The sequence below is a fragment of the Vanellus vanellus genome (assembly GCF_965231255.1).
Source record: "Vanellus vanellus genome assembly, chromosome: 15".
NCBI lineage: Eukaryota > Metazoa > Chordata > Aves > Charadriiformes > Charadriidae > Vanellus > Vanellus vanellus.
In genome coordinates, this window is record NC_138920.1 from 5,563,307 (window position 1) to 5,633,035 (window position 69,729).

General features: G+C 50.5%; 4 protein-coding genes across 6 annotated transcripts; all 4 read right to left on the bottom strand.

Annotated features, from left to right (window-relative positions):
• Positions 1 to 3,248: 3,248 nt before the first annotated feature.
• On the bottom strand, positions 3,249 to 17,810 carry MYBL2 (MYB proto-oncogene like 2). Of its 2 annotated transcripts, none has more exons than XM_082491307.1 (13): positions 17,559 to 17,810; positions 16,326 to 16,397; positions 15,850 to 15,942; positions 13,990 to 14,210; positions 13,683 to 13,839; positions 12,638 to 12,865; positions 10,819 to 11,205; positions 9,059 to 9,198; positions 7,960 to 8,059; positions 7,281 to 7,394; positions 6,563 to 6,679; positions 6,211 to 6,357; positions 3,249 to 4,010 (listed from the first exon to the last, which is right to left on the bottom strand). In XM_082491307.1, the coding sequence occupies exons 1-13, from the start codon at positions 17,658 to 17,660 to the stop codon at positions 3,882 to 3,884; spliced, it is 2,007 nt and encodes a 668-aa protein (XP_082347433.1). In that variant the 5' UTR covers positions 17,661 to 17,810; the 3' UTR covers positions 3,249 to 3,881. The 2 variants fall into 2 exon arrangements, with proteins under 2 accessions (XP_082347433.1, XP_082347432.1); XM_082491306.1 differs by having other exon boundaries at positions 12,638 to 12,907.
• Positions 17,811 to 23,990: 6,180 nt separating this feature from the next.
• Positions 23,991 to 35,549, bottom strand: IFT52 (intraflagellar transport 52). The gene is made up of 13 exons (XM_082491095.1): positions 35,388 to 35,549; positions 34,418 to 34,505; positions 34,023 to 34,152; positions 33,055 to 33,130; positions 32,896 to 32,967; positions 31,893 to 32,019; positions 29,607 to 29,693; positions 28,857 to 28,925; positions 27,942 to 28,096; positions 26,799 to 26,886; positions 25,599 to 25,707; positions 24,939 to 25,084; positions 23,991 to 24,368 (listed from the first exon to the last, which is right to left on the bottom strand). The coding sequence occupies exons 1-13, from the start codon at positions 35,504 to 35,506 to the stop codon at positions 24,321 to 24,323; spliced, it is 1,314 nt and encodes a 437-aa protein (XP_082347221.1). The 5' UTR covers positions 35,507 to 35,549; the 3' UTR covers positions 23,991 to 24,320.
• A 1,711-nt stretch (positions 35,550 to 37,260) lies between these two features.
• SGK2 (serum/glucocorticoid regulated kinase 2) lies at positions 37,261 to 51,714 on the bottom strand (the record flags this gene model as incomplete). 2 transcript variants are annotated; one of them, XM_082491215.1, is made up of 14 exons in its annotated part: positions 37,261 to 37,416; positions 38,018 to 38,107; positions 38,507 to 38,662; positions 38,942 to 39,037; positions 40,395 to 40,481; positions 41,027 to 41,063; positions 41,703 to 41,815; positions 42,627 to 42,758; positions 43,062 to 43,145; positions 43,746 to 43,803; positions 44,428 to 44,477; positions 45,319 to 45,376; positions 46,314 to 46,383; positions 51,663 to 51,714. In XM_082491215.1, 14 exons carry the CDS (start codon positions 51,712 to 51,714, stop codon positions 37,261 to 37,263), a joined length of 1,239 nt encoding a protein of 412 aa, XP_082347341.1. The 2 variants fall into 2 exon arrangements, with proteins under 2 accessions (XP_082347341.1, XP_082347340.1); XM_082491214.1 differs by lacking the exon at positions 51,663 to 51,714 and adding an exon at positions 49,906 to 50,107.
• Positions 51,715 to 62,029: 10,315 nt separating this feature from the next.
• SLC32A1 (solute carrier family 32 member 1) lies at positions 62,030 to 64,522 on the bottom strand (the record flags this gene model as incomplete). Its single annotated transcript, XM_082491233.1, has 2 exons — positions 62,030 to 63,217; positions 64,145 to 64,522. The coding sequence occupies 2 exons, from the start codon at positions 64,520 to 64,522 to the stop codon at positions 62,030 to 62,032; spliced, it is 1,566 nt and encodes a 521-aa protein (XP_082347359.1).
• Between the last annotated feature and the right edge of the window lie 5,207 nt (positions 64,523 to 69,729).

Genomic DNA, 69,729 nt, shown 5'->3' on the forward strand with positions numbered 1-69,729 from the left:
CTGCAGGCTCAGCACCGCTCTGCCCTGCCGCTGCCCGCCCGCGCACCACCCAGCTCCATCCTGGAGGAAGCTTGCCAATAAAGAACCCTGAATGTCCTCTCTTTTTTCCCCCTTACCCCAATATTTTTGCACTCCCCAGCTTTTCCAGGCCTCGTCCCAGCTGGAAGCGACATCCCGCTGGCAGTCTGGGCACTGCCATGACCCAGGAGCTCCAGCTCTGCTATTCCCCTCCGGTCCCTGCTAAAATTCAATCCTTTTTCCACATCTGGATTCAAACAAGGGGTCATCTGTTGAGGAATGCAAAATACCAAAAGCAAATACAAAGTTTAATTTAAAGCAGCAACTCAGGGTTCCTGCAGCTTTCCAGCAAGCCGGGCCATGGGAGGAGGTTCCTCTCCCACACGGAAGAAGCTCCTGGGACTCTCTCATCCCGGCCTTTCATTCAAAGCCACCTTAAATTTCCAGGTTTATTTTTGTGAATGAGGGCTGTGCAGCCTGAGAGGGTGGCATTACTGCAGAGGCTTCAATGGGACAATGGTCAGGGCACAACTGGGGACACAGACTGCGGGGAGTCTCCAGCTCTAGCTCAGGGACTCCACAGCCACTGGGAAGTCCAACCTCAATGAGGTTTTTACTGGAAATAAAGCAGAGCATCTGAACTAAGGGAAAACAAAGCAAGTGTGGTGTGGCTGTGGTATTGGTTGGATGGCCACATCCAGAGGGTAGTGGTCACCAGCTCAATGTCCAGATGGAGATCAGTGACAAGTGGTGTCCCTCAGGGGTCTGTACTGGGACTAGTACTGTTTAAAGTCTTCACAAGTGACATGGACAGTGGGATCAAGTGCACTCTCAGCAAGTTTGCAGACAACAACAAGCTGAGTGGTGCGGTTGACACGCCTGAGGGACAGGATGCCATCCAGAGAGAACTGGACAAGCTCGAGAGGTGGGCCTGTGTGAACCTCATGAGGTTCAACAAGGCCGAGTGCAGGGTCTTGCACCTGGGATGGGGCAACCCCCAGTATCCATACAGGCTGGGGGATGAAGGGACAGAGAGCAGCCCTGCTGAGGATTGGTGGGTGAAAAGCTGGACATGAGCCAGCAATGTGTGCTGGCAGCCCAGAAAGCCAACCACATTCTGGGCTGCATCCCCAGCAGCATGGCCAGCAGGGCGACCGAGGGGATTCTGCCCGTCTGCTCTGCTCTGAAGAGACCTCACCTGGAGTGCTGCATCCAGCTCTGGAGCCCCCAACATCAGAAGGACACGGACCTGTTGGAGCGGGGCCAGAGGAGACCACAGAGATGCTGCGAGGGCTGGAGCCCCTCTGTTGGGAGGACAGGCTGAGAGAGTTGGGGGTGTTCAGCCTGGAGAAGAAGGCTCCAGGGAGACCTTATAGCAGCCTTCCAGTACTTAAAGACTTATAAGAAAGATGAGGACAGACTTTTTAGCAGGGCCTGTTGTGATAGGATAAGGGGTAATGGTTTTAAATTAAGAGAGGGAAGATTCAGACGAGATATAAGGGAGAAATTTTTTACACCGAGGGTGGTGAGACACTGACCCAGGTTGCCCAGAGAGGTGGTAGATGCCCCATCCCTGGAAACATTCCAAGGCAGGTTGGATGGGGCTCTGAGCAACCTGATCAAGTTGAAGATGTACCTGCCCATGGCAGGGGGTTGGACTAGATGGCCTTTAAAGGTCCCTTCCAACCCAAACCATTCTAGGATTCTAAGTGGGGCCCCCCACCTGCAGAGCAGTGCCTTTTCCCAAGTTCCAGGATAGCCAAGCAGGGCTGGTAACGTCCACACCAGAAGGAGCTCCATTTTCCAATTAAAAGCTAATTGTCTTCTTACTCATTAACCATGTCAGGGCTTACTTATTTTCCTTGGTATTTTTCTGCCCCTCAATCTTCCTTAATAAGCATGCTGCAATGCAGGACACCCGGCACTATCTGGATTTACAGCATCAGAGCAGCAGTTAATACTTCTCAGCCTCATAATCCTTTAATTTAGGGGCAGCTCCCAAACATATGTGCCAGGCTCACACACTGATTTATTCTCTGGTGGACACTGCCTGCTCAGGACTCCCAGCTCACATCGGCTCCGGGAAGGAAAAGAAAGTCTAGGCTTGGTTTTGTAGTGACCTAGCGCAGAACAGCCGAGCCCGCTAAAGCCCAAGCACAGAGGGATGGGGTTACGACGATTTCTCTTAAAATAACAACAGAATCGAAGCAGCTAAAGGCAGGCTTTCAGACAAGTGGTCCCAGCCGTCTTTCCAAAGCAAACATTGCAGTGCTGAGAAACAGAAATAAAAATGACTTCATGGATTTACTTTGGCCCAGAGCTTGTAGAAATGAAAAATGAGCTGGGTTTCGAAAACTCCCTTATTTCCCAGGATCCAAGGTTTTATTAACAAGTTTGTCAGTAAGGATTTTTTGACTCTATTTCCAATGCAAGCCACAACTTGAAAAATGAGATTTCTACAGCCCTGCTGTTTTTCCACCCTGAAAAGGGACTGCGGACACTGACCCCATTAAGAGGCACAGGGCTGAATGGACCCTCTCATTTGCACCTTCACTGCACGGCCACCCAGCCGGAGGCACATCTGCCACGATGGCTTTGGTGGCTCACAAAGGACAGCACATCACAGCACAGCCCTGAACAGAGCTCACCCAAAGAGCTGTTCGCGCGCTGGTCTAACCAGCGAGTTGCTCTTCACTTTTTCCAGTACCTTTCCAATTGCAAAAGTTAATAACACTGCTACAGTCGCCACGTTTCATCCTTGGCTATGTCAACACAGGACACCATGCTACTGTTATCGCACTGAAACAGCTACATGGATGCAGCTTTGGCCTCTGAAGGAAGAACAGAAGAGGCTCTGCTACATCACACCCTCCCAGTGCTGTTCTCCAGCCCACAGCTCTCCGCAGCCTCCATCCACTCCTGCAGCTTTGCAGAGGTCCCAGACTCGCTAAGCTCAAGCACACTGTGGCACTTTCCCATAAAGTACACAAAACCATTTCTAAACAGCTGATGAAACAACCAGCACGGGGGGGGGGGGGGGGGGGGGGAAACCGTCCCTTCTCCCCCCATGGTAAGAAGCTAAAAAGAATTTGGCAATTTTCCAGGAAAGAAAAGATCCCACATGAAAACCAGTGCTTTGCTGCATCTCGCCACCCCGGCACAGCGCTGCCTCCCTCCGAGCGTTGTGCGGCCCCGGGCAGAGTCAGAGTCTGAGAAACAGGGTGATGTTAGCACCATCGTTTATTTGAAGAGGGAGCACAGCCCTGGGGAGAGGCGCCTTCTGCTCCCCTTCCACAGCGTGGCAGTACAAACAGCCCTGCTGGGAGCAAACGGCCGGCTCTGAACACGGGTCACCCCAAAACACATCTCCCACGAGCATGCAACACCCTCCCTCTTCCTTGAGTGAGGGGGGGATGGCTCCATCCCCCAAGGAAAGCTGGAAGGGGAGACGCAAGACATGCAGGAACCTTCAAAAAAGCCATTACCAATGTACCAGAGCAGCCAGCACGAAATCCAGGCAGGCTGTGAGGCCGGTCTCCACCACCTGCTGCACACGCTGCTCCAAGGTGGAACACAGCTGCATGCTTCTACTTTTGCAGAACCCCGGTCTCGCAGAGAGAGGCCTTGCCGTTGGCTCTCCATCCCTCCCTCATTCGCCTTTCTGTAATGATCCCAAAACTTGCATTCCACACATTAGCCAGCAGTTAGCCCAATTTATTACAATATAGATCTACCTGGGAACGGAAGGAAAAAATCCACCCCCACACACCATGGCCTCGCAGAGGATAATTTTTCCTGTGGCTCCCCCTCCCCTTATAAAAAACCTTAAAAAATAAGATATATAAAAAAAGCAGAACAATCCTTCATGATAAGATTAAGGTCCTTGATGTGTGACTCTGTTTCAACATGCCCAAAAACTGTCGAGCTTTCTCCTGCATGAAGAGTTGGTCTCGGGTTCCACCACAGGCCACTGCTTTCCAAGCCCTGGTCATCTACAGAGGGAAAAGAAAACACATGTACAATACAGTTAAGGGAGAGGACAAACACAGTATCAATATCCTGTTTTAAAAGACTGCAAAAATAAATAAAACTCACAGCTATCTGCTACCCAAGGGAAATAAAACTTCAGACTTAGGAGCACCCATCTGGCAACCAGGAGGGACTTGCACACCACCAGTTACTCATCACAGCTGAAACGGTCGTTTCTAGCAAAGCGCGGTTACATTCAGTAGTTTCCCAGGCAAGTGCTCCATTTTTGGATGGCCCACATGCCCTTTCAGGGCTTTTTCTTACTTGGCTTGAGACAAAAACCCCAAAGCACAAACCCGATAAGGCTCCTTGTGCTAAAGAGATTCCAGAGGGATGGAAGGAATTCAAGAACACCTTTGGGGTTTATTCCCAAGCCAGTTCAATTCCTACAAGAGCTGCTCAGCCCCAGGTCTAGATTGGTCAAAGACCATCCTTAGCAGCAATTTGGTGCCTGTAGTTTCAGCGGGGCCCTGCAGCACACAGGAAAAGCTGAAAATTAGGTGAGCTTCAGCCACTGCATGCAAAAAGGGCTCCCATGAGGTGCCTTGGCACTCTACAAAAACCCCTGCAAATCCTCTGATAGATGCAGCCTGGAGATACACAGTGCCCTGGAATGGAAATACCCATTTCACATGCACTGCAAAACAACCAGAGCTTGAGCTTCAGCATTTGCTTACAGTAACACTGCCTCATGCAGCCACAGCACGGCTCCGGGACTGATTTAGGTTCAGCCCACAGCTGGGTGAGCTTCCTTAATAAGTAACTGCCACTGCTAGCAACACCAGTCCGGCACAATAAATCCTGAGAGCCCAGCAACACCACAAACAGCTCTGCTGTCTTTGCACAATGGGATTTCACTGCACACCTGTACTCTGTCACCATGCAAGCTGCCTTACTGTCACCTTCAAGTCGCACCCAAAGCTTTATTTATATGGGTCTATTAGCTCTCAGAGTAATACAACCCTGCCTAAGACAGGAGGAGAAATGGAAGTGTTTAAGTAGGGTTTATTTTGAGAAGGGGAAGGAATTACTCTGGCTGACGAGTACCTATTTGTCAGGAGAAAGAGCTTTCACAACAGACAGCTCTAATCCAGGGATGGCTGCAACTCTCCTTGCTGTAGTGTTTAGCAAAGGCTGAGCCAAGGCTGCTCAGTGAAGACAACATCCTATCTGGGTTCTTTCCGGGACCTGAAAAGACCCCGACACTCGCCCCCAGTTGCAGTTTCACCCCTGACCAAGGAGAGCATGTATTTCCATCTGCATTCAAGCTACCAGAGCGCTCCTATGACTTGGCCCAAGCAACTATCTGCAAAATCACTGCCCAAATCCCCTTCTCTAGGTCACACTGCCTTATAAAGCAGGAATACCCCTCTGCTAGTGCACTCACTGCAAACATACCAAATGGTGAAGATTTTAAGGAGAGCACAAGAAACCATTTATGCCCCAGAGTGCATTTGTAGGCTACTGTGACTCCAGCACAGCCCAGATGTGCTCCACAATGTGGAGCTGAGCAACAGGTATAGCTTTAACACCACCAACCTCAGCACAAGCTACAAAGGTGGTACACTATCAACTGGAGCTCTGTATTGCTGCCATGGATTCAGGTAAACCGCAGGATAAAGCCAGCCTATGCTGCCTATGGCACACAGCCTTCACCACACCCTAGAAACACCCTAATAATCACAGAGATGGGAAATACCTTTCTGTTTGGTATTTATACAGCACTTCACAGACTTGCTATGCACAGAGAAGCAAAAAAGATGAGCCTACTGTTGGCTGCTCAAGGAGGGCTCACCAGAAAAAGGAAAATTTGCTTCACTGCTGGGTCAACCCTCTAAATTCCCTGATGGACTGGGACAGGATATGGATTCCCATGAGGAAAATCTGGTGCCAAACAAGCAGGCCACAGCGCTGATCAGCCACAGGGCTTTGAGCTTTGAGCACCAGCAGAAGGGCAGGTTTGCAAAGAGACAGAAGGGAGCTGTAGAGTGACACTGCTGACTCAGCTCTCCAAACCTGGGTGCAAAGACAGCCCTAACAGCATATGGATGCTTATGCAGCAGTGTGCAGAGCTTCGTCCCCTTGCTCCTTCTCCCAAAGAGGGAGGAGGTCTGCACTACCAGCTAACCTTCTGACTAGGAAGGCAGAGGCTGCGGGGCTTACCGGTGCTGGTGGTCTGAAATGGCTTGGCATTTTTGTGTAGGACATTTTCTCCGGCTGCACTTGCACGAAGGCTCTGTTGAGCAAACCGCTGTCATTCTTCCTGCTAGAGGAGGAAAGGTTCAGGGACCTTGACAGGAAATTCAAAGGCTGCAAAGGGGAAATAAAGAAAAATATAAGGAAACAAGTTAATTTGCCCTAACAGTGCTGATACATGTCCTGGATAAGAGGCCAGCTAGCAAATCCAGCCCTTCATCCACAGCTGCAAGTGGCAAAGCTCTCTCTGCTGCTTTTTACAGCGTTTCTCTGGAGCAGAAGCCAGCTCCAACCCTGTTCTGAGCACAGTACCCCTCACCTGTGCTCTTTTGAAACAGACAGTCTTGGGGAGGGCAGGCATATTTTGCGTCATATCTTCATCCACAATATCCAGGGCCAGAGACTTCCGGACCTTCTTGATGGGACTCCTGCGCAACTAGGGGACATAGAAATACAAGTGTCAGCATGAATCAACCCGGTGAACTAATGCCCTAAGGGCTCAGGGTGCACACCAAGCCCACGCCATCCCAGGTCTGCACTGCACCAGGACCTCAGGAAGAAGATGTGCTACAGCCTTCCCCATCACAGGGCACAGCAGCTTCCAATGCTCTCCATCTGGCACCCAGAGCCACTGATTTAAAAGAGGAAGCCCCTTTCAGTAGGAAAGGAAGGCCACCAGGGCAACTGAGCCAAGAGACTTCGCATACCAGCCCACAGCTTTCTGGGAGCCAAACTTGCCACAGACACTCCAAGCATGCCGTGATTCTCTCCTGGGGGTTAGGGACAACACATCACCTAGCATGCACCAAGTTTAGTAAAAGCCAGGACACAGTTGGCAGTATTTTAAGCAGGCCTTAATCACAGGCATCTCTTGCTGATTAAAAGGCAGCAGCCACAAACAAAAAGAGGAAAAAAAAAAAAAAAAACACCACGAAACTTTTTGGCATCAACAGCAGGATGAACAAAACCAGCCAACACACCCCTCAACAGCACAGGGCAGCCCAGCAGCAGGTACTGGATGCAAAAAATCAGCTCACCCCTTGTTTCCTTTTCTGTTTCTCAGGCTTCACATCATCCTCTATGATAAGTTCAATGCCAGCTTCACTTCGGAGCACTTCTTTCAAGTCTTCTTCCAGGTGAGGAGTCTGGGGCTGGTGTGAAAAGGAGGACAGAGAGCACAAGAAAAAATTTGCATGCCGGGTAGACTCACTAGTTATTTCCCTCAATGGATAACAGAGCCGGGGGAGCCCACAGAAGCTTACAGTGGGTGGATGAACATGAGAAACTCTTATCAACTGAACCTCAAATGTGCCATCAAGAGACCAGCATGCACAGAAGGCCTGGGATACTGGAAACTGCCATGCCCACAACAGCCGGGTTAAGAGACCCAGTTGCACAGGGATGCTTAGGTAGATCATTTCCTTGCTCTTCCTCAAGGTCATCAGGAACCAAGCACTGCAGCCTGATTAAAGGGCACTTTTGGGAATTTTTAGCTGGTTTACAGAGGAGCTAGAAGTCCTGTGGCTACTTACCATGACATATTCACCATGATAATGTCCCCTTCATCCCTCCCACCTCAGCCTAACACTACCAAACTGGACTTTGTTATGGCAGAGATCTAACAGCTGGCTCCCAGCTCCACTGCAACCTACCCCACATCCCATTATCATTCATTGTTTCTGCCACCAGTAAGCAGCAGAGCTGCCCAATACTTACCAGAGGCCTAATTGGTCCATATTTCTCCAGGGCATTTTTGAAAGGTGTGGGGGTGTGAGGAGTGTTATCCACCACATACTTCTGATCTGGTGTGACAAACCTGGCAGCAGAGAGTGGGAAAAACAAAGAATCAGACATGCTGCAACCCACACAAAGTAACCCCCATCCTCCTGAACCCTCTCATTACATGAGCCACCTGCAGAGTCTCATGTGGTGGCAGCAGAAGCCACCTGCCTGGCTGGACTGTGCCTGGGGTGCGAGCAGGGCAAACAGGCACAGAGGAGTCTTTAGCAGGGAAAACGTCCTTCAGACATGCCAGCTATGCCACTCCACCCTGCCAGCTGCCAAGCACGCTCATCAGAAAGCAGTACAGCACCTCTGACCCAGGCAACGTGAAGCTCTGCAGGCCAACCCTACTCTGCAATGTTTCCACTGGCGGAGCTGCTCAGACCCAGCCTGGGCTTGTGACAGTCGCAACTGGAACAGTGTAAGTCTGGATGCAAATGCACTTGGAGCAGCCAAGCCAGCTTGCACTGCTTGGACATGGGAGCTGCTCTGGGCCAGGCCAACAACAGAGTAGTTTTGCTAGCACAGCCAGCACCCCCAAACACTGTGCTGCTACAGTCTGCCAGCAAAACACAGCCTGTGCAGACCACCCTTTCTCACCCGCCCGGTACAGCAACTTGGGTAATCAACGCCCTGGACTGCCCCTCAGCTCAGGCAAAGCAGAGGGTGCAGAGCTGAAGGGATGAATCTGAACTCTTGAGAAAATCAAATCCCTTCCCTGCTGGCGCGGGGCTCACAGCACAGCACTGTTTCCCAGACAGAGATATGCACAGAAGGCAACAGCCCACCCAGCAGCTGACCACAACAATGGTCACACGGCTGCAGCCTCAGTCAGATGGGACACTTGTTCTCTGCAGCTCAGAGAGGAACTGTCTTTGGGAAACACTGATTTAAGGAAATCCCCAGCCTGCCCTGCCCCCCTCAGTACTTCCAGTACACATACTGGGGGAAGTATATTTTAATTGGACCAGACCCCTGCATGGAAAAGGACCTTGGTCTGGTGGGGATGCGGGAGGAGGAAGAAAAGACTTACGCTGAGTTCTTCTGGAGCAGAGGGGTCTTGTCCCTGTGCAGAGGGGTTGTGACTATCACCTTCTGACTGCACACAGGTGTGGAGGTCAGAGACGGGTTCTCCAGTTCTAGTGTATCTTGTTTGGTCCAAAAGTTTAAGAACTGCACAGCACAGGAAAGAAAGAGAAGACACTAAGTCTCAAGCATCCCAGTATAGTATCACAAGTCATTACTTTTTCCTAAATATGGGGGAAAACCTGAGTAGGGACAATCCTCCCATACTGAGTGGCACAAGAGGGATCTGTCTGAGTATAAACCAGGTTGACTCTTAAAGACTCAGAGTCCTGTACATCAACACACATGTGAAAGTTGCCAGAAGGTGCCTCACACCTATAAAGGTTATTCACTTCCCATAAGGGATGAGCTGATACAACTACAACCAGCTACAGGGTGGGAGAGAAGTCTCTCCTTGCACTGGTCCAGATAAGGCCAAGTAGAATGGTGAAGGAGAGGTAACACCAGCCCACCAAAGGTCTATTCTGACCTCAGGTTGGCAAATGTGAAGGAAGTCCATCTAACACAACAGCATACAAGTTAACAGATTTTGCACTGATCTGTCTTCAGCCTAAACTGTGAGAAAAATGACAAACTGTCTCATCTATGCTAGGATTTTACTTCACAACAACTAGTAAGCGACAACTTTACTCCCGTAAGGAATGAGGTTTGTAGCCTCAAGAGAATCGGGAGAGAAGAGCTGTGTGTTACATCCACTGATAGTGGAAGCTCAGCCTGAGAGGCAGGATGGGCCGTCTGCCTTCTCAGATTCGCTCCAGGCCTTCCAGCCTTTTACACTCTGCAGAGCTGCACATTTCAGGTCCCACTCCGATTTCCCAGTTCTCACTGGCCTTGCATTCAAGGTCCACCTGAACCTGGGTGTCAGACTGTCCTGTAGTGTTCTCTCATGTGCCACCCAGGGCTGCAGAAACAGCAGAAATAAAGGCCTGGAAGGCATGGGTAGACAGCGTCTGAACAACGGAGAGCTGTGGGAACTGTGCTGGAGAATGCAGCAGCCTTTATTCTGTTTTATAGACAGAACTCCACCACATCAATATAAGAGACACCAGTGGGTTTGAACACCACAGTGCTCCAAGATGATGTATGTGGGAGACCATGTGTGGACATGTGTGCGTACACTGTAGGAGTCATGACAAAGGCTGAAATATCGAGTCCCTTTTGCAATTAAGACAAGCCCAGGAGCATTTTCCTAAGCACAGCAACTCGGAGATCTGCACAAGGCATGTGCTGCCAAGCCTGCCTTCGTGACTTAACTGGAAAGAAACAGGGAAAGCCACTTTTCACTGTTGCCACTCTGCTATCCACAGCTGGGGCAGTAATACCCTGGGGACAGAATCATTGTGCTCTCCAGAGTTGCTGCAGTGGACAAGCACATAGATCTGCAGTGGTGTTCCTCCTAGCAAGCACATGCCCTGCCCATCACACAGGGTAGCTGGGCTTCCCCAGAGGCAGACACAGGCTGCTGTTCCCACAGGAAGGACATCGCTGAAGACAAGTGGTGCCAAAACCCAGCTCTGTGCCATGTTTTAGCAGACCTGCACCCTGTACACTTGCACTGCCTCTTTCAAGGGAGGAGAAACACAAAGGTGGCAGAGCTGATGGGAATACATGGCATTAAGGCAAGCAGATAGAGCACTAACATGCTTATTAGGTCATGACCAAGCCCAAGCAGAGGAGTGCAGACCAAGCTCTGCCATTGCTCCATACCTGAGATGGAGAGAAGGGCAGTGTCTTGACAGGGGTGCTCTTGGGCGTCATGCTGTTGCAGGAGTCAAGGAAGGAAAGGCTGGTGCTGGTGGCGTTCTCTGTGACGGGGGAGAGGGAGATCTTCCTCTTCTTCTGCCTCTTCAGCACAGAGGGCGGCGTGCCAAAGCTCACATCTGCGTGCGGAGAGATGGGGATGAGCTCCCCCTTGCTGCTCTTGCTCAGGTCAGAGATGGTGTGGCCATCCAAGCGGTACTCAGTCACATTGGGCAGGGACGGCAGTGGCTTGCTGGGGGTTTGCCTCACCGGGCTGTTGCTGCTACTGCTGCTGCCAGCGGAGGGTTCCTCAGGCAAGTCAAATTGAGTGAGATCACACCACCCATCCGGGTCCTACACACAAGGGAAACCATCAGAAGCAGCACAGGAAGGAAAGCTGAGCAGCCAACTGGTGCAGATGCAGAGATGAACTGGGAGGTGAAATAAGTGGGTGTGTGAGACTGCACTGGATTTTACAAGGAGCCTGGCTAAAGGAGAGCTCAAGCCCTCCTCCCTTCTGCTGCCAGCACAGCTGAGAACCGGACCAGGGAACTGACCCAGCTGAAAGCTGCTGCTTGTGTGTACGGCAGATTTTTCTGTTCACGGAAGGTTGGTTTCCCAGTTCAGTTCACAGCACAGCTGCACAAACAGCTGCACCCCGGCACAGAGAGGACAAAAAAAGCAGCTGCGGATAGGTCTGGGGACAGGGGCTGAATGAAGCAACTGTCACCAACACCAAACCACAGTCTTGGGCACATCAAAACAGTTGGACACAGGACTCTGCTGCAACATGCAGTGCTAGAAGCAGATTAAAAATAATCAGACCAGTTCAGAGATCAGCTGCTTCACAGCTCAACCCCACCAATAACCAAAGTACCATACAAGCAGGCCCCTAAGGGCCCACAGATGGGCCTTTAAGCCTTGGGCACAGACTCTGTCCTCCTATACACATGCAAAGTGCATCCTTCACAGATAATCAGCTCATAACCTCTTCAGGCAGGGTGGGGGCTGCAGTGACATTTCACGCTGATGGCGGCAAAGTGCTCTGTTGATTCTAGCCAGCCTCCTGCTCTGGCATGCATCCATCACCCTGGGGACCTCAGCACTACTTGACTGTCCCAAAATTACTAGTTACAGTGAAGCTACCTCCACTGAAAGCAAATGGTGACGGCATCCTAGTGTGAAGGGGTCTGTCCTGCATACTACAAGTGTGCCTGGCCTATTCCCAGTCTGTCCTGTCTTGTCCCATCCCGTCCTGTCTTGTCCCATCCCGTCCTGTCTTGTCCCATCCCGTCCCATCCCATCCCATCCCATCCCATCCCATCCCATCCCATCCCATCCCATCCCATCCCATCCCATCCCATCCCATCCCATCCCATCCCATCCCATCCCATCCCATCCCATCCCATCCCAGAACAGGAGGGAAAGGAAAGCTCATGAGCATGGGCCTGAACTATTATGAAAGGGAGAGCTGGGGACACTCTGGCTGATAAAAGTAGACTTCAGATCAGGTTTGGCAGCATCTACAGCATCCTACACCAGCAGAGCCCCTGCACAAGGACACCCACTAGTGGAATTTTTAAGCCCAGAGCCATACTGGCAGAGCTGGAAAGGCCTAATCCAGCCCTGGAAAAGAGAGGGTGGGAAGTCGCAAGCCAGTGACAGACCCAGCCTTCCTCAGGATGCCCATGGTGACGAGCAAGGGGACCCAGTAAATTCACTCAAGGGAAACGGGTGGGGATCAGTATCCCTACGTTAGCTGGAGGAGTAAGGGTCTGTTACTTACAGATTCAATCATGTCCAGAGCTTCATTGAAGGCTGGCACGGATGTTGGGTACAAATAATTGGCAGCTTCGACGACCCATTTGTATGGCGATGTGACAAATGAAGTGGCATCCTCAGGCACCGCATCATCTGGGGTCCCTTCAGTGTTATGCTCTGCCAGTTCAGCAGCTGGCAGCTCCGAGGGTAACTCCTGCACACCCGTCACTTCCTCGTCACTGACATCTTCTTCCTTTATTTCAGAGATATTGACTGGCCAGTTTGGTAGGACAGTCTTTGCGCAAACAAAGAAAGTCCAGCCATTAGTAGAAACCAAGGGAACAATGTCAAGTCCTGGGGACAAAAAGCAAGAGTCCCTGGACACATTCAGCTCCGCCTGCTCTCCTACCTGCCGTTCAGTTTGTTTCACATCCCCATTCTCCCTCACTTCTCTGTCCCATACACCATCCGAGCAGGAGTCCATGCAACATATCAAGCACAGGACTGTTTAACTGAAGATTTCACTTAACAGTATCCCAGGAAAAAGTTGAATGAAGGCTGAGCAGGTAGCACTAATTCTGCGTTTCCTACTTTCCAAGAGCCTGCCTTTGAAAACTACATGCTTTCTTCACAAAAAAATAAATGGGTGTACCTCCCATGCTTCCTTTTTTAGAGGAAAGGAACACAATACCTCTTCACCATGCCCCCCACACTGTCTAAATCAGCCTCCTTCTCCCACCAGTAACAGCACAACGGAGCCAAAAAAATCTTCAGTCTCCAAGACAGACCTGATGCTGGGATTGGCAAGATAAAAGCACTAGCAGACTGCTGTACTCCACCTGGATAGCACACTTGGGTTCACATTACATCTCTAGCTCCTGGAGGGAGAGAACTCCCAAGGGTCAATGTCTTTGAGAAGACTGATGGAAGGCACAGACTGTCTATGTAGACACCAGGCTGTGGCAAAGGCAGCGTTAGAGGCAGCAGAAGGGTGGATGAACAGCTCTGATATGCATTAGCAGAGCAGGGGACTGACCCAGCTGCCTGCTGCAAATGTGCTGGTGCAGTACCTGGCTCCCAGCTCTTGTTTGACTTTGGCTCTCCTTGTCATCCACCTCCACGAGCAAGTATAGTGACTTGGACTTCTTAGTTTCATTGAGGAAGCCTCCTGTGTCCACCTTCCGCTTGATGGTGGAGTTCCAGTGATTCTTCACAGCATTGTCAGTCCTGCAGAGAAAGCCGAAGGAAATAGAAATCACCAATTACAGCAGCTTTAAAGCACAGCTAACAGCTCCTACATGCTCTCGAGCCCCATCCTGTGAGCTCAACACATGGTTCTCCACAGGCCACCAGCACCAGCAAGCAAAGAGGTCCTACCTCCCAGGCAGAAGCTTGGCAATCTCTGCCCAACGATTCCCCAGGACCTTGTGGGCCTCAAAAATGATGCGATCCTCCTCCTCTGTCCACGAGGACTTCTTCACCTCAGGGTTCAGGTGGTTATGCCAGCGTTCCCGGCACTGCTTCCCTAACCGCCCTTTCAGGTGCTTGGCTATTAGCGTCCACTGTTTGGTGCCATATTTTTTAACCAGTTCAATTACCTTTGAAGAGAGCAAGAGGGAAATAAGAAAATGGAATAAAGAAGGGGAAGGTCAATAGAGTCATCTTGAGGCTTTGCACTTCACTTCTACTGGGACCAGGTAAGGGCAAACAGAAAAAGGACCCTTAGGAGAAAATGCTGGAGGGATCCAGCACTGATAATCACATGTACCAACACTTGTGAAAGCAACGATTAAGCCAAATTTCTGAAAGAGGCTGTTCCCATGCAGACATTTTGCCAGATGGCACCTTGAATGCAGAGGACCACTTACAGAAGATGGGGTGCAGACTGGTAGGCGCACCAGGGGCAGAGGGGCACAGATTTAGAAACACATGCCTGTTTCTGAGCAAAGGCCAAGTCCCACATGCTCCAAGACTCCTCTGCCCTTCCTCCTACCGAGGACCTGGCCCCATGACAACAGTTCACATAAGCTCTGCGCTAGTCTGACAAACAGTACTCACTTAAGAGCCATCCACTGTGCCACTTCCCCTTCACCCAGGGCTTTGCCACTTCTGTCTGAGGCTCTATGAAAATTCTTCTGGGCAGGGAATCTGTTCGAGCCTCTGCAATAGGGTCCATAGCAGCGTTGGGACAAAACAATCTACTGTCTGAAACGTGCAGCCCACCAAAATCTTAAGAGGGCAGGCTGGAGGGTTCTCACAGAGCATTTCTACCCTGACCAGCTGCACTCAGCTGAAAGGTGCGAGTAGCCAGGCGATGCTCACAGTGCTCTTAGCCTGTAAGAAGTGTCCCTACCACAGACTGCCATCTATCAAGCACAAAGAGACCAAAGACACCAAACTGAGGCACAGGCACAGGAGTTGAAGCGCTTGCAGGGCAAAGCGATGTGCAGTGTCAGGAGGAGAAAGCTGGAGCCCAGGCTGGCCAGGATGGCAGTGGGCATTGTGACTGGGTAGGCTGACAGAGTCAGAACGTGCAAAGGGAAGGGGAAAGCAAGCAGCTATTGCTCTGCTGTAGGAAGCTGGAAGGACATCATGATAAGCTTCCTTAGGATGTGCTTGACATAACACACAGATGGGAGGCAAAAGGGACCGTAACAGCCTGTAATGGGACCAAAAGGGAAAGTATTGGGGGAGCAGAAGTGTTAGAGAGAATCTGACAAACTAGCAAATTTTCAGTGGAAAACCTTAGTAAAAGTTGGAATTCATTACAACTTTTCTTAAATACATCAAGATGACTCTATCTGAGCTGGTCCTTCTCAGCTCATTCTCAAATTAGCAGATAAACAGGCTCACAGAAGTCACGATTCATCTAGTCAACCTCAGACATCCACTTCAGCCTGTCTACTGTGGCACAGGAAATGCCAGTTTTATTTTTCTCTTGGGTCAACACGGCCAGGTCAGGTGGAGATCTGCCAGCAGGCAGATGAATTAATTCCCTTTTCTGCTCTCTCCCTTGGCAGTCTACTGTAGCAGTACTGTGTGAAAGGGAGAAGGCATTTAGCTAAAGAGGCCTAAACCTGCTTCTGCTCATCATGACCATGGCTGCATTAGTGAGCTCAGAACAGGCCACTGCTGCTTTCACAGGTATCCACCACTGGAAAGAACTACCCAAGGGTCTGACGCCTCCATCCCCTCTGCAGACAGTCACAGTCCAATGCTCAGATTGCCCCAACTCACCTTTTGGTCCTCCTCTTTGGTCCAAGGGCCCTTAACTAAGTCTGGATTCAACACCCTCAGCCACCGGTACTGACACTGCTGATCGCTGCGGTTCTAGGAAAGGAATCAGAGTAGCCGTGAGTTAGACCAGAGGCTCCAAAAGCCCCTATAGCAACAGAGTCCCCACACGCACAAGCTGTCCCACAGAAAACCTACAGAAGCATATAGAGAATACAGATTAGGGAACTTAGCACAGAAAACAGGGACAGAAACCTCAATTCCTCATCCCAGCTCCAACAGACTTCCCTTTGAAAAGTCCTCTATGCAAGAAGGATGTCTCCCTGCCCTGAAGGAGCACCATTTCATAGCCTGGAGCTGCAGTCACAGAACAGAGTTCCACTGTACAAGGTGCTTCACAGACACAGAGAACCAGCACACTGAGTGCAAGAAGCAACGTGCAAACACCACAATTCCCAACTGGGCAAGGGGTCACTTACAGGAAAGTGACTGGCCAGGAACTTCCAGTCATTCTGCCCGTAATGTCTTACTAACATCTTCAGCTGCTCATCCTGCAAAGAACAAAGAAATCCACTTTCACATACACTGAGGCAACACAAGCCACAGGCACCCCTGGGCTGACAGCATGAAGAGAACAAGCTAGATATTTTTAACTGTCAAGAAGAGGTTTTTTGGCATTCTGCATTCAGGGTAGGAAGGTAACTCACACCATCCTTTAGCAGCACTCCAGTGTATGGAGCCCAACTGGAACAGACCATTTGTTTCTGGGCTCTGTGCTAGGGCAAGCTCGTACAGTGACTACAAAATAAGAGCTCAGCTCTGTCCCAGTATAATCTGGTTCAAAACCTGTGGGCAAGGCTACCTGCTTATCCAGTCCCAGTACACCCCTGACCAGACAGTCCATCTCCCAGCTCAGCCACTGCTTTTGCCTGGCCAAGAAAGCTGACTGGTTTAAGTGTATCACCACTAGCCCGGTGGTCCACTGTCTTTCAGTGTTCCTTGGCTCTACAGCATTTCTTTCATGAAACCTGCAATGGCTCAGGTTTGCCGGCTCTTGCAGCTCACAAAAAGCCTGCTAAAGGTGTCCTTGCTTGTGTGCTCTGGCTGGGCTAACAGAAGCATGAAGTAATTCCCTGCCCAACACAAGACCGAGGCTTTAATCTCTGCACAAAGACCACCTTGCTCAGTGTTTAGACCCCAGGGACCCAGGGAAGACAGGACATCTTATAGTTTTCAAACAGAACAATGATGGAAGAACTGGGAGGAGGGAAGAGAATATCCCAATTAATTTCAGGCTCTCAGCCAGGACGACTAAGCCACGATCAAAACAGTCTCAACACTCCCTGCTTTTGCTACAGAAAAGGGAGGACATTTCCACTGCACGATTCAGCTTGCTGGAGGCCTCAGCCATCCTCTGGAACTCCTCTTTGCTCACAAGATTGCTGCAGGCTGTGGATGCCTCACGCAGGGCTCACATGCTTAAGCTAAAGTGGTTGGAGCTCTTGCTCTCCAGGCTACACTTCAAATGCCCCTGAAGCTCCCAGCCTCATCAGCTCACACCAGCAAAACAGACACATGGTCTTCTCCAGCAGCAAGACAGCAGGAGGTGGTATGGTGGCCAGTGGGAGATGGCTGGGGTGGAGGCACCCAAGCTCCGGTGCCATGCCAGAGGCCTACCCCAAAGCACTGTTCTCAGCCAGTGCCACTCTCACCTCTTCCTGTGTCCACTTGACTTTGCACCGCCCGTCCCGCTGCTCCGGCACATCCGAGTCGGTATCCTGGCAATGCAGCTCATCCTGGTCCTCACTAGACATGAATAAATGAAGGATATAATTTCCACCTCTGATAAAAACGCAGCAGAGGGAGCAACCTCCACCTGGTAGAGCAGACCTCCAGAGAGCAACCTGCACCGTGTGGAGCAGTGCTCCGGTTCTACCCTCTTCCAGCGCTGGACCCTGACACCTCACAGACATTCCTTCAGGCACCCTATGTTTAAAGGGGTCCCTCAGCTTTGGGCTCCCGGTGCACGCTAGCAATTTTTATGCTGCCGAGAGCGGGGGAAGGGGCGTTCATCTTGATTTCTGCTCCCTTCTGTCCCCGCGGGAGGACTCTGTGTCTCGGGACTGGCACCATTTCCCCGCTTTACAGCTCACCAGTTTCCCGGGTTGCTGGGGTAAAGAGAAGGGACGGGAGAAGCACCCAGAAGCCGTCCGGCGACTGCCGGGAGCGCGGCCCCGACGAGCTCGGCCCATCACCCGGCCCGGACCCCCCCGACCTGCCCGCTCCCCCCCCGCTGCTCCCCAGCGGGCAAAGCCAGGCCCGCGCCCAGCTCCCGGGTGGGAGCAAGCAGAGCCCTTAGAGCGGGGCCCCGCGGAGCCCGGGGGTGCGGGGCCGCGGCCCTGCCCGCCGTCCCGCTAACCGGCCGGAGAGCGGGAACGGGCCGTCCGGGGCGTGGGGCGGCCGCGCAGGGGAAATGCGCCTCCAGGGAGTCCCCGATGCTGCCCCGCAGCCCCCCCCCCTTTGCCCGTCGGGAAGGCGCGGGGCCGGCAGACGAAGCCCCCGCGGCGGCAGGGTCAGCACTCACCCACGGCTGCGGCGCGCCATGGCGGGGCCGGGCGGCGGCAGCGGCGGCACTTTCCTATCTCGCGCCAACGGCGCCCCCCCGCCCGCGCGGGGCCGGGCCGCGCATGCGCGCTGCCGCCTCCCGCCCGCACAAAGAGGCGCGCGCGGGAGGGCGCCCGCCCGCCCCGCCACCGGTGACACCCCCCCCTACCCCACCCCCCGCACCGGGGCCATTCCCCCCCAGCCCGGGGAGCCCTCCGGGGGGGACGACACCACCACCATCACCACCCCGTAAACAACGGCAGCGGCCACCGCCCGCCGCGGCCACCTGTGCCACCCCTCCCCCGCCCGCCGCCTCCCGCCGAAATGTGGGGGAAAAAAAAAGAGCAAATGACATAAACCGCGTCCCGCTCCGGGGGTGCGCTGCTGGGGGTGTCCCCGCTGCCGAGGAGAGAAGGTTGTGTCACCAAAGCTCTGGAATTCCTTAATAAAAGTTAAACCGGTTTTGATGTGGGGTTTCCCCCCCACACACACCGACGTGGCTGAATGTACAATCTCTCCCCATAGACAATTATAGCTACAAAACCTTTGTCTTCTACGCAGCGCCGGGTGGTGGCACTGTCACACTGTCACAGCGCGCAGGGAAAGCGGGAGAAGCGGGTTCCCGCTGGTTCGGGCTGTGCACACACCTGTCCCTGTCCCTGTCCCTGTCCCAGCTACGATGTCCGCGCTCTGCCTCTGCACCGGGATGCTCCTGGCCAGGAGCAAAACTTAAGAGAGATGTCACCTTGCTGGGGACCCTCCCCGAGTGTTGTGTCCGGGCAGGAAGGCTCCATGTGTCCTTCTCCTTCTCCCACACAGAGGACCACAGCTCCAGCTCTCCCAGCTGCAAACACCCCCCAGCCCCGGCAGGACCCCTTTTACCCCCAGCAGTTACCCACGGCACAACACCTCTGCCCCTGAAGCAAAAACCCCTCCCTCTCCCAAACCAGCTTAATTAGGAAATCAGCCTGTTAATTAACTACCAGAACTATAAAACCGCTGCAAGTAGCACTGGCAAAAAAGGATCAAGATCTTGAAGGGGGTCTCTAGAGAAGCTGAAGGTAAGAAGAGCTTTTTTTAGCCCAGCCTCTTAGCATGTACTTTTTATTTCTCTGGTACTTCTCACATACTAATTTATTTAAATCACCTTTAAGTAATTTAAATTAAGTATTTTAACCTCTTAAAACTTTTTTTTCTAGACTGACTATACAGTCCTTTTTTTTTAGTAAATACAGGAGCTTTTTATCTCTGCTTTTAATGCATTTATTGTAAGAAACGGTTCCAGAGCCCTGTAGCTGCCTTCCCTTTCCCTTGCCTGCCCCATTCCCTCTGGGGGTGGCTGGAAGGTAGCCACTGGTGGAGCCCCTAGTGAGAACCTCCCTCCTAGGTGTAGGGGGAACCTGAAAGAAGCTCCTGGCTGTGCAGCAGAAGGCAGCAGTGTGTGCTACGAGAGCAGGCAGGAGGGCCTGTCCCCAAGGACCTCCCTCAATGTCCGGTGTGGGCTGTGGCACCCCACAGGTCAGCAGGTGGGGGATACCATGTGTGGGGCTAAAGCTAAGATGAGAGCTGCTCCTCAACCTCACCCATCCTAACCACAGCCCAGTTTCAGTACCCCCATCTCAAAGGGACTCAACTGTAACTGGGGTTAATGAATCTCTGACTCAAGGAACAAGGGTAAAGTGTCACATCTCTAGGGAAAAACAGCTCTGTCTTAGTATCTTGAGCAGATGGAGAGGTTTACTGAGACTCTTTCCACCTGGGGTATGAAGCTAAGAGTAGTGGTATAGAGGCTTAGGCTGAATAAATATTACTCTGGGGGTGCTCCATGGTGATCTTCGAGCAACAAACAGGCCTTGGTGCAATTGTGTTTCTCTAGAAGACAGCAACAGGCTGGATGCCCACCTGCCTGTCCTGGATCCCTCTCAGCTCCTCGCTCTCCTAAGCAAGACTGAGACAGGGTTTTGCAGCAGATCAGTTCAGCTACTCTAAGTTTGCAACTCCCTACTGAACAGTAATGAACAATAACCTGTTTATTCTAACAGGGACAGCCTGGTCTCCATAAACCTGACAGTGGTGGGATTCTGCACCATGCTGTCCACCAAGAGGCATGGTACCAGCATCCTGACTATAAAGGAAATCCTGGAAAATGGGTTTGTGGATGGGGCCTCCAGCCATACCCATTCTTCTCCTGTCCACAGTTATTACGCGGACAACAGCAGTGCCTCCAAACCAGACACCTGGGAGTTGCTCACGGACATGGACAACGTAACAAAAGGCAGTTCCCTGTGTGTTGTCAAGCAGTCAGAGTCTCTGAGCAGTTGTGCAAAGACCGACCTGCACAGCCTGACCCAGGGCATCTCCGACCACAGTCTTGTCTGTTTCTGCAAGGCCCACCACAGTCAGGCTGCCTTTGACCTGTCCGGTCTGCCTTGTGAACACCCCAGCAGAGCCGGCTGCCTGATGGACGTGGCATCACACAACACCTCAACGCCGTGCAAGGAAAAACATCCCAAACAGCTGGAGAGCCTGCTCTCCAAGAGCATCGAGCTCACTGGCGACCTCTCAACCCTCGGGAAGATGCCAGCACCCAGATGGGAGATCTCGGCAATAAAAGCCCCCCTGGATACCAGCCTGTCCCTTGATGCGAGCACTGAGGAATTAAGGTTACTGGGATGCTCCAAACTGGACACGCCATCCCTGGAGACCTCTGTAGTAATTCCTCTGGCTTGGCCTGGAGCCTTCAAGAGGCACCCCACGCTGATCCACAGGCCTGCCACCCCCGAGTCGCAGCTGGGCGACCTCGAGCCCGTCCCTGCGTTTCTGCACCAGGCTCTGTGACGCTGCTGTCCCGGCTCCGCGCTGGTGGGCTGTGGGGTGGCAGCCCGGGGACCCCCTGTGCCGCAAAGGAGCGGGGTGCACGGAGCCGCCATCCGCGCTGCGCCACAGAAGACGAAGCCCCCCCCTGTCCTGCCGTGCCCTGCCCTGCGCCAGGGGCTCGCTGGCTGAAGGCACCACCACATGGCAAAGCCTTCGCCCTCCCGGCCTGGGGTGACCGGAACGGCTCTGCCGGGCCGAGGAAGCTTCGGCTGCTGGTGGCAGCCCCGACAGCCACCACCAGCTGAGCAGCAGCGCCGCTGGCTCCCCCCTCCCTTCCCCGATCGCTGTCTTTTGTATTAATGCAATAAAGATACATTTCGCTCAGTCCGCGGTCTCTGATGCGCGCCCGGCCTGCGGCTCAGCCCCACCGGACACAGGCGCATGGGCCCGGCCCGGCTGCCGGTAAAACCCCTCCGCCTCTAGCGCTTCCCCACCCGCTGGGGTCTCCGCGGGGCCGCCACGGAGCTCCGCGGCTCGGGGGAGGGGGCCCGACCGCTCCCGCCGCGACCGGCTGAGGAGGGGCGAGACGCCGCCACAAGATGGCCGGGCCCGGCCCGGCCCCGCTCCTCCCAGGTGCGCGGCCCCGGAGCCGCCTCGCCCGCCCCCGTTACCTGACAGAGGGGCCCGGTTATGTCTCGGTGAAGGAGGGACGCGGGAGCGCGGCACCCGCCGCCGGGCCATGGCGGGGCTGCCGGGGCCCGCCGCTGCCCACCGGGAGCGCGGGTAGGGAGGCGGCGGCCGGGCCGGGTCGGGGATCCCCCTTCTGGCGCAGCGGGGGAAGAGCAGGCGCGGAGCGGGGGGAGCGGGCCGGGGCGGCGGGGAAGGCGACCGCGGGGGGGGAATCGTATTCGGTAAAACCAGCTCTCCGGGAGTTGAGGGCTTGCTGAAGGACCAAAGGGCACTCCCTCATCTTCTATTAGGGATGGATAATGGGATGAGAAGTTTTGTTAAAAAAGGGAAAGCAGCACTAGTTTCTTGGAACCACCTTTTGTGAATCACAGCCATAATTTCATTCATGCATAAAACCTGCGGCTAGCTGCATGCCTAACCTTCCCCTGGCCCAGCCTCACGTCTTCAAAGCCCTCACACGCTCATACTCCTTCCAAATTCTGTCAATCATCCATAAACCTTACACGTACCACATCCCCACAACCAAAGAAAGCACGTCCGTTCACAAAATAACAGTTTAGAGGGCCAAACGGACAGCTTTGAAAAGAGAGATGCAAGCTATTGCTCCCACATACATTTCACACTAGAGCTTCTGGCCAAAATCCACCCATTCAGAAAAAAAAAAAAAAAAAAAATCTGTTCTTTTGCTTCAGCTGTCAGAGTGTGGCTACAAACAGTAAACAGGGAGCTGCTTGTACTCTCTGGCTGCTCAGATGACTTTTTTCTAAACCATGTTACAGCATCAGGAACAGGTGACAAAACAACCCAGAAAAAGGGCCCGAAAAGAGAATGTATTTGTGTATTTGCAGTTTGAAGTGTAAACACCACAGAACAGTACAAACCAGATCTATAATTAGCAAGAGGATCACGCATTGTTTGGTTCAACCAGAGGCTGTGCCGGTTGACTGATTGGTAGTGATACTGCAGAGGGAAGATTAAGCTTATTGTGTAAATCTATATCTGGAATGCACAAAGTGCCCTCTGTGACAAACACAACCATGCCCGTAAAAAGAAAAATAAATTAAAAGAGGGAGAAATGAAAAATTTCAAACATGCTGCTGTGAAAAAGGAATGTCTGCAGTGGAAGAAGAGATACAACCGCTTCTGCTAACATTGTATTAGCACATCTCAACTGGGCAGTCACTTCCCAGGTGCTTTTCCTTTAGGAAAACCTGCGCCAAGTTGGCATCCAAAGCGTGAAGCAATGTAAAATAAAATGACTTTTTGTGGGGTAAAAGATGAACGCAGCTTTCAGAAAAAGCAGCTTTGCCATTAAAAAGTCATGGTACAGAAAGATATAGCACAGGTGTCAAAAAGGCTGCGTAGAAGGTTTGAGTGGGGAAGAATTTAAGCTTCAGTTTGGGTGTCAGATTAAATACAAAATTTTTTTGGACGTCAAAGTGCAATCTCAGTGTTGATATAAAAAAAAAAGTCCTTGCAACACAGACACGCAGTGTTCTCACCAGTCATATCTTTGGCTCTATTTTTGCTGTGCATTGAGCTTCAACATTTCATGGTCAATGAATTTCACTTGAATTTCCATTATTCTTGTGCATTACCTAACTCACTACCTCTGAGAATAGGGTAGATATCAAATAACTAAGTAAAAATATTCCTGAATTTCTGCACAGTATCACATTTTCTTAATAATGATCCATTAAATCTTAAAGTCATTTTCATCCAAACACTGTTCCTTCTTTTCAAAATTATGTATTTCCAGTCTCATATGAGGCAGCAATCTGCAACGATGTCATATTGCTTAATTTTGACTCTTCGCTTCCCTTGGAAGAAACGTTTCCCTTCTACAGTAACAAACCCACCTCTCCTGGGTTCACTTTGGCAGAAAAACAAAAGGAGACTGCCTCAGGGTGACAGTCTAACATAGTTTCAGCAGCTCCTGTATTTATGACTGTATTTTCTTTTCCACAGTTCACAAACCAAAATAACAATCTTTCCCGCAGTGCAATTAAGGACTACATGTACACCAGGACAACCCACAGCAAGTTTACTACAAGAAAATAAATACTGGAGCCAGAAAAAAGGACCAAAACCACATTTTCTTAGTGTAAGTTTTTTTTCATATATTACAAAAAATCACAGTTTCAATAAAGAAGTAGAAAAATAGGAAATTATTTGGAAAGCGCCTGCAAAATACAAGCACTTCCTCAAAAGGCATTAGTTATCCAAACTACTATGCAGAAATGATCCAAACATTCAGTGAACTACTGAGACGGTGCCAATGAATATACTGAGCACAGAGGTTGAAAAAATGGAAAAGTATGCTTTTACTAAAAGGTCTGTCTCAAACTGGGAAAAGCCAGCCCTCAGCTACCATTCTGGAATCCAACTTCACTTGTGTCAGTATCATGTTCCTTAGGTGAGGGAAAAGGAGGAAAAAAAGAAAAAAAAAAAAGAGAATTTTAACAATAGGGTACAGATTTTTGTCTTAACTAGACTATTTGAGCAACAGGGAATACTTGTTAGTAGAAACAGCTGATCTGCCAATATGTTCCAAACAGATTCTGAAACATCAAATTTACTATAAAGAATTATTTCAACACAGTACTGCTTGTGAGTAACAATGCTGGTTTCACATCCACATTTAGCATTAGCCAGCACTGTGAACATTCATGAGGGCACACTGCTGTTACACAAGGCACCATAATGAACTGCATTTAGCTGAAATTAGCAAAACTACACTTGCATTTATTAATCCCCCAATTAAAATAAATGAGAGAATTAATAAATTGAGCACCACACATTCTATACAGATTAACAGTCATAAGTATTCTGGATCACGCTTCACCGGTCTAATTTATTATACAACAAATGTCTCACCACATCACTGTGCCTCTTGCTTGTGACAAGTGTAGCTGCTACACACATCATCCCCAGTGCTGACACTACCAACTATTCACTTGTAATTCTGTAATTAAAAATACCTGATTAAGTTTCTTAAACTCAACCACTTGGAAGAAGATGTGCTCCAGGATATGTTTGGCATCTTGCTTCTCCTTTGGGAGTTTACTTGTTACTCCTAGGATATCGCCACATTTTCGTACATAAAACTCCAGGTCATCATCAGTACCTAAAGAGGTATCCCAAGGAAGAAGGCCATTGAATATCACACATAGCTGTATCAGCTAAGCAAAAACTTACTACAAATCTCCATTAGCTGTTGGCATTCTGGAAGATTAAGTCCTATAACCAAGTTCAGTGGACTAGCCATGATATATTCCTGCAGCTAGTACTTTCTCATCTTGTTTAGACTTAAGGCGTGTTTAGAATAATCTTAACGCTCGCTTCAAAGCATAAAAAAGATGTGAAATAAATCAGCAAGACTGCGCAAAGCAATTTATGCATGGTATAGGAAATAACAGGCAGAAACATAATAAAATGTCATGTAACGAACAAAATAAAATGTCACGGTACATTAAGTCATGTTATCAATTCCCATGACCTTCCAATTTCTTGGCCCAGGATGAGACCAGTGGATTTTCATAAGTGAGACCCATATTTTCACATTAAATATAACAACAATTTTCCTCCAAAAACTTGGACTTTTTATATAAATGTGTAAACAATCAGTCTGCTCTGCTTACATTTGTTTGTAATCTCTGCAAGACGAGCTTTCTCAGAGGAAAAAGTTTCATCCAAGTCAAACAGCTCCAGAGGGGGAGGAGGTAATTCTCTGAAAGCAGGTGGAAAAACCTTGAAGAGAAGAATTAGCGTGGTTTATTGCAAAATATTTTTCTTATACTTTACAGATTTCCAGGGCAACAATTTTGGACTTAGATGGAGCTTGAAGAAACCTTTTATAAAGTCAAAAGCAATCCTAAAGACCACAGTACAGAGGTACACCTTTTTAAAAATTCAGTTTATATTTTGCAAAAATAACTGAATATTCCAAAAGAGTTTAGTCACAAGTATGCCAGAATTATCACCTAGCATCACAACTAGACATACTGCATTGGCAGTCTGGTTTTAGTTTTGCTCCATGAGACCCAGGTGATGGCTGAGATAGCTGAGGTACTAAGCTCACCGTAACAGTTCACCTTGGAAATGCTTTCACATTAATTCTGGTAATTTCTTTTTCATGCAGTCACCACTTATGCCACAAATTGGACTTGTGTTTTTAAAGAGCAACACATGAGACACTACTTCCAGTTGCACCCCTGCAGCTATAAGGATGCCAGTAATGTTTCCTCAGTGGCCAAGGTAAAGAAGGATGAAGCCATGATGGCAAAACTCAAAGATACTCAAAGATATCTGCTTTTCAAAACACGTTTGACACTGCTGTAGCTCGTGTTATTGCTGCCAGCCCAAATCTCTGCTGGTAAAAGTTTGGCCAGCCCTTGCTGTAAAAGGCCAACGCTCCACTTTCTACTTCCCCAAAGGATATGGGAGATGGAAGAAGAGTGGGACAGACTGGCTCCTGCCCTGGTAGCAGTCAGTGTATTGCTTACAGCACCACTGCTTTCTGAAATACCACGTTCTGTTGGCTGAACCAACACCTCACAGGACTGGGAGCAGCTACTCAGCTGAAGGCTTATATACACAAGACATTCTGCTATGGTACCAGATGCTACATTTTCAAGCTCTGCAAATAAAAATTAGAAGCGTAAATAAGTGCTCTTTCCAAAAAGATAGTCCCTGCAATGTAATCAACTCCCAAGTGATTAATTATTACAACAGCATTTATCAATTTTTTTTTTTTTGAAAGAACTATGGAAATGACACTGAGGTTTTACACAAAAAAGAAGGATTCTCCATGTGCTGTATCAGCAAGGAGATTTACTCACAGCTGGCTGGAGGACAGGTAGTGGTGTCTCAAATTGAGGCTGAATGAGTTGGAGGGGTTCGTGCTTCACATTCAGCTGTTCATAAGCTCTGTAGCACAGAAAAAGACAAAGTATGAGAAAAGAAATAATACATCCATTTCCACTTGCATGCCATAAAGGCTACAGAGATTAATTTTTATGACCTGGGTCAACATTATGCATGAATTATGCATGAACATTATCAGTCATAGCATGAAAAAAAACGGCTGTCTAATTTTAGAAGGACCTCAAAAGCTACATATAAGTAATAAATGACTTCTACAGCAAGCAAATTAGTTACAATCACAACAGAGAAGAACACAATGATAGGTAGATATACAAGATGATAAAAAAGAAGGAAGTCACACCTCAATTCTTCAAGAAGGTTTTACAGGGATTGAACGTGCATGGGGAAAGAGTGATCCAGTTCAAAAACAGCAGATTTGGAATTTCAAAATGGTATTTCAGAAGTACATAACCAAAAACTATTTTAAAAATTTATTTGTTACGGGGTAAGAAGGGAGATCCCACTATGAATTCACATCTAGCAAAAATACAAGAACAGAGTAAGAAGAAAGAGTGTCCACAACAGAGTATAGAGTTCCATGGAATCTGTGTTAAGCCTGCTACTATTCAACATGTTCATGCATGATCTAGGTAACAGACGAGTTATGAGGGACAAAGGTGCTATCGATACAAAAATGGTAACACTGAGGGTGCAGATAAATCTCAAGACACAATTACTGGGAAATGCAAAGGTGAATGAAATGTAGTTTTGGTAAATGCCAAGTAATTCAAAAGTGGAAAAACAACCAGCTCTCACTAGTTATCACTCCAGAAAGTACCCAACATAACTGCAGATGGTTCTACTAAAAACATCAGTTCACTAAATCAGCAGTTGTCAGGAAAAAAAGGAGAAAACAATGTCAGAAACTACAGCTAAGACAAGAAGCAAGAGAAATCGTCACTGTCACGCTGTACAAACAATTTTCTGGTATATCCATATTCAGAATGCTGCCTACAGCTCAGTCTCTTCTGCTCTTAAGCAGACACAGTTAAGCACAAACAGAAAATGCAGAATACACAAGGGAAACATAAATAAATAAATAAATCACAGCTGCTGACTTGATAACTGAAGGGAGGGCAGTTGTATCCAGCTGATACAGGGATGTATCAAACAGCTTTGTGAAGTCTCGTGGGTTCTCATCTCCTTCTTGCAGACAGACTCGCAGTTGCTCAGACAGTGCGGCTGTGTCTGGGAGCATGGTATAGTCTGAAATCTGGACACAAACGCAGATAAACACGCCTATGATTTAAAAAGACCAACCCATTGACATAGTCTCTTTCTAGTTTACGTCTCACCTAAAATCTCATCTAGAAATAGTAATTTCGCTCTTTACCAGCTATGACCATTTGCAGTGCAGCTTACTACATCAGTAGACTGTGCAAACTCTATTCTCTTAGCTGTAAAGCTACTCACCACATGGAAGTTGTATCTGGATTTCTGTTAATTCTTTAAAATTAAGAGACAGCTTACTAGTCATCTGTGCAAGACTGTTCTTTTTATGCACACAGAGTATACAATTTTAACACAGATGATATTTCCAAATAAAACTAGCATTTGCATACACCATTTTAAAAAACAACCCTAAAATCGATACACAGGTTGATCCCTACTCGTACACAGTACGAGACATTGACTTTCATTTCTTGCACATTCCTCTTGTCTGAAGACTCAGAGTGAAGTGCAAATTTATTAAGCTGGAGCAGCAAATGATCTCATAAACATGGGCAAACTGGGAAGACTTCCACAAATGAAGTCTGCTAATGAACGGCAATTTAAGTCTGACATAGATACAATGCCGTTATTTTTTATGCCTAGTCCATCTGTCTACTCAATATCGGACCCTGAATAAAGGGTCTGCAACAAAAACAGCATCCATCTAGCTGTTAACCATTTTGTGCTAAATACATGGTTTGCCAAAACTTGTGTCGCTGGATCACACTATTATTTACTTCCCTGTGATGGGTCTCTCTTACCTCAGGGTCCTCCATATCCATCTGATTTAAATGGATATCTGATGTTGTGAGCCACTGGAAAAGCACATCCTGGAGAAGGACAAAACTTAATTAATTTCTGGAGGGCCTAGGTAATCTATTATAATGTTTAAACATTCATATTATATCTATTAAATAACACATGGCGAAAAGGAAGAAAACAAATAGTAATAAATCAAAGAATATCTGTGGAGAAAATATAAGCTTTATTTGTATTTACATATGGAAGCAATGAGTCGTGCAAATGAGCATACTTTGTATGAGGTGCATACTTTCAGGAACACCTCAGCAGGAAACTCCCCTTCCTACACATAACAACGTTACATACCCCGCTTTGGAAAGTGCATTACATCTCCAGGTATCGGGAGCTATACATGCAAACATTTATTGTTAATCCTGTAGCCATAATCAAGCGCTAAGGAAGCTATGAAAAAGTTGTAAATTAAAGAAACCCCTACTGAATATTTAAATATTAATAACAATAAAGTAGCAAACAGAAGCAGGAAAAGCTTTTCAGTGTCCTGTATCATAAATAGTAAACTATATCTTTAAAAACTCCTTCCTGTTACTTGTGCTCTAACAAATTCCTCAGGATGTTAGTATTGGGCTAGAATCTCCATAATGAATCCATTTCATAGCTCTAAAATGAAGCTTGTGATGTTGGATTGCTTTGTAAGTGATGCAGATATCCACTAAGAAAACTTTTAAATAACAATCAAACAAACAACTTACCATGATCTTACCATTTTCTTCTTTATCTAAATATTGATCGCTGAACATGTGGGAAGATCCCAGTGCTGCCATCTTTCCACCTTGACTCTATCAACGAAGAAAACAACATAACAAAAAATCCTTCCAAATCACAATTTTAGAGGCAATTGTTAATGTTGTCTAATAACAAAGCGATTTAAAGAAATAGGAAATTTTGGAATAAGTAGTGACAAAAGCAGTTTCAAACTTGGCAAGCTCACAAAAGTGCAGCAGCATCGTAAGGGTATATGCTCTTAAGGCTCATAAATTTATTAAAAATACTGATCTGCATTTCATAAGAGTAGACAAACAATTGGCTGGCAATCAGAAAAAACCCAGAGAATATCATCAACAATAGCTGCACTTAGGTTATTTTTGCAGAAAAAACCCACTCTTTTTTTTAATAACATAAAAAAGAATGAAGTGAAATGAATGCATTATTAACTTCCTGCAATCCATTCTTCAGTGTGCCAGGATGTCAACCTAGGTTGGCATGTCAATATACATGTCAATATAGCACATATTCATGTCAGGTAACGAGAGAAGAGTTTCATAATTTTATTATTTGTAAGATAAAATGCAAAATATGGTCATTATATTTTAATTTAGCTAAATTAAGCATGCATGAAAATGCATTTATTAACTATCTTTGGAATACTTCTCTAAGATACCCCTTAATCCTTCCATGAGTACATACATAAGAAATAGTAAGTTTTCAACACAACAAGAAACCCTGTAATGCTCCCTGCACTGTGAAATTCACAGCATGATGTAACAACGGATACTGCTGCAACAAATTTGAAGATATATCAAACAAAGCTCCTGTTCGTTTAACACGTTTCTGATGTTGCATACTCCATGATTTACAAGGTTTTAACTTGAATTCTACAAGCTTTCCTACAATAGCACAATTAGGTAGCATCCTCTGCTCTTACTTTCCATTCCTTCACCTTCTGTTGCTGTTTACCACATCTCTTTCTAACTCCAAGAGATCTTGTTTTCCTTCTATCAAATTTCTCTGCTCTGCTTGACAGACAGCCTCTGTCTCTGGCTTCATCTTCTACCCTTGTGTCTATAACTTTCTTGAGCTAGATAGGAAAAATGATGCCATCTATTTGACTTTCATGTCATGGTATTATACCAAATGAAGAACTACCAGTATGATGTGTAATGGTTTCCACTCCACAAACCTATTACACTTCAGTGATCAATCCATGCAAAAGACTTCATGGAGGTCCAAGCAAGTTATATGGATTTCATGTACAGCATAATTTAGTTGTTATAATTCTTAGAAGAAAACACTCGTCTCCATATTGATTAGGTGAAGCACATTAGACCCCATGTAAACAGGCACAGTCTTGAAACAAGAATGCCAACCAGCAAGGCTACAATCCCAGTAGAGTTAAAGCTTTATATAACATAAATTACTTATATCACAAAAAGACAACTCTACCATTAACGCAAATAATTTCAATATTATCATGGATGCAAAATTAGGCATGAGTCTATTAGTCCACTGGATCTATGTGCAAATATTATGTTGATGGAGGGATTTTATTATATCTTACTCTGACAGCTGCAGATAAAATGTGAGCAGTAAATATACTTGTAAATTCACATCATGCTGATGTATTGTCTTTGATTTACAGGGTTTATTTCATCCACAACATGGGGGGATGAAGTTGGGCATCTTCAGGAAAAAAAAATCACCTTCCTAACAAAGATATCAAAAAAACACAGTAGTGTTAGAAACTCATCAACGTAGTAAAAATGTGTTAAACTGTTTATGTCACTAACAATATTAATTCTTTGTTTGCACCCATAAACTACTACTAGATTTCTGAATATTTTTTTTTTTTTAATAAATTGACAGGGCTGGACAGGTAAGATAACATAAAAATCTACTGGTTCCAATGTGACAGTCCTCTTCCTTAACTCAATTTGGCATATTTATGAAGCTAACAGTAATCTTTCTTTCTAAGCGATCACTAAAACAGTGGGGAAAAAAACCCAAACTTTAAAGAACTAAAAATATCCATCTGTCAACCAAACAAATATATAATCTTTGCTGATCATCAAATTCATTCTCCTCTGAACCCCATGCAAAGAAGTTTTCCACACAAGGAGGCAGGAAGCACTAGGTTCATCTGGAATTTGCAGATGTATCAAAAAATAGCAGTGAGTTTGTAAGTACTCCCAGAAAACATACTCACAATTTTTGTGAGGGGTAGGGGGAGAACGCATGGTTTGTTACATGCAGAACCATACCTCATGCTGATAAAAAGCAAGAATAGGCCTGTTGAGCGGGAAGCAGACAGATCCCGTTGACAGAACAGCCACTGCTGGTTTCATCACATTCAGTGTGGCACCAAATGGATACACAAAAGTGAGCGCTCTGCAGGAAATACAGAAACTCCATAAGTACCTGAATGTATCATCTAGGCTGGACATACTTATAAAACTCTGTCTCCCTAAACTGCAAACTGTAATTATGCACTGCCAACTGTAATTGTGGAACGTCAAAAGGCATGGTTTCAAACATTCAGATCATTATAAAGACATTTTAGTCTCTTGCGATTTGTTTTTCCACGTTGATGATTTGTCTTAAATAAGAAACAAAGAACACTCTTGATTTCTGTCTCAGATACTCCTGTATCTGAGAGAAGGGTAGTTAACTCACAGAAGAATATACATTCTGGAACAAAACTACATAAAACGTTTTTACATTTACATTTTCCTTGTAATCAACCACATTGTCATTTATTAAATCTAAAATCCAGCTGCAAGGAAGAATACAAACATTTCCAGTTATTTAGGGAAAAGCTGTGTCCTTCTCAATGCCTTTTCACTCATCTGCAGCACGGATGAATAAAAAGCTAAAAACTGCAATAAATGTCTATCTTACCCTGGATTAAGACTCTTTAAAAAGATGTAGGGTCGCTCATGCCTGCAGCCAGACCACTAACGAGCTAGAGGTTATTCATATTTACATTGTTTAATCAAATTAAAATCTACAGACAAGAGACAAAAAAAGATCTGGAGGGTAATAATTCCCTTCAAAACCTCTCACTCTTGCTCCTTCACTGGTTATAAAATGTTACTAAACAGATTCTCCTTTCCAGATAAAGCCTTGAGGAACAAGAAGCTGACATAAGAAACACATCAGAAAACCTCAACACGAGCACAATACACTCCTGCTAGATTACAAACCTGCTAATTCCAAGTTATTTTAAATCTTTTCACATCAGCTTCCTCAAAGGAAAACACTTACTGTGAGTCATGTCCACTTCCATCTTCATCTGTTGTCCCAAGCAATGTTTTTCTTGCAGCTTCACCGATTCCCCTACAAGATGTTGAAAAGCAAAACTTACTGAAAACAATACAGATTATACGACTTTACTGCAAAGATTTATATACCCCAAATATTTACCTGTTCAAAACTCCATCAGAGATCAGTGCTTCTTTTGGGTGGTGGTACTTGTAATATACATTTCGTACTACAGCATCTTGAAGAAAGAAAAAAAAATAGACATTTACATCTCAGCTGATCTGTGTGCTACATACAGCAATGAAAAGTGCGTTTAGCTGTGAGAATCCCTGGGTGTTTGCTTCTAACACCACAAAGCTGGCATGTGGCTCCAAACAGAATTCACATCAGCCTTCTCTACTGTTTCTTTCTGGACATACAGATTTAGAACAGGAACATATTTTCAAGTTCAAATAAAAATAAGTACATCTCCACATCTTCTGCAAAGCAGAAAAGGCAAAAGGATGATCCAGCTAAGAGAATATATATCAAGCTTGACAAGCTCAAATTCTTTTATATACCTTTCAAAAGCATGATAAATCCAATACTGTTGATGCAAAAAAAAGCCCATCTAGAAATGCCACCAAAGACCCTAAAAATATTTTATAACTATTTTATGCACACTGAAACACAGTTGTTTTGTTTGTTTGTTTGTTTTTTTCTTATTGGCAGAACAAAATCTAATGAATGGCATTTTATTGGTCTGCTAAAGAAAAGCACCACTGTTTATTCAGGGAGAGTATGAAGTGATTCAGCCCATTAAAACACATGGCAATAATGTTTGAAATGAAAGGCTTTTTAACCAAGAAATGCCACTCAAATTATTTTTTTGTTAGTAAATACCATTAAAATTGACAGCCACAGCAAAGGAATGGAGATGACCAAGCTGTTGTCAAGGTATTGTCTCCATGGAAAGCCCTTGGTGTGCTTCAGGTTTACACTGCCATGTACATGTAGGTTTCAAGAACACCTCTCAGACCAAAAGGTACTTTGTGAGAGGGACCTGCTTGGCTTACATCTACGAAGGCTGAACCTGCTCTTTAGATTTTGGTGAAAACAGACAAATAAAAGGTATCAGTGAGCCCCATTACCGTTATTGAAAACGATCCCGTATTCTTCTAACAGAAAGTTAATATTTGTGCCATTTCGGGTCTCTCCACCTTCTCTCAGCATCACCAGGATGGCTCCACCATCCTCCAGGAATTTCTTCAAAACCGAAAACTAGAAGGCAGCAAAAGATCCAGAAAAAATACATGTGAAAGAAGTTACACACAAGACTGCAGGAAGTTAGACTGAGATGAAAAAAGGTAAATGATTCTGTTTACTTGCAATGAACTTGACCCTATCAGAAAAGCATTCGAATTTCAATTTGCGTAAATTCATATAAAGCAGTACTATTGCAAACTCTTCTGCGATGTTCTTTTTTATTTCGCATTAAACAAATCTTGAAACATAACTAATTTACAAACAATTATTGACTTCTTACCTCAGCAGCACTGAATTTTTCTCTTGGCCCTGCTGTAATCCACAGTTTTACCCCAAACAGTTTTTCAGATGTGATCTCATCTTTTAAGCTATGAATAGATTAAAAAAGGTGTGTTATTCTTGGATATAGTCCTGAATCACAACTTACTTTTTTTTTTTTTTTGTAAGAACTAGCAAATGAACACAAAGCAAATTATTTCAGTCACTTCACATCCTTTTATCTGGGTTTAAAGTTGACAATTCAAGTGAAAATAATCCTTACAAATTTCAACCCATTAAATAGTAAAGCCCCTCTAACAAGGTACTGTGGCGGATGCAGTACTGGTATAAACTGTCATAGCTGCTATTAAACTTTGCACCTGATGAGCTTCCTCCTACTCTTTTTTTGTTTTGCTTTTTGCTCTGGGCACATTTTGTAGTGAACAGATATGCAACATCAGGCTGTTTTCTTTTTATCCCAAACTCTAAATCAAAATACGACTCAAAAACTTGTATCTGGACTTTCACCCTTATAACTTACGCTCTACCTGTTCCACAGATAAGACAGGGGAATGCTCCAAAGAGAAGTATACTCATCATCCGACAGTGCAATTACAGCTAATGCCACAGATCGCAGTCAATGCGAAAGAGAGATCTTAGTTCACAGACATTCCCCCGGACAGCTGCGGCACTGCATACGGGTCACGCACAAGTTTGAGTATCTCTCCGGGGACCGCGGGTGCCCCAGCCCCTTCCCCGGGCTGCCCAGGGGCAGGGGGAAGCACCCCGGCCTCTCGGCTCAGGGGCGGCCGGTTTCCCCCCACAACCGAGGCGGGCCCGCTCGGCCGGGCAGGCTGAGGGGGGGTCTCTCCCCCACCGGCTGCCAGAGATCCAGGAGGCGCTTCCGGCCCTGCCTGTAAAGGGCTCCCCCACCGCAGAAACGCGGCTCCTCTCCCGCTGCCGGAGGAGTTCCTCGGATAGCCGCCCCTCACCTCTGGATCTTCCAGTTCCCGCGAAGCCTTTTGCGCAAGGATTTGTAGCTGCCGGCGAGAGTGAACGCCTCCCCTTTGGACGCGTTGAAGACTATGGCGTTCCGCAGGCCCCTCTCCATAGGGTTACCCGGGGGGAGGGGGTAGCGCAGGGGACGCCGAAGGACGCCAGCTCTCGGAACGCGAAGCGAGCCTCCCACGCCCCAGCTCTCCGACAGGACCCCCGCCGCGGGGGTCAGGGTCGGCCCTTGGGCCCAGCCCGCCGCGGCGGCGGGGAGAGCGGGACCGACAAGCGTCACCCGCCGCGCTCCGCCTAGCAACGCGCCGGCGGCGAGAGCGCATGCGCGGACGTCGCCGCTGTGGGTTGGTCCATTCTTGGGGCGAGGGGGGGGAACTGAGACGGTACCACTGTGGCGCGGGGCGGGAGGCAGCGGCCGCTCGGCCTCCGGCCGCGGGCAAGGCCGGTGCTTGACCAGAGAACCGCTGAGGCCTACCCCCGACCGGGGCAGGGCCCTGACCCCCCTCAGGTAGCCGCCTCCCTTTCTTGGGCCCAGGTAAAAGCAAAAATCCCAATCCGTCTATTAGCCTAAAGTAGGGAATTTTCTATTTAATTAAAAACTAAAGTTTCAGTGACTTTCTGCATGCAGGTAAGTGTTGGGTACGGCCGCTCTCAGGCACAGGGTGAAGCCAGCACCCTCCCTGCTCTCCTCCTCCTCCAGCCCTCCCTTAAAAACAGGACAGAGGTGGACACACAGTGGTCTATGCACTTTAATATAAACCAGGTCATGTTTCTGACAACTTCATCATGTACAAGATAAGTCAGATAAAAAACAAAAACCAAGTTGTTCCAGCACAGCATGAGCAGCATCATCACACCGCTTTGAGAAAGGCCCTGGTTCATCCCTCTGGGGTACATCGGAGCTCCGGGACCCCTCTCTCCTCCCCCAGCAACAGAACAAAACAAATGTGGGAAGCAACATTCAAGGAGTATCCAGGCATTTAAATTAAGGCAGAATAAATAACTATTCTACACAAGTGAGGGGTGTTGGTGCTGGGGGCCCCTGCGCCTTTCACCAGTGCTGGTGTGCCGCCCGTGAGTCAAGCAAAGGATCCCCCACCCCAAGCAGGTCATATCAGCCCCTTCCCCACCCGTTTTATCTGGGATTTCCCCCCCCACACACACACACTGGCTCCTCCCTAACCCTCCTTGTTGCTTCAACAGCATCCCAATCCTGGACAGGAGAGAGATAGTCCACTCACGGTGGGGGGACCAGCTGGCATGAAAGGCCACAGTGCAGTTCAGGATTTACAGACCTGCAGCTGCCTTGGGAGCAGTAACTGATAATTAGTTTCAAAGCCCACATCAGTCCAGGATGAGCAGCTTAAGTGACATAATCCACTTAAAGGAAAGAAGCCACTGCTTCTGATAGTGTGAAGAGTTTCCCTCTCCCTTGGGGGGGGTAGGGGGGCACAGACCAAATAGTTGGACACAGATGGCAGAGCTGCTCCACCAAAAAAGAAAAAAAAAAAAAGAAGTGGCCTTTTAAAAGGACATGGCTGTTGATGTGAATGGCAGTACATACCTCAACCATAAATATAACCAGAGTGAATATGGTTCTGCCAAGTAGCACAAGACACTCAGGGGGAAAATAATAATAATAGCGTCCCACTTTCCCTGCCAGGGGAACAGTCATCTAGAGGGAAATCCACCAAACAGCAAAAGTTAAGAGCTCTGTTCCATCCCAGCCAGTTAGTGTATTAGTCCCAATTTCCTTAAATGGTGAGCAAAGGACAGTACCAATCCTTTCCAAAAAAGAAAAAACAAACATAAAACCACATTCAGTTAAAATCTGGCTTCTCAAAGCCTGTATAAAACCTAGATGCCCTCTTCAGTTGGTGCATAAGAAAATCCTAGAAACGCATCTGAGGCACTGGAGCTGCTGGCTGCTAGGTCAGGCGTGTGGGTGATGGAGGCAGAGATCGCTTCTTGGGTGAATTCTGGGTCAAAGTGTCGCAGATCAGCTGGTCCAGCCTAAGCCAAGGAGCAGAGAAGCACACAGTCATTTCAACTGAGCAGACCCCAATCAAATGCTTGTGTTCAGACAGTATAACACAGCTGGTCTTCCAAAAGAGTCATCACCACCGCATTTGCAGTTCCTAACCTGCACTTCAGCATCCCTCAGTGTCAGCATAAAACATATGGAGAGGATTCCTTTTGTACCACTATTGTCATGGTTTGGCCTCAGCCAGCAACAGAGAACAATGCAGCCGCTCGCTCGACTCCCACAGCCGTGGGAAAAATCAGCAGAAAAGGGCAAGAACTCGTGGGTTGAAATATTATAATTTAACAGAACAGACAAAGGGAAGAAGAAAGAAAAACAATAACACCGGTAAAGGAATACAAGAACACGATTACAGTACCGCCGCGAAGCGCACCGACCAGACCCTGACTACCGCAGCCCGCCCCCGAGTGGCGACTGACTCCCGCTCCCCGGCTAGCTCCTTTTATAGCGGGGCATGGGTCACGTGGTATGGAATACTTGCCTCCCCTGCCGGCTCCTTGGGAAATTAACCCCATCCTTGCGGGAACCAGGACAACTACATAACAGATACCAGTAAAAATACCCACTTACCACATTGGGGTTAAACGGAGGAGTAATCCTCTTGTGGTACAAGTCATCCCAGTTTATTGGGCTGAAGAATACATGGTTCTTTATCTCAAGCTGCATAGAAAGTGGGAGGAAAAACAAGTCACTCTTCTGCCAACCCTCTTTTTCCAGCACCTACCAGCTGGTTTCGTAGCATTAAGTGGTTGAAACAATACTTGGAGCTACCACATATCCATGTAGGGGCCATGTAGCAAATCCTTAATACATGAGGGTCATGGTCCAGTAATCCCTTGAAGGGAGATGACACCATCACACATCAGTGCCCTAGCTTGCCACCACACCTTTCCCTCTGGAAATCCAAATCAACATCATACACCCCTTTTAGGGGGCTGGAGAGACATCAACCGGCATGGAAAGCTTTGTCCAAGGCAGTGGTGTTATCACTAAATAAAGTCTCAAAATAGAAAGGTTTCCTATCCATCCCCCCTCCCAATCATAATGGAGGCCACCTACAAAGTCTGTCTTGGCACCCAGCCTCCTCTTCTGGTCCTTGTGGAGAAGTCCCTGGAGGATGTCACAAGCTGCTACAGTCTTGCTTCCTTGGATCTGGAGTGGCTTGTGAAGAATGTTGTCATACATCTGAGACACATCCCGGCTGTAAAAAGGAGGCTAATTTGAAAGAGAGGAGAAGCAGCCAGGTAAAACATGAGCTACCATAAGGAACCACACATTGCATGTCAAAATGAGTGCTGCAGCGAGTAGATGAGGGAGACCTATCATCTCTCTCTGTTCAAAGGGGCAATAGTATTATTTAACCAGGTCATCTAATTCAGGATTCAGTTGCCTGCATCAGGTACCGTGTCAACACCAGACCAATGTCACACTGCAACTTTTGAAAGTAAATTCTCCATCGTGTAAAGTAAACCAGACAGCTTCCAAAAAACTTACCAGTCCAAACAACATCTCATAGAGGACAGCTCCCAGGCACCACCAGTCTACTGTCCTGTCATACGGCTGCTTCTTTAGCACCTCAGGAGCCAAGTACTGGGAAGAGTCAGAAGCAAATATTTGAGTCAAATTATAAAGGAAGGGCTTTGCCCTCATAAGTACACAAACCGGGCTGCAATTCAAGCTGAGCAACTGCATCAGGAAACACACGGATGCAGTTCCTGCTATGCTTTAATAGACTCTCCACTTGCTTCAGAGCAATGGGTTTGAAAGACACCCACCAAAACCCCCAAAGTGTTTTTCTGGGCTACAGAAGGTTCTCTTCCTATAGAGGACTTGTACAAGGATTTGCTACCCACCACAACTCAACCAGCAAACCTGTCCTGCACTGGCACATTACACCTCCAGGCAGAAAGCTGCAGTTTTCAGTCCCAGTAAGTCTGTCCAAAGCACAAAACTACCAATAATTATGACTAAGGAGCAACAGGCAAGAATTCAAGCAGCATGTCAAGGCTGGTCTCACACAGGATTATCTCCTCGTGCTATCAGCCTTCCTGTCTAGGGCAGGAAAAAAAAACAACACACAGCAAAAAAAAAAAAAAAACAAAAAAAACCCCCACACACACCCCACACACAAAGCTCAAACATTCCTGCTGGGTTCGTGCTGTACTATTGCACAAGTGGGTCCCCACTGAAAGCTGAGGGATACCACCAGGAAATTCCTGCCCACCTCTACTGAATGATACCTTGTTTACAGACCCTTCTTCAAGCTATTCGAGGGAGGGCAGCTGGACAGGTGTATTACCTCGACCAAAGTTCTACCAAAATCCCCAACTCAGTAAGAAGCAGCAAAAAAACCTCCAAGAAACCAAATTAGAGATACTTTTTAGCAAAACCTATTGGAGGCGTGTTGGAGAAAAGGCATTTCCTCCCCTCTGAGCAGTGGTCACATTCCTGAGGAGTGGCTGGTCCTCTCCTCTGCACAGGGTGTTCCGCAGCTCCTGCACACCAAGGACACGCAGAAGGGCACAGCGAGGTCCCATGTATGTCAGTAACCAGCCAGTTCCCCGTTCTGCAGCTCCAGGGTATCAGAGCAGGTAAACAGCCTGCTCAGAGGCTTGTTCCTGGGCTCCCAGGGTCAAGGTTGTCTCCAAAGCTACCTGGAGCAGCCCCAGTTTCACAAGACTGGCCATTTCCCAGTGCAGGGATCCCTGCCCCTGGCAGCATGGCAAATTTAGAGTAGTAATCAGCTGTTACAAGTAAAACAGACTCTGAGCAGGGAAGGCCTTATCTGAACTTCAGGCTGACATCCTGAAAGACCCCATGACAGTCTAGTTCACAGAGCCCATGTTTGGAGACACTGAGCACCCACGCAAGTCTGAGACCCAGAGCAGCGAGCCTCCGAAGGCTTTCAGCCCCCCAGGTCAGAGCAAAACCCCAGCACACGCTGTACCTCAGGAGTGCCACAAAAAGTAGAAGTTGTCTCCTCTTGCTCCATTCCTTCTTTGCAGAGTCCAAAGTCTGTCAATACTATGTGCCCCTAAAAGAAGGGGGAAAAATTTCAGCTTGGCCCACTCTTTTTAGAGGGGAGACAGGACTTCCAAGCATTGGCCTTCACATTGCATCACATGCATGTTTTAGTTCCGCACTCTCACATTCTGGACATCCTATAGTACAAGTACAGGAGCCTATAGAGAGAGGAGAATCTAGATTTTTTTTTTTTAAATTTGTCTACAACTGCATAGCTTTGAAGAGATCCAGCACTGCAGTGCTTTGCCACGGATTTGTCCCAGAGCCAGTTTCTATGGCTGTCACCCACCAGAGGAGCAGCAGCGACTGATCCCTGATCCCTGCCCACAATCCAGGTCCCAGCTCTTGGGAACAAGCTGAGAAGACGAGCGTGCAGTTCTGCAGAGGGCAGGCTCACTCCCTCTTGCAGGACGTGCACAGAAAGGCAGTGGTGCGTACATACAAAAATCCAAGCAATGAAGTGAGCTACAGCCCAGCTTGCAGAACCATAGCCCTCTCTTTATGGTCCTCATGCTTTTAAAGCCAGAAGGAAGGCAGTACAAGCTGTGAATATACCTGGCAATCCAGGAGGATGTTCTCAGGTTTTAAGTCCCTGCAAGACAAAGAGTGCTGTTTGAGCAGATTTGGCCAGATATTTAGAAAAGCCGGATCTGAAACAGCATCGGCTAAGAACAGGAGCTAACAAAACTTCCCCATCCAGTTCAAAACGTTCCCACAGTGCATATTCCCATCACTGTTGGGTATCAACATACAACATATGCAAACACAGAAAAACTGCTGTCATTCCAGGTCAGGCTGGACGGGGCTCTGAGCAACCTGATCTAGTTGAAGATGTCCTTGCTCATGGCAGGGGGGTTGGACTAGATGGCCTTTAAAGATCCCTTCCAACCCAAGCTATTCTACGAGGTGTTAGCCTGCATTATTTAAGCATAAATTGCTACCGAGAGACAATTTCTTACTTATTAAGCTAGGTTTATTTTAGATCTTTACACTTAACCCTTCACTTTCTTTCCCACTATCAGGCTGGGAATATCTATTGCCCATCAGGTTCTGTGCAGACAACACCCCTCTTGCAAGATAAAATGCCAGTAGTGCACTGCCTTGTCTGGGGTAGGATATCCTTCAGCTACTCAGTCCTGCATTTTGCAGGGCCCCAGTGAAGCCCTTTTCCTCCCCAGCCTGGCTGGGCAGACTTGGTGCCCTGCTCTCCCCAGCAGGACACACATCTTACCTGTAAATGATGTTTAAGGAATGCAGGTACCCGATTGCGCTAGCAACTTCTGCAGCATAGAATCGGGCCCGGGGCTCACGGAAACAGCGCTCCCTTTGCAAGTGGAAGAAGAGCTGCAAACAGATCATAACATTGATCATTTCTTCCCTAAGAAATTGAAGGATATCAAGAGCAAGCCTGAAAACCAGCTGCTCAAGTGAAAACTGATTTGCAGCAGATAGCATGTGAATAGCACCAAATAAGTCCAAACCAAGTGACTTTAAGCAATCTAAACACCTTTCTAGAAATTGATTCATTTGTCCTCCTCTTATATCACCATCTCACTTATGAATTCATCCACAAGAAGTCATCTAGTTAAGCTTCCTAGAACCCACAGGCCAATTATAGCAGTAGTCTGGGCATGAAAGGTGGTACATGCACAGAGCTGAACCCACTAAGATCCCCAATATGAATTCTATTTGGGCAAGACATCCTTGTTAACAATATCTCCCAGTCACTTTCAGATAGCACAGAAAAAGACAGCTGAAAAAGTAAGCTTTTACAGGACAGAAAAAGAAGTCTAATATACTGCAATGGCATCACCCAAGCTCTAAACTGAAATCCAGAGCTGGGCAACAAGTGGGTTTTGCCTAAAGCTCACCGATATCAGTATTCCTCATATTCTCCATAGGATTTTAAAACAGCCCTAACACATGCAGAGCATCCTTGCCCTAGGAATCTTCTGACTCGGGTCATAGCCAGCAAGATCTTCACTCAATTTACAGGTGAGGTAGCATGCCAGATGCTCCTGGCTGGTCCTTGCCAGCAGTCAAAGCATTATACTTCAACATCATTATCTTCTGACAAGAAAGTTTTACTCAATAAAACAGCATGTTTGGGAAGGACCAAATAGAGGATTAAAATAAAGCCTGTAAGTGCACTCACCTCTCCTCCGTTTACATAGTCAAGCACAAAGTAAAGCTTCTCCGAGGTCTGGAAGGAGTAATGGAGTCCCACAAGGAAGGGGTGCTTGACATTTTTCAAGAGCACATTGCGCTCTGCCATGATGTGATTTTGCTACCAAAAAGCAGGCAAGACGTTAGAGTTTCAGGCAAGGATCCAGTCTAGTCTGCCATAGGACCTCACTGCTGCTTTGAAAACAGGTGGAAGCCCAAGATGGTCATCTCCAGCCCCAGAAAAGGAACCACTCTCTCCTATCTGACCTGATTCATCTCCATGCTTCTCCGTATTCCCATGGCACAGAGAAATCTAACACGAGTTGTCTACATGAATGGCAGCCACAAGATACCTCAATTGCATTACCGGATTGCTCATACACTGACCACTATTTACAGAAGTAGCCAAGGAGAGCAGACGTACCTCCTTTTTCTTTAGTATGGTTTTCTTATGCAAGACTTTCACAGCATAAAAAGTCCCATCACACTTGCGTTTGGCCAGGAGAACCTACAACAGAAAGTCCTGGTCACAGGTTTGAGTCTCTCACCTTCTGCCACTTGGTTAGTGTTCCTCATTAGCTGAGCACTCTTGTGAGTGACTGTACACAGAGTACAGCCTCAGAGGGTCAGGTACAGAGTTTTACAGACCAAGCTCCAGCCCACTGAATTCCCAGCACTTTCTCGTTGCCAGAAAGAGGCACACAACATCTCCACATACATCTCTTACACACCCAATAGAATGTAGTTTTGGAGCATTTAGGGACAGTCCCATTTAAAGTGAATCCTTCATATCTCTCAAGGCACAGATTTGTCTGGACAGCTTTTGCTAGCTGAACAAGTCTGAGGCTCATATTAAATCAAGTACTGCTCCTCACTATCACTACCCTGAGCACAAAACACCTCACACTTCTGCCCTTAAAGAGGTTGCAGGACAGCTCAAAAAGTAGGAATGGACCATGAAAACTCTCTCTCAGGTCTCATCTGGTCTCAGTCCAAACTCTTCAGGAGAGGTGCAAGCAAAGGACACAGCTAGAAACTCCTTCAGCAAGGAAGTCTCTTTCCAAGCTGCCTCTGAAGAGCTACAGCCTATCGGTACAAATCCACTTACTTTTCCAAAGCTTCCTTTGCCAATAACCTTCAGGAAGTCAAAGTCTGTTGGCTTGGCACTGTTGGGCAAGAACGAAGCAAGTTAATGTTTCTGGGAGGGAAACATGCAACAGCAACACTACCATCAGAGCAGTGTTCCTTCTTGGAAACACGAGTGTTTGTGAAAAGGGATTAAAGGGCACTGGACGGGTGACCCTCACTCCCAGCCAGCTGTCAGCAAGTGAGGGATTCGCACCGTGTGTGTCGGTGCGCCCAGCAGAGGATGAGCAATCCCTCAGCAACCCACCTGCTGAACATGGCAGCAGGTGAAAGCACCCCTCAGGACCAACCAGCACCTTTACAGGGGACACAATCGTCCTGGTTTATCCCCATTTCTAGAGAGAATGATAGCCACGGAGCCAGCAGTGATGAGGAAGATCTTCCCTTACTACCTCTCAAGAGAGATGGGACAAGGGTTTGCAGACATGAACAGGAGAGGATGATTATGATAACAGGGACCAGCTGTAGCTGACTGTCTTGAAAGCTGGTGCGTTGCGATACATGTGGTATGAAAGACCAAGTAATGTAATTGTTCACACTTTCGCGGACACCACCCATGCGAGACACAGGGACCAACTGCATTCCCCTGCCCGATCTCTTCACTGCAAGCTCCGCACCCTACCTGCCTTTTGCAGGGAGCTTACTTTGGATTGGCGGAAGGTCCAAGGTTGATGTTGTCAGTTGGTGTTGGAGGCTAGGGAGGATAACAACAACATTAGTCCTCACTGTAGGTTGTGCTTTCCTTTCCTCAGTAGAGCATCACTTGCACAGACTATTGATAAACACTCATCAGAAAAAGACAGAGCGGATGCTTTGGCAAACTTTTAAGTGGTGGGGAAAGGGAGAAGAGCTATGCACTAAGGCAATAGCATCTCCAGGCTGGAGACTGTACTAAGCTAGAGTCTGTGCCGAAGTCCTCATCCCATACTTGCACAGAGTACTAAGCCACTGCTTGGCTCCCAACTTGAGGCTCTCAAGACCTGCTGTGCTGCCACAGAAAAAAGGTGCTGTGTGGCTCGGTTGCTCACTGCAGCACCAAGACAACAAGGCACTACTCCCTGCCTGTGCTCAGCAAGAAGCCTTGTGCACAGCTCTGAGACAGAGGACCACTCCTGCAGCAGGACATTAGCATAGCCCCAAACCCTGCAGCCCTCTGCCTGCTCCCATTAAAGCCCCAAAACTGCCAAGTCAGGAGCCTTGGAAATGGCCTTATGCACTCCCAGCACCACGGAGGTGCACTCTTCCTCTTCCCAATGAGGAGATACATACATACACACAGTCTTCCTCCTGTTCCTTCTCCCTAGGAATCATCCCCTCCCCAGACTCTGGGAACATTATGCCTTGTCCAAAAGGCTATATAAGGTCCCTCTGCTCTCCTTTTTCTCCACCCAGCATCACCCACAGGGACAAGGCAGTCTCAAGTAAGTCTCCTAGCAAGCTAACACAGGCTCTGCTCCTTGCTTTTCTCCTACAGGCACCAGCCCCTCTCTTCATCCCAGTGATGAGCACTTGCTGACTCAGCACCATGATCTCACCTGGCTGCTTTTGTCCGGGCTCCGGGAACGATCCATTAAAAAAGCAACTCGTTCAGCACTTGGGGAAAGAAGAGCAAGTCAGTATTGAAAACAAAATCCAAGAGAGAAATGGCTTCACACCGTTAACATGCCACAGACCAACACAGACCCCAGTGCACGCTCCCTTCCACCATAGGAGACCCCAGCTACTGCTGCTCCCATGGGGTGCGGGTGCACATGCACTGGGGGAGACAAGACCAAGCAGTTTGGGGCTGTTGGCATTGCAGGGGAGAGGGGCTGGCCGCAACAGCCAGGGTGGGCTCAGCGAGCAGCAGTGTTCAAGCACAGGGCTGTCATCTCCCCAGTGCAGCTGGGGCTGGAGAAGTTGGACTTGAACACTTGTTGGTTTACACCTGCCCTGCTGGAGCATCACTGGGGAGGGACAGGTTCTGCCACCCCAGGGGTATCTCCCCTTGGTTTTAAGGGTTCCCCCACACTCCTTGCAAAAACTGGGATTAAAGAGATGACAGAAGGAAAAAAAAAAAAAAAAAACACCAAAAAAACAAACAACCCACAAACCAGCTCTGTACCCTTTTTCCCTGCCCCAGAGCGCTTTGTCCATCCCCCCTCAACCCCACCAAGCTCTCATATGCTGCATGGAGGCACTGGAGGCTCCCACACACCCCCCAGCCACCCTCTGCCCTACCCCTTCCAAAAAAGGGGGGTCACAAAGATCCCACCAGCCTCCCCCAGACCTCACCTGTGGGTGCTCCCCCTTTCTGCCCCCACACGCCGCCAGGCACAGACCCACAGCCATCCCAGAGCCCCCCTCCTGCGCGGCCGGGCTGGCCATGGCAGGAGATGCTGGGCGGCAGCGGGTGCTGGCGGCTGTCCCCGGGGACTGCCCACATCTGGCCGGTGCCAGCCAGCTCCATCCACCGCCCAGCCAGCCCGGGGGGTTATCAGGCTGAGCTTTTTAAAGGGCTCTCATCCCACTGGGAGGCTTTCGTACTCACTACGAGCAGAGCCTGGAGCCGGAGGCCTTGATGGTTTGTCCTATCCTCTCGCGGCCGTGCTTGATGAGCTCTGCGAGGAAAGTTGGAGCACCGAAGCCGATTAGCTGGCGGCACGATCACAAACGCACAGAGGCATATTTGTTCTTCGCTGACCTTGCTCTTCTCTCCACAGCTGCCCTCCTCCCCCTTCCACCCACATACCAAAATAACCAGGAAATTATAGGAACCAGGACAGCTCCCCTCCCAGCCCTACCAGGAGCCCTCAATAGCTCACAGGACAGGGAGAAGTCCCGCAAAACAGGCAACCTCTCCCATGGCAGAGGGGACTCAGGCTAAAGCACCGCTGCCGAGCCTCCCTGAGCCACCCCTGGGTTCCCAGGAGGGACAAGGAGAGTGCTCACAAGGACGATGTTTGTACTGGGATACGTCATGCGCTTGGCACATCCACTGCCCCTTTCATTCAGGGCTCCGGGAGTAATTATGGACATGAATGAAACCTTTCAGGGCCCCACAGGAGGTAAGCCAGCACACACACGTCGCAGCAAGTAAGTGACTTGCCCAAGGACACGCAGCCAGTGCCAGAAGCTGGGATTCCCACCACGGAACATCCCCGCTGCTCAGCTGCGCAGGCAGTTGCCACCACCCATCATCATCATCACCTCTCCCTTTGCAGAAAGGCAAAGTCCTGAGCCTGCTCCTCCCAACGCAGGCTGAGCAAGAGAAAAGCCTGAGAAGCGCAACCTGTATGGAGGAGTTCCTTGTTTTGCTTAGGAGTAGATAACAAAAGTATTCCAAGACTCAGTTTTACTCCCTGGCTCAGCCCTAGTTTTGCTACGGAAAGGAAAGAGGAAAAAAAAAAAAAAAAAAACACACTCACAGAAACCTACACACACACACCCCCCAAAAAAGGTGGCTTTGTAGACATAAGCAAGTTTTCATCCTGGAATCTCTCTTCCACAGACCAAGGGCTTGGCAGTGTGAGCTGCCAAAGCCCGTCTCCCCATACAAGGGGTCTGCGGGACAACAAGTTTTGAGGTAAACACAAGCCCATTTACAGAGCCCTTCCCGCAGGATCGGCCAGATGGAGGGACCTGCACACTCCAGAGGGCCACTGAACCAGGCACCACCAGCAGTTCTGGGACCTGGGGGCAGATCTGACAAGGAGCCAAAAGCCAGCCTGTGGTTTTAGTCTCTGAATGGACAGGGAGAAGAAAGTAGGAATTTAAAGAAAAACCCACAAACCATTCAGCGAGTGAACTTACAACATCAGGCTTGTCTGAGACCCTGACCTTGTCCGAGACTTTGCCCTGCAGCAGGCGGGAGAACTCATCCCAGCAGGCACCCACCAGTTAGGGACAGCATGCAGGCAGTACCCAGACGGATCAATCCCCATCTCCTCCCACTGGGCATAGTCCTTATTTCCCTGACAGTCTGGCTTTCCCCAGCTTGCCGAGGTCTACTGAAGGTCATCCAACACCTGCCTAGAAGCTGCGGCTGTCCCCAAGGCTGCTCGAGCCAGCTATCATGGTCACAGCAGAGGGACATCAGCCCCCCCGCCCTCCAAACCTGAACCCCACAAGCTTGGGTTTGGCCCCAGTGCTACCATAGACTCTGTGCTGATCCCAGAGGTGAGGAAAATAAACTAATCCCTTCAGGCACAGGTGGGCATGGCACAGCTTGGGCATCTTGGGGAGCATGCGGACAAGTCACAGAAACACATGCATCTGGCTTGGGGGTATTTGCTGGCAGCACAAGACGAGGGACAAGTTCCCGACTTGCTCCGAGGGGCTTGGACAAGGCTGTTTTAGCAAAGCCTCCATGACCTGCAGCTAGGCTGGAGCATAGCTGCTGACCAAAGCTCCCCAGCTCTTCCAGGGCCACAGCACGACAGCCCCTTCGTGCTTCCCTCTACCAGCCCCCTTTCGTTCCACCACATCTTTGCTGGAAGGGGAAGTGCTCAACATGTCCCCGCTGACCAAGGGCAGCGTTTTCCAGCAAAGCTATTTCACTCAATGTACTTGCTCCAAGGCAAGACTTTCTCTTTCTGCACTGAAGTACCACACACATTTTTAGGATATGTATTTCCCCATCCCATATCACTTTCTATTCAGGCTCGGAACCACCTTCTCCAGCCTGAGTCCACCTTCAAAGCCAGGTTAGTTTCTAGTTTAAATCTCCTGAGCAGTCAGACTTTTCCTTATCACTAACAAACCCTACTCCCCCTAAAGCACAAAGATTTCCTGAGCGCACACGCACTGAACAACAGAGTCAGAAGTAGGTCATGAAAATACGCTGGAATCTGTGGTTATACATGCCCGGCTGCATCCCCCCTCATGCCTGCCGGGGCAGCAGGGATGCTCCAGGCATGGCCAGGGCCACAGAGAGCATCAGCAAGCAAATCTAGGAGTTTCCTGAAACGATGTGTCTATTACACTCCAGGAACAAATCACTGCACCCCACAGCCCCCTCCTCAAAGACCATTTCACCCCAACACCCGAGCCAGAGACATCCCCCAAGCAGCAGACACCCGTTCACACAACGTAAAGCTGCTACTTACAAGTTGGAGCAGTTACTGCAGCTAAATCTCCCCCCACCAAACATCCCTCAGTAACATACGTTTTCTTCCCAGCACAGCACAAGCAGCTCCCTCTTCCTTCAACAGTTCTGCCAGCGGTGACCCACATTCCCATGCTAGCCCAGCGTTATTTGCTACAAACACATTACTAATGCAACGCGTACCTTGCACGGAGAGGCAACCTCATAGACTCGTCATCCGCGAGCTGCCTCCCACCCTCTTCCCTGATGTCACCGCTCTCGGCATCGCTTCCTACCTAACCTAGATTGCAAACCCCTCCGAGCAAGTGCCTCATCCTCTCCCGCTATGGGAAGGGCTGGTTGCCAGCATGGAGAGGCAAGGAGGCCTGGCAGGCTGTCACTGGGACAGCAGGAAATGTTTTGGAAGAGGCTTGGAGGAGCAAGGTTGGGAGAGGGGTGCCTAAGGCAGCCCACAGCTTTCATCCAGCAGAGGGGCTGCATGCAGCGTAAGGGGGGAGATGCCCCAGTTTCAGCTGAGAGAAGGAGCAGAGGGGGAGGTGGGAAGGAGGATTCCTGCAAACACAGGCTTTTACTGGGGAAAAAAAAAAAAAAAAAAAAGGAAAAAGCAGCCAAAGCTTTCCTTTGCTACAGATCTAAGAGATAGCTCCAGGCCAGTACTGAGCTCTGCTTTCATTCCCATTGAGACAATACAGCACATGGCAAGTCCAGGAAGAGGTTAGGAAAGACATTAGAGGACTTCTTCACTTGGGGAAGCTTTCTTAGCTGCCCCTTGCAGAGCTTCTAGCTTGTCCAGTTTTCTCTTGAGGGTCCTTCCCCCTATACCCCAGGGACACTGCAAACCACAGCAGGAACCCCAGCCAAGCAGCCCTGGCTCTGAGCAGGCTGGAGCCCACAGGCAACCAACCTTACATGCTTTAGAGAAAAGCTACATGCAGAGCTAGAACAAAAAACAGTAGATGGCTAAAGATGGCAGCATTTTTCAAAATAAAACCCCAAAACAATCGCATGAAAATAGAGAACAAAGCATCAAACACACCTGGGAGCACATCCACCAGCAGAGGCTGTGTCCTGAAGCACGGGAGACAGTTCACAGCTGGCAAGCACAGGGACGCCTCATTCCTCACACTTCTCATCCTCACACTAGCCCACCCTGCCACCGGCTGCCCTGCCAGACCAGAAGCCCAAGGCTCTTTCCTAAAACTCAGAGGAGAATAGCTTTGTTTCCTGCAGCAGTTCATTTAGCCCATGAACACAAACACCTCCCCAGAGCAATCATACCACTGCTGCTAGTTCACTGCAGCCCTTTAAAGAGAGCAGGAAAAACCCATCAGCTGCAAAAAATGAAGAGACACCTGCTAGATATGCCCAAGGAGTGAGAATTTAGGTGGGGGTGGTAGTTTCGGATGAGGAGGGAGGGGTGCAGGTGGTGGGTAGGGGCTAATTACATCCTGGCCGGGATCCCAGGTGTTCAGAACAAGTTTTCACACACAGTAGTAAGCTGGAAATTTGTCCGCTGTCCTGTGGTTTGGAGGAAGGTCAAAACTGTCGTTTGGTTCGGGTCAAACCCAGAAGAAGCTGCTCCTTCCAGCGTCCTCCACCAAGCCGGGACGGCTGCAGCCAGAGCAGCGCTTTGCATCGATATTAAATGCAAACATAAACTGGTGGGGAGGGGGAAACCTGGCGTCAGAGGCATGCAGTGATTTGAGAGAAGAGACCAAGCTCTGAGCAAAGGAGACATTAGAGAAGGGCTAGTGCCTTGTCTCTCTCTTCATTAAAAATAAAGCATTCTCTTTTTGCTTCCGTTGTCATTTCCTATAAAATCTCCCATGTGCGGCTGCAGCAGGAGAAAATCCAGCTTCCCCAGGGGAGCAGAGGGGCTGGTTGCTGCGGGACAGATCCCTAACCCCAGGCTACAGCTACCAGGAGGAAAATATCCGAAACATCCGATGTGCTCCTTGCCGTGCGTAACGAGAGAGGGGAAGCAGTATATTGCTTGAAATATTGTTCTCTCTCACGTCAAAGCCTGAATTTTTTGCTCAGCCAACATCCTTAAACTATTAGCATTGTCAGCTTCTAAAAATATCTCCTATTAAGTTTTTATTTTCTCTGGTTTTGCCGCAATTTGCATTGAAATCGTCAAGTTTGATACTTTCAGCAGCAAAATTACATTTTCAAATCAATATCTTCTGCTTTTGTTTCTTTCAATAAAAACCTTGGTATTATCAACAAAATCTACTTGATTTTATTTTCCACAGAAAGGCATCTTTAATTAAAAACCCCTTTTCTATCCAAAGAAGAGAAAGCAGAAGGATCCTGGTATGAAAAAATTTTACCAGCTAGAATACGTAAAGTATCTAATCTGGAGTGTGGCCAGTAGTGATAATTGTTACTGGTGGACAAAGCAGTGGCTGGGTTGGTTTTGTCCGTCCTGTGCCCTCTGTTTGTAAGGGCCGCTGACACACGTGGGCTATGCACACACTGGCTGTACCTCAGGGCCAGCCGTGTGCTGCAAAGCTGCCGCCCCCCTCGCACACAACCACCGCCTGGTCCCCCCTGTGGGTCCCCGGGGAGCTGGGCTGGGAGCAAGCTGGGATGGGTGACCCCCAGCCGGCCGTGCCTTCGAGGCTGGGCTGTGGCAGGACCCAGGCTGGAGCCCACGTGGAAGGCGTGCGATGGGGCTCTGCCAGCTGCTCTGCAACCCAACACTGGCAGGAGACCTCCGTGGGGAAGCCTCCTCCATGCCCTCCCCATCCCCGGGGGGATTAGTGACACCAAACCAGCCAGGAGCATTACCCTTCGTCTTCCCCAGGGCAGTGGAGGAGGGCTCCATCCAGGACACGTACATAAAGCCAGCTGAAATAGTCCTCTCTCCTTATGGCTGGGGCAGGAGCTCAGCGACCGGCGTCCTCGGGCAGCAGAGCACGCGGAGCCCTGACAGTTCTCCGACTGCAAAGGCAAAGGGCACAAGAGTAAGAGGAGAAACAAGCCCTTAGGTGCAGCGCTGGCTGCCCACCAGCCGAGCATGGCTCTGGGACACCAGGCTGGCTCCCAGACCCTCGTCTGGCCAGCACCCACCTGGCGCTTGGTCTGGTGGAGACCATCGGGGTGCTCTGCCACCACCCTGGTGTCCCTCTCTTTGCACTCCTCTAGAAAGTGCTTTCGGATTGGCAGTTGGAGGGCATTGGAAGAGAGCTGGGTTGTACTGGTTGCCTGTTTGACTTCTGTACAACAGAAGAAATTTACCCTACAACTGTTAAATTCACAGATTTCTGCTCTAGGGGAAGGATTTTGTTTGATGCTTTTGAGGAGCTGAGACTCAATTTGTCCTCCCTGTACCCAGGGTGACTGCCATGGCACCGGTGGCTCCCTGGCACAGGAGAAGACATTCCCTGGAAGCACAGAGACACGTGGACCACCAGTAAGTGCTCAGCTTAGGGCAGGTCCTCACCTGGGGATCCATCATCAGATACCACCAGATGCCTGGGGCATCTGCAGAGGGCTTTGCCCTGCAGAGCCCCATGACTCTTCCTGGAGGAGAGGTTGTTCCCGTGATGGAGGACATGAGTGGGACAGGTAGATGTGAGCAGGGTAAGCCTCCAGTGTGCTGCCCACCTGGGCAGCCCTCCCCACGTGCAAGAGGTGAGGCTTTCCCCCTTGCCTTGCCCCTGTGTGCCCACGGCCATGGCCAGCAGCAGCAAGTGCCTCTTGCCCAGGGCTGCCCCTTGCCCACGACAGGGCACATTAGTGCCACGTTGAAGGGGCTGTTGGGTGTGGGAGTGCTTGCAAGGCACGTACATTATATAGGCACACAGGTACCCGTCCCTACAGGTGCTGCAGGACATGCCCATGCACCCCTTACACTAGACTGGGCTTGGCCCATTCCCCAGCCCAGCAACCGCACGCTCCAAAATTAAGTAATTCTATTAAAGCCGAAGGGCAGCTTGTGTTGGGGTTGGGTTTTGCCAGCATTGTTGTCTTTCGGTATGGTGGTGGTGTTTCCCTGCCCTCCAGAGAGCACATCTGTGCCAGGAAAACCTCTGGCTGGACCTGGGTCCAGAAGTGAGGAGCAGCTATTGGGTGATTTAACCCCATCTGTGCGCGTCTCCTGCCTGGGCTGGGGCAGACCCTGCTGGCAAAATCAGGGAAAGTGGGAACAAGCCCCGGCCACAGAAAGGTGATTTTGTCAGCTGCACTGGCACACCTCAGCGCCTCCAGACATCGCCTGTGCTTGGAAACATTTTCCTTTTGCCCCGAGGGAGGAAAGGTGACTTCACTTCCCCAAGCTCTCTGCGGGGTCGAGGGCTGCATGGCCCCTCGAGCTGCAGCGGCTGAGCCTAGTCCCTCCCTGGCCAGTGCCGCTCTCCCCAGGGAAGCCACATTTCAGCTTCTCTAGGGCTGGACAACAGGTCCAGCCTGTTGCCTCTACATGCAGAGAAGTGTATTTTATATGCTATGCATATATGCTATTTTATAGGAAAAGATGTGCTATCTTAATCTCCCTATCTAGCAATATCCATAGCCATAATCATAAAAGTATCAGTGAAGTGGAACCACACAGTCCTGAGCAATCGGAATTGCAGGGAAAGGTCCAGATAAGATTAAAACAAATATTTCTCTAGAGGGCACACAGCGAGTTTCCATCGACCTGCAGTGAAAGGTGACCTGAAATGTTTGGCTACTCAGTTATTTCTGTTGGGTAAGGGACAGGATAAGGATGGGATAGGATAGGATAGGATAGGATAGGATAGGATAGGATAGGATAGGATAGGATAGGATAGGATAGGATAGGGTAGGTTAGCGATAGGATAGGGTAGGGTAGCGATAGGGTAGGGATAGGATATTCTTTAAAAGGTCAGAGCCAATTTCTTTATATTAAGAGGATTCAAGAATGATTAAATAGACTTTTGGTGACCAGTGGGTGTTTTTTTTAAATGTATTTTCCCATCCTCTCTACATTTTTCTTTTAGCTTCAAAAAGCCAGTGCTCTGCCTCAGGCATTGCCCTTGATTTTGCCAAGGAGTCCCACATGGGTGCTGGGAAGTTTCCCACGTTTTAGTGAAAGGAGCCAAGAGGAGCCCGCTCGGGATCAGATTTTTATTCTGAAGGACAGCTAACGTGGGTTTGAGCAACTCTTGCCACTTTCTGTGCCTCTGTTTCTACAAATATGAACGTGGCAGAATATTACTGATCTCTTTTAATGCCTTTACATCTTCAGAGGAATAAATGCCTGATCTTATTATTGCCATTAAATTAGTTGGCTCAGACTTTCTTGCTCCCAAGTGTTTTTTAAGTGTAGGCACAGTCTCAGTGAATAAATAACATGAAGTTGGAAGCAGCCTGACTCAAAGCGACCCTTCCTCCCCCGGCTGGCCAGCCTTGTCCTCAGGGAAGGTGCAATTCTCCTGCTGCCTCTCCTCTCCTCTCCTCTCCTCTCCTCTCCTCTCCTCTCCTCTCCTCTCCTCTCCTCTCCTCTCCTCTCCTCTCCTCTCCTCTCCTCTCCTCTCCTCTCCTCTCCTCTCCTCTCCTCTCCTCTCCTCTCCTCTCCTCTCCTCTCCTCTCCTCTCCTCTCCTCTCCTCTCCTCTCCTCTTCTCTCCTCTCCAACAGAACTTCAGGACACATTGTTGCCTACGTTTTAGAGCCTTTCTTATATAAAAAAAAATACATATTTTGGGGGATAAGCACCTCTTTTCTGCTGCAGTGTGGTCGGTCTGATGCAGGGTGAGTGCTCAGGGCCACCACTGCAGCTCACGCCCCGTGTGTGACCGGCCACTGGCGGGGACAAGGGCAGAGAGGCAGTTTCCCGGCCGGATTGAGCAAGGCTTAGCAGCTCAGAGATGGCTCGGAGAGCCTGAAACCAGGCCCCTCGCTGCTGGCACAGCGCTGGGTTTGTTAGGAAAGCTTATGGGTGAAGCGTCCCTGGGAATGCCTCCCCTCCACCCTGCACCATCCACGGCGTGGGATGCATGTTTTCACCCCTTTTTATCCGCATACAAAACCTGGGAAGCAACTGGTGCTGGCACAGCTGGAGATTGTCTCCAGCAGAGCTATATATTTGTTCAGCCTGGAGAAGAGAAGGCTCCGGGGAGACCTTAGAGCCCCTTCCAGTGCCTAAAGGGGCTCCAGGAGAGCTGGGGAGGGACTCTTGATCAGGGAGGGGAGCAACGGGACCAGGGGGAATGGTTTTACACTGGTAGAGGGGAGATTTAGATCAGATATTAGGCAGAAATTCTTGACTGTGAGGGTGGTGAGCCCCTGGCGCAGGTTGCCCTGAGAAGCTGTGGCTGCCCCATCCCTGGAGGTGTTCAAGGCCAGGTTGGATGGGGCTTGGTGCAACCTGGGCTGGTGGGAGGTGTCCCTGCCCAGGGCAGGGGGGTGGAACGAGATGATCTCCAAGGTCCCTTCCAACTTAAACCATTCTATGATTCTATGAAACCAGAGGGTGGTTTGGCCATGAACAGCAGCAGTGGTTCTGCAGCAATGCTGTGGGACGGGGAACTCGTGGCTCACCACCTCTGGAGCAACATCATAGGGAAGGTGAGATATATACTGGATCCACTGTGCAGCCCAGTCCAAACTGAACCAAGTGCTGCTCGAGGCATTGTCAGGACCCGTGAGCCTCTGTGCAAGAACAGCAGATCTGCACTGAAATCTGCTGAGCCCATCCCCGTTCCCCTGCTCTGGCACCGAGCAGGAGCAGCCCTCCCTGCCCTGCCGGCCAGGGCCGAGGGGATGTCCCATTAGAGGGATGCGAGACACAATGCTCCTGAGCTTTGCCAGGCCCAGCCTGGCCACAGAGACATAGCCTGGGACACCACAGCCAAAACGACCTAAAATTTCTGGTGCAAACCTCACCTTCCTGGTGCCGTCTGCGAAATCCCAGTGCAGCCTGAGCCTGCTTTCCCTGTGCAGGTGGCTCAGGGACATGGGGACACACGCGGTCCGTCACCAGCTACCTCTGCTGATCTGTCAGCTCCTGAAATTACCCAGGGTCAGAAACACTTGTGGCTGCGCCCCACGGGAGCTCACCCAGGGAGGTGAGCTGGTGTGGGGCTGCGAGCACAAGCAGGGCGATGGAAGCTCCTCGTGATGGAAGTTTCCTGGGGGAGGCGCAGTTAATGCATGAAACCTTTCCACCTAATATGATATTTTCAGGGGGAATGACGGGGCTGCTTGTCTTCTCTCCAGATCCCTCCACAGCTGGGAAACAAACCCACTGCTGGAAATCAAACTCCTCCTGCTTCAAGATGCTGTCCCCGAGCCGGACCCCTGGGGAGCAGCTCTCCCGCCGGCCAGCGGGGTCCCTGACAGCAAGGGATGAGTCCTTCACAGAAACCTCGGCTTCTACCAAACCCCATTAAGAGAAGGGAAAGTCGCGATCGTCCCAGAGAAAGTAAATCGGCGTTACCTGCGGAGAGCGAGGCGCAGGGAGCCGGGCTGCGGGGCTGCGGCAGCAGGGCTGGTGGGCACTGCCACGCTCCGGCTGCAGGAACCAGCGTGCGCTGCTCTCCCTCCCCTTGTTTTTATTTTGGCAATCCGGTCTGAAGGTCGAAGGAAAAGTCCGAAGGAGTGGCTTTGTGTCAGGAAGTAAATGATTACCCTGCCCGGCGCTCTCTGAGGGGACCGAGGCAGCGGGGAGTTGGGGTGGGAGAGGCAAATCCCTCCTTGGGGGGGGAGGACATTAGAGGGCAGCTCGCCGGCGGGGACACGCAAAGGGTCAGAACAAAGTGCTCTGTTCACCGGAGGCTGCGCCGGGTCACATGCTGGGTCCTAGCAGAGGTAATGAGGCATGGGTCACCTCCCAAACACCAGCAAGACCTTCTAGATGTGGGGGAGACCCATTGCCAGTCCACCAGCAACCCAAGGAGCTTGCCAGGGAGGAAGGAGCTGGGCGAGGTGGAGCCTCATCCGCCGGTATCACTGCGGCCGGGGCAGGAGATCCAGGGACTTGTACATGCTTGAACTTTGCAGGTGCCACAGTCCTCCAACCCTATACAAAAAAGATGTGGACAGGCTGGGGAGGGTCCAGAGGAGGGCCACAAAGGTGACCAAAGTCCTGGGAAGCCTGCTGTGTGGGGAAAGGCTGAGACAATTGGGTTTGTTCAGCCTTGAGAAAAGAAAGCTTAGGGGAGACCTTATCACCATGTTCCAGTATTTAAAGGGTGGCTACAAAGAAGGTGGAGACTCCCTTTTTACAAGGAGTTACAGGGAAAAGACAAGGGGTAACAGGTACAAGTTACCCCTAGGGAGATTCCAATTGGACACAAGAGGAAAATTTTTCACGATGAGAACCATTGGAATAATCTCCCCAGGGAAATGGTAGATTCCCCAACATTGGACGCTTTTAAGATTCAGCTGGACAAGGTGCTGAGCTGTCTTGTCTAGACCGTGCTTTTGCCAGGAAAGGTTGGACCAGATGATCCTTGAGGTCACTTCCAACCCGGTACTCTGTGATTCTATGATTCTGTGAACCCCACTTCTGCCTCCTGTGTGCCCCTCCTCTGGCTTCATGCTCCCCATCCTTGGCCACGCGTACACAGGAACAAGCACCTGAGCAGCCGCTAAGGACCAAGCCCCATGGACACATCAGAGCTGAGCCCAGAGGAGCCCTCTTGGAGTCAAAATCTACTGCCCTCCATCATGCCCTCCCCCATTTTCTCCCTGTTCCTCTCCCTTCCCTTCTACACATGCGCAGCACCAGTGGTCACCACATCCCTGCATGGGTGGATGCCCAAATAAGGGTTTGATGGTTGAGCATCCTGGTGGAGTCACTGCTGGTCGCAGGTGGAGCTTCCACCTCCTCACCCAAAATACAAACTTCCTGTGCACAGGGCATTTTCTGGTAACTCAGGAGGTTTTCTTTCACCCTCAAAAGCCCTTTTGTGCCTGCCCCTCTCGTGAGAGCGGACCACGATGTAGTGGGTCGATAGGTCCCACAGCTCTGAGAAAACATGCGTGGCCACACAATTACTCGAGCATTTGTCAAGCTACTGACCTCTCGCCATCGGCACATGCTCCTCCAAGCGGGGCCTGTGAATCCCAAAGCAGAGAGGAGAAAGAAAAAGGGTCACTGGATAGAGAGGCCATTGCAAAAGCGAAAGGGTGAGCTGAGGTGGGATTTGAGTACGCAGATGGGTACAAAGATGTGTAAAATCAGATGATGGAGAATATTGGTGCCACCATCAAAATAAACATTTTCTGAAACGGTCTGGAAGACATGATGTGGAGCATCCAAGCTTCATGAGGCCAAGACAGCCAGCTGCCACCACAGCCAAGGTCTCCAGCCCCGTGTGGGTGGGGAGAAGGCAGTGCCGTACCTGCCCCTCTGTGAGCTCCGGGAACAGCGGCAGCACGTGGAGAGGAGCAGGCTCAGCCCTCGCCTCGCTCCAGCTCCCACCGACAGTCCCATGGGGCGGCACGGGCATGTGGGCGCGTGAGTGTAACAGAGATTTGATATTACCCTCGTGTCTCAGGGAACAAACCCAAATAGAGGTCCCTATTGTATTTGAGGAACCAGAAAGACACAGAGAGAGAAATAAATCCGTTCCCTGCTAGTGCAGAGAGGGCCTTTGTTTGTCTCGTTTTCAGACTGAGAAGGTTTAGAGGATTGCTGCAGCACATGACCAGAAGCTACGAAGCTGCAGACGAAAGCCATTTGGAACAGAGATCACTTTGCCATCGTGCTGCCTTTTCAGAAGATTTCTGCTTTGTCCAAGTTAAACCTGCTGCTGTTGGGGGGTTTATTTTGCTCACCCCGCTGTATCCTCTGCTTTAAATGCTGCACACCTCCCACGACAGTGGGTTCAGGTCTGCTTTCACCACCAGCAGCACAGCATCAAAACGTCTGCTGCGGCTGGCTGGAAGGGGCTGCCTGTATTTCAAGCCCAAGTCACAAAGGTTGCACCGACAGCCGTGCTCGTTCCAGCTACGGACAAGTTTAGAGGGCAAAGCCTCAGCTTATCGCTCTGGCTTGCTGAGTGGGCTCGTTTGGCGAGCTCGTCACACGTCAGCCGCGAGCGCGCATCGGCAGCCAGCAGAAACGCAGGCTTGAGCAGAACTGACAGCGAGACAAAGCCCGTTGGGGCTCTCTGGATAATCGCTGGCTTTACCACAGCTGAAAATTCCAGTGAGCCAGATGCTGAGATGCCCTGTCATCCCTGCGCAGCCTCCTGCCGGGCATCACGGGGGAGGCAGAGTCCCTCCAGCCAGGCAGTGTCTCCGCTCCCCGGGAAGAGGAGACACCTTCCCCGGCTTGGAGGGGCTGTGCCTGGGCAGGACTCGGGGATTTGGGGTGCCCTTGTGGGGGCTGAGGGCACACTCTGCTCCTGCTCCCCTGCTCTGCACCCTGAGGGATGGGAGCAAGAGCCCTCGGCTGCCCTGGCTTTCCCCTCATTGTCACAAAAAAAGCACAAATCATCTTACAGCCCTGAAGACACTCAAAGCAGGAGCCATTTCTGCTCACAACAGGGGAAAAAAATAGTGCTGAATTAGGTTTAAAACCTCTGCAAAGTTAAAGCTTCATAAAACCGTTTCCATCATCACGTGCCCTGAACCAGAGAACCTTTGGCCCCTGAAAAACACAAAGACATGGGACAGGTTAGTGTGCGAGCATCCTGCATCCATGCACCGGCGGCTGCCCCGCGAGGAGAGGCAAGCAAGCTGCACCACCGCTGCGGCACGGCAGCTCTCCTGGCTGCAGCCATTCGCCTCCTGTGATCCCAATGGGGAACGGGGAAAGAACCCTAAAACCACTGCGTGCAAAGCGGACGCAAACCACCGATGCGTGACCTTCCAGGGCTACTCAGTTCCCCGCTTTCTCCCAGGATCCCAGGGGTTATCTCAGCCCTACACAGCGCAGGGAGAACATGGACTGGATCTCCTCCCATGCCGGTCCCTTCTCAGCACCCTGGGGAGAAAACAGAGCTGGAACGGAGGGCTCACGGCAGGGGGAAAAGCAGCGGGCACCCACGAAGGAGGAGCTCCTCGCCCAGCTCCACCGGCCGGGCCGTCTCCCCGCATCCCGGGCGGGGAGATGCTGTGGTCCCCGGGCCGAGCCGCGCCGTCGGGCGAGGGCGCTGCGCCGCCGCCGGGGCCCCGGGCTACGGGGCAGCGCGGGGGACCGGGCGCGGATCGGGCTGCCGGTGCCTGCCGGCGGGGTGGGTAACCACCGGTCACCTGCACCGGGATGGGGATTGGGGATGAGGTGAGGACGGGAGTGGGGATAGGAATGAGGATGGAGATCAGAATGAGGATGAGGATCGGAATGAGGATGAGGATGGGGATGAAGATGGAGATCGGAATGAGGATGCGGATGGGGATGAGTATAGGGATAAGGATGGGGGTGAGGATGGGGATGGGAATGGGGCACAGCTGCATCCCCCTACAAAAGGGGACGGGCAAGGAGGGAAACGCGACTGATCCGGGGGAGCAGGAGCCCCACCACGGTGCCCCCCCCCCCCCCCCCGCCCATCTGCGGCACTGCACGTCCCTGTCCCCACGCGGAATAAACCCCACAGCTCCCCGGCGCTTTCCTTTCGGAGGCTGCCGGGGAAACCGCCCGAAACACTGTTTTCTCCGGGAAGGAGCATCACCCCCTCCCTCCTGCCCGCAGCCCCTTTGTGCAACCCCCCCCCCCCCCGCCCCCTCCCGGTACCGCATTGCGGAGCTGCCCGCTGCCGTCGGGGGCAGCTCCGCCAGCTCGGGCCGGGCGGAGGGGGGGGGAGACGACGACATCCCCACGGGGTCCACACGATTCGGGGCAATAAGAGAAGCCCCACGGGGACATCTGCTGTGCCCGGGCTGCGGGAACGCTGCCGGTGGGTGTCCCCCACCCATCCCTGCTGTGAAGCGGCAACGGATAGACAACGAATTAGTTGTTGCAGATTTTAAATAGGTGTAAATCGAAGTGTTTTCGGTCACGGGTGCGGAGCGTGGGGCTGATCCCCGCCGCGGGGGCAGCCGCCCCCGCGGCGGGGATCAGCCCCACGCTCCGCACCTGTGGGTAAGGTGGAATTAATTCGGTTCAAACCAGGGGGTGCCCCTAGCCCATTATTTCGTTTATTTTCCCTCCCCTCCACAGGATTTGTTTGTTTATAAGGGGTTCCCCCCTCCCTTTCACAAGAACATCCCTCTGCCCCTGCCCAACTCCTCCGAGCCCCCCACGAACCAGGCCAGCCTCGTCCACTATGTTTTCTCTTTATTGTTCGATATATTTATGTACCACATTATATGTTAAAGATAGATTTTTTTTTTTTCTGATATACATTTTTCATCTTATTTACCACAATGACACCACACGTACATTGGAAACAGCTCCACGGATCTGGTAGATTGCACAGAATGAATTGTGTCATATTTTTCTTCCTGTATCCTGAACGACGTCAAATCCAACAATATATTAATTATATTTTTTTTAACTTTTCATAGTTTAGAAGTAACAATTGTTAAAACAAAACAAACCAAAAGTCACCGAGAAGCGGACTCCAGGTCTGCAATCTCAATCAGAGGCAAAACATTGTAATCGATGGGAAGCGCCGTTCCTCGGTGTGAATTCGGATGGAAGAATTAAGCAGTCCTGACATCTATGTGACTACGGTGTAAACATTGCAGGTAACTGGCATTGCTGGTCATCAGCCGCTGCTTGGACTTGTTGGGCTGGTCGTACAATCTAGGTCTCATCTACATCCATCTCACACAGTGTAAAACGAAGGTCCCTGCTCCCAGCACCCACAGCTGGTTTGCTTCCCGTCTGTGAGTGCAGTAACCCAATCCCATCGGATCGGCACCTGTGTTTCAGCTCCTGAAACACTGAATTGCATATCTGTAAGGAATATTGAAAACTGTGACTGTTTCCCAACAGGTCATTTGCGGGGGGCCAAGCTTCAGGCAACAAGTGAGGAGATAAGGGTGGGGCACTGGATAATTTCCTTCAAAAAATTCTAAATAACAAAAAAATATATTTAACTCTTAGCTTATTTAAAAAGATGGCAGGGCGAACACTTTCATCTCTTCTTATTTCCTTTAATTTGCAGATTCTATGACATAGAATTTGTTGGATGCACGTAACGAAAATAATGACTCTTTCCATTAAAGGGATGCAGAATTATTTGGCTATGCGGATGTTTGATGCGATTCTCCTACTGCAACCAGCTCTGGCCCCTCCTTAGTCTTCAGCGTTGGTTCTGAAAGCCTCTATGAGGCCTTCTAAAGAGTGGATGAACCCAGAGACGCTGCAGATACCGCCTATAACGAAAATGGCGACATCAAAGAAGACATGGTGCCACAAGAGCTTCCTCCACAAGAGTTTGAGGTGGAAAAGACTGGGGAGCAGGAAACAGAGCCCTGCACCTGTGAGGCTCCCAGTAAGACCCATCAAGAGGGCAAAATGCGGGACATAGATAGCCATGAGCAAGGTGAAAACTACCAGGGCACACCTGAGGGTGAGTCCCCAGGATTTGAGCCGCCCATCACCCCCATAGCAGTTGGGGAAGAACGCCCTGTTTCCATCTTGGAAAAGGGACCGCTCCAGGACTTCCACAGCCGCAAAGAACGGCAAGGGGTACGAGAGCAAGGCTTTGGCCACCAAGAAAATGTTGACTACTGCCCTAATGGTGGATGGCAAGTTGTCTGTAATGACTTCCTTGGTCTCATCAGCCCAGGTCAGGTAGGCAACCAAGGCAAAGAGTCCCTTAAGGATGCAAGCTGCTATGTGAGTCCAGTTCATCATGCAATGAAACTCCTTGGGGTTCTGCATGTTCCCCTCCAAGGAAGGCAGAAAGATTTGAGAGGTGTAGCTGAAGACAATGATGCCAATGGAGATGGGAAACTTCTTCACATCAATGTAAAACTTGACTTTGTCCCAGGCCCAGTCGCGTGCCCTGGAGAGGCAGTAGGCAATCACCAAGATGTTGATCACAAAATGGGCTAACGTGCAGAGCAAGCTGAACTTGGAGACTGCCTTGAGGTTCTTCAAGAACGCACAAGGCAGGAGCACTGCTGTGGCAATGATGGACCACGACTTCTGGGAGACGGGCAAGTTGGGGAAGCTGTTGTACATCAGGTTCCCACTGACCACCACATAGAGAATGCAGGTCATGACCAGTTCAATGATCTGAGCCACGTTCACAATTCTGCCTCCGAGGGTGGGGAAGCGAGGCGCACAGCACGCATTCGCTATGTCCACGTAGGAGTCTCTCACCCTGACTATCTCCCCATCCTCATTCTCTTCATAAAGACAGGCAATAAGGATTTTCCCAGTGTAGCAGCAAACCACTGCAGCAAAAATTATTAAAAAGAGTCCTAGGTATCCACCATGAAGGATGGCATAGGGCAGGCCCAGAACAAACATCCCCTAGAAAGAGACAAAATGGAAACCGTGTTGCTCGTCTCACCGAGGGGACCAGGCAGGCGCCCGTACCCAGGCACACGCAGTCGCACAGTCGCAGTCACATGCACGCTCGCTGTCTCACTGGCACACCATCACACCCACGCAATCACAGTCACACAGTCACGCCATACAATCACGGCCACACACAATTACACTCCCCCCTCTTTTCTCTCTGACGTAGCACCCCCCCAATCACACCCGCACAATCACACCCGCACAATCACGCACACCCGCATAATCTTACCCCTGAGCACCCAGAACAAGCGAGACGGTTTCAGTGCCGGGGCTTTGCCCCAATCTCTGCCCTCTCTGTCCCCAGCCCCTCTCAGTGCACCAAGACCCCCAACAACCAGGGACCCCTGGAGGGCCTGGGCAGGGCCCATCCCAGCACAGCCCCCCCGGGGTCTCCCCTTGCCCCCGGCCCACGTGCTGGGGCAGCCCGATGCGGGGGACACCAGCCAGCCTGGCCCCATGGGGACTAGTGGGATGGGGCACGGGGCCCAGCGACCCTCCCTGGCTCTGCGCAATACTCTGGGGGCGGGGGGCAAAGCAAAGAGATCTGAGTCTGGGTTTATCCTTTTTTTTTTTTCTTTTTCTTTTTTTCCCCCTTTTTTTCCTGTTTTCTTCTATTTTGTCTATCATGCCCTTATTTTTTCTTTCCTTTTTCTCTTCCTTTTTTTCTTCATTTTTTCTCGATTTTTTCTTTCTCTCTTTTTTTTTTTTTTTTTTTTTTTCCTTTTTCCCTTTCCCCCCTTTTCCCCCAAGTGGGTTTGCGATCACCCCGAAGCTACCGGTGAACCGGGCGCGGGGCTGGGCGCGGAGTCGGCAGCGGGGCCGGCCGCGGGGAGCCCTCGCCGGTACCCGGCGGTGGCGGCGCGACGGTGGTCGTACCTGGATGGCATTGGTGACGTTCCAGCCCGCCTCCCAGGCCGTGATCTTGGGCTTGCCCTGCCCGGAGAGCTCCGAGCAGACGCCCGCCTCCTTGGAGGCGGAGGGCGGCAGGGGGCCGGTGCCGTCCCGCTGGTAGTGGATGTCCCCTTCCAGGGGGGGCTCGGCCCCCTCCTCCCCGCCGTCGGACTTGAGGATGTCCATCTGCAGCCCCTGCCGGTGCTCCATGTCCAGGTCGTCGCAGTGGGCGAACCCCACCGCCTCCTCGTCGGTGGCCGCCTGGAAGCCCATCCTCGCGAACATGCCGCTCATCTTCGCCTGCGACTTGTTGGACACCGAGGTGGCCACGTTGGAAAGCTTGCTGCGGAGGAGGGTGGCCATGGTGGCTGGTGGGCTCGCTCCGCTGCTCGGGGATGGAGAGACCCGACGGGGCGGGCGAGCGGCGGGGCGGCGGAGGGGAGCTCAGCGCCCGGCGAGGGTCGGCGGCCTCTGAGTGGGGAGTGGGAGGTGGGGGGCTGCTCCGAGCCGCTACCTCCTCGTCCCGGCGCAGTGCGAGCGGCTCCCCGCCGGGCTGCCCAGGGGCATGACACCGCTGCGGGGAGCTGCGGGCCCCGCCGCCCGCTCCGCGCTGCTCCGCGCCTCTCCGCCGGCCTCCGCGGCGGGATCAGGGGGCGAGTCGGGATGGGATGGGGTCGGTGGCGGGGTTGGGCGGCTGTCAGCAGCCGGCGGCTGTCACCAGGCGGGCAGCGCAAGCCCCTGGCAGAGCGCTCCCCGTCTCCATCGCAGTGCGCCCACCTCGCGGAGAGAAGAAGGGAGAGGGGGAGAGAATTGCTGCATTTCTGGGGGAGGTACCAGCCTCCCCGGCCAAGCCCAGCCTTCCCCCCCCCACCCCCCCGCCCCACCCACGCCCGCCGGGCCCCGCCGGCAGCGCCGCAGCGCAGAAACACCCCCCACACCCCCCCACAACCCCCCTTCCGGCTCCGCAGCCCCTGCGCTGCCCGTCCTGCCCCACACCCTGCCCCACACCCGCGCCGCCGGCCCCCGGCTTCCAGCCCCTTCCCCACGGCGAAACAAAAGAGTCTCAACCGAAGGGGCGGACAAACGGCTCCCCACCGGTGCTTAACGGAATTTTCCTCCCCGCACACCGTCCTTTTCCTTTTTCTACTCACTCCCCCCCCAAAAAAGACCGTGCCGTCCCTTCGGAGGCTGGGGACAGCGGCGGCGACAGCCCGGGCAGTGTGTCCTGCCACAGCTGCGGAGCACGGCGGGGTGTGGGGAAATCCCCGCACAGGGAAGGAGGATTTAGGCGGTCTGTAACGACTTGTGTGATCTCTGTGCCCCGAAACCAGAGGGAAACGGGTTCCCGTTCCTGCCCGGAGCTCGCAGCCGGACGGCAGCGCCTCTGCCCCGCCGAACCTCTCCGGTCCCGCCCCGCAGCTGCGGGATACCCGCACCCGGCGGGGATGCTCGGCTGCAGGTTTCTCCTCTTGGTCCCCACGATCTAATGTAGACATTCTCCTTTCTCTCTTATTAAAGAAATACCGGTATTTTCGTTTTGCTTCCAAACGCTTATACTTATTGGTAATTACAAAGCCTTACGACTTTTTCTTTATTTAAAATATTTCCGAGGTGAGCAGTCAACACAGCAAACGACGGAAACGAGAAATCCCTGTCCTGTGCTGTGGCAAAGATAAGTACGGGGTGGCAGGGAGAGCTTTGGCATTTTGGGACGGTGTGTGTGAGAGCACGTCCTCCTCTGCTGCGGGGGATCCTTTGAATCGTTGCTTGTTGGTGTTTTTTTTTTGTATTTTTGTGGTTTTTTGTTTGTTTGTTTGTTTGGTTTTTTTTTTTTTGTTTGTTTGTTTAAATAGATCTTTCTTGAAAGGGGGGGAGGGAATCTGTGTTTCGTTTGCTGCTTTGGAAGGTAAAAAAAAGAACACTTTTTTACTACAGATGGGCGGAAAAGCCAGTACTAAATTATTTCCTAATATCGTTGTTGAGGGAGCGGGGAGGGAGTGCTCGGGCTGCGGTTGTATGTGGAATGCGGCACCGAGCAGAGGTGGGGAACGGACACCCCCCGGCTCCTGGGAAAAAAAAAATGAAACACCCTTGTTTGGTTTTTTTTTTTTTTGGTTTTGTGTTTTGTTGTTTTTTTGTTGTTGTTGTTGGTTTTGTGTTTGTTGTTTTTTTTTTTTCCCTACCAGAATCCAAAAGGAAATTGGATGTAAAGAGGCTGAAATGCGTGGAAAAAAAAAAAAATAGTATTCCCGGTGAGGGCTTTACGCCTAAGGGGGTCTCTCGACCGCTGCTCCCGGCTGCCGTCGCGGCGGGGGCTGCTGTGGCAGGCGGCCCCCCCAAAAATGGGGCTTTTTTATAGCAACCGCTGCTCTGCGAGGGGAGGAAGGCGGCTGAGCGAGGCGCATCCTTGGCTTTGCAGAGGAATTATTACATGTCAGTGCACAAATAGGTCGAGAAAGCCGAGCTGGGCACGGTTTCGCTCCGGGTTCAGCGGCCGCGTCCCGGCGGGCCGGGATTTTACCGAGGAAAATTAAAACCCACCGGGGGAGGACGCGGGCGGCTCGGGCCATCGCCGCTGCCCTCGGCTGCCGCAGCATCGGCTTCGCCTCTTTCCAGTACTGGAAAACGGCTGCTACGACGAACGCTTCGGGGAGTTAATTCAATGATTTCTTCTTTTTTTTTTTTTTTTTTTTTTTTTTTTAATTTAGCCTAAGACAAGTTCATTGTGAAAGAAGACGTGAAGGAGACCTATTTCTGGAGGCTGCAGGGGGCATCAGGGAGGAAGGAACGAAAATTCAGCCAAACCGCTGTCTGGTGCGTGAATATTTTCTAAAATCGCCCCGGCTCCCCCAAATCTCCCCTGCCCCCCGGCAACCCCAAACCTCTCCCCCTGCCCCGGCTGGGAGCCGGCGGGGCACAGCCGCAGCCGCCGGAGCAGCCCCAACGAGTGTTTGTCGTGTGTCTTCCCCCCCCTCCAGCTGGGGAGGGGAAGGGGGTCCCAGCCACCGGCATCATGCCAAGGGTGGAGAAGGTGGGCTTTCGGCTGCTCGTTGAGCATCCAGCGTGCTGGGGATGTGCCGGGCTCGGGAGACACCTCTTGGGGGGGGAAAAAACCCAAAACAATGAAAACAAACAAACAAACAAACAAAAAACCACAAACCCCAAAATAAATTAAAAAGCCCCACAAAACCAAAACCAAACGAAAACAAAAACGACAGCCCCCCCAAAACGGCAGGGAAGTTGAAAATAACCCCCGCTTTGCCGGGCCGGTGCGGAGAGGCGTTCCCCGGAGCAGGGGCTCCCTGCGTGGGCCGTGGGACCCTCCATCCCCGCTCGCCCGAGGGACCCCTCACCCTAACACCTCCGGCAAAGCACCGGCTGCCTGCCGAGCCTCGGCGGACACCGAGGAGAATAGGAAAAGGGGGGTGGAGGGGATGCGCGGGGACGCCGGGGGGGATGCAGGGGATGCTGAGGAGCTCAGGGGCTGCAGGGGGGGGCGGGCGATTCTGGAGATGGGGGAGTGAGGGGTGCCGAGGATGCTCCTGTGCCCGCTCGGTGACCCTACGCCCGGTTCTAACGCTGGGAAGCCGAGCCCGTAGCCGCCGCCGCCTCCCGCCGCTGGTGGGGGGCACCTCGGAGCCGCCTCCCCCCCGCCCCGGCACCTTCCCGGGGATCCCTCTGCCCCCGGGACGGCGACTCGCTCCTGTCCCATTTCCAGAGGAGGAAAAAAAAAAAAGACTTTTTGCAGCAGCGACTAGAATAAAAAGACACCCCACCCCCCCGAATTTGTACCGGCGGCTAAAAGCGGGGATAAAGCACATCGAAAGAGTGGGGATGGGGACGTGGAGGGATGGGGGGAACAGAAGAAAGAGGCAGAGGGAGAGAGGAAAGAGCAGCCCGGAGAGATGGAGAGGAAGGTCGGGGCATTTACCTCTGCTTCTCTCCCCATCGCCGCCCGCAGCGCGCCGCTCCGCCGGGGAGCCGGAGTGGAGGAGGGGGGGAGGCTGGAGGGGCGGATGGTGGGATGGAGGGATAGAGGGATGGGTGGGTGGATGGATGGATGGATGGAGGTAGCCGCGTCACTCCTGGGCTCCCCCTAACTCCTAATTAACCCAAGCAGGATAACGTGCCAAACCTTATCCAAAGGTTAGCGGCTCTCAGGGGGGCGTTTGAGCTGCAAATCGTTTCAGATGAAGCTAAAAGGAGAGAGAGCGCCTGCAAACGAGCCGTAGCCCTCCCTTCTGCAGGGGTTGACGCTGGGGGTTTCTGGCACTATCTGCTTTCTCCGCAGCTGCTCCTTGGGGCGGGATGAGGGTCTCGGCCCCCCCGTTGGACAGCCCTGGCAGGGCTCGGGGGGTGCAGCCCTGCTCCTGCCGGGAACAGCTCGCCCAGATCCCCCCCACCCTCCCCAGGCACTGGCAGATCCAGCCAGAGGAGCCACTCTGCCTTATCTCCACTGAGCAGGCTCTGGGGGCTTGTGGTTGGGTCTTCAGATTAATAAAGTGAGGGAAAAGAGCTATTCATGCTTAAAAATCATTTAAGAAAGGCAGAAAAAGTCAAGCCCGGGTGGGTTGGCTTTTTACAGTCCTCACTGCAGCCCCTCTCCAGGCTGCTGGGCGGCAGAGTGCAGTGGCAGTTGCATGAAGGTGCCATTATTTGGGAGTAGGATGAGCATCACTGCATACTCAGGCCCCCAAACCCCAAAGGACTTGATGCTCATGGTCTTCGGTGGGCTGTGAACTGCCTCAAACACACTGTCTTGCAAATTGTGCCCGTATGAAAAATGGGACTTGCAATTCCTGCGTGCTCAGCTTCATCCTCCTCTGTAATACTCACGAAAAGCGTGGGTGTCCGAACACAGGCGCGTATCTCCCCAATTCCTGCGCAGCCTCCTTGCTTATGCCACAATATGTCCCCACACCCCCAAAACCCACTGCTGGGCATCATCAGCAGAGCCGCCAGCTGCAGAAACAGGAAGGCCGGGGGGGGGGTCCTTCTGCCTAACCAGCCGAGAAGCTGCCCCGGCCACATCTGCCCAAGGAGCAGCCTGCCCAGAGCCGAGCTAACGCATGTCAGCCCAGACACTCGCTCTTGGAGAAGCGACCACCCCTCCCGGACACGTACGTGTGTACCTAGAGATGTGACGGAAGGAGTCAGAAGTGGTCCACCTTGCCCCCAGCCGTTCCTAAAAGCACCTCCTGGGTGTATGGCCCAGACCGTGACCATCCCCGCAGCATCAGGGACGCACAAGCTCATCTTCTGCTCTCCGCCACGAGTGGCTGCACAGCAGCGGGCTTCATCCCAGCTCTGCCTCCCTGTTCCCCCTCCGGCACCACGCAGGGGAACGCTGACAGGATAATAAAGAGTTGCACAATATACTATAAAAAGGCAATTAGATAAACTGCTGGATTGGGACCAGCTCTCGTGACCTAGTTAATAGCTCTGGGAATTTCGGAAGGGTAGGGAAGGAAAAGGCATCGGTGTCAGTCCGTGGTGCAGGGCCAGTGGGTCTTGGAGGGGAGGGAGGGCTGCGGTCTGCATCACGGCGCGCTGGAAACACCCTGAAAGCA

Coding starts and splice junctions, on each gene's coding strand:
- MYBL2 (XM_082491306.1), bottom strand. CDS start 17,660: ATGTCTAGTGAGGACCAGGATGAGCTGCATTGCCAGGATACCGACTCG. Junction 13,840..13,989: donor GCCAAGCTTCTGCCTGGGAG/GTAGGACCTCTT, acceptor CTTTCTCTGCAG/GACTGACAATGCTGTGAAGA. Junction 4,011..6,210: donor ATTTCAGACCACCAGCACCG/GTAAGCCCCGCA, acceptor TTCCCTCTGTAG/ATGACCAGGGCTTGGAAAGC.
- IFT52 (XM_082491095.1), bottom strand. CDS start 35,506: ATGGAGAGGGGCCTGCGGAACGCCATAGTCTTCAACGCGTCCAAAGGG. Junction 32,968..33,054: donor TCTGATGGAGTTTTGAACAG/GTAAATATTTGG, acceptor AACATCTTGTAG/GGGAATCGGTGAAGCTGCAA. Junction 28,926..29,606: donor AAGAAAATGGTAAGATCATG/GTAAGTTGTTTG, acceptor GTCCTTCTCCAG/GATGTGCTTTTCCAGTGGCT.